Genomic DNA, 72089 nt, shown 5'->3' on the forward strand with positions numbered 1-72089 from the left:
TGAATAAGGAGACGGCCAAAGTCTAAAATTTAGGTGGTGTGATGACCTCTCCTCTTCCTTTGTCCAATCCAAATTGGGGATCCTTACACTTGCAACATTTGGGGCTGGTACACTGCCCTGGAAAATGGTATAACTAGCGTAGGTTTAGCTAGAGAAATTGTCCGACTTGTCCGAATAGCTGACCTGTCACTGACCCAACGCACTCAATAGGTGACTAAGAGCAGAGGGCTTCGGAGCACTCTGTTAGAAAGACTCGCTGACCCAATCGGGGTTCTGGGAAGGTAAAGTGCTGGCGAAGCACTTTGCTGGTATATGCTGTAACCCAGTCGGGGTTTTGGCTGATTCCTTGCAGAGAGGGAGAAGTGCAGGTGTTGCAACTGAACTGCGGGTGCTGGTCTTAACCTTTGGTGGTCCTGTCCTGATCCAAATCTGGTTTAACCTGTCCTGATTCCTATACTGCACCTGCTGGCCTACTGGCGACTGCATTCTTTGGGGTTCTTCTCCATTCAACTGACCCATGGCCAGGGTTGGTCTTCACACCAATTTAGGTAAATATAAATCTGTGTGGGTAATATTCATTATAATTTACGTCCTTTTCTTTATCCTCCCTAAATTTGCAAAAGCTTTTGATTGCATATGTTCCTTTTCTTACCCTTCCCTTGGTTAAAGATAATTCGTGTTTTCCTGTTTATTAGCGTGTTCCAATTTTTCTTACCCTCCCTTTAGCTAAAATGCTAAATGTCTAACGATTGCATGAATTGCGTCCTTTCCCTCTACCCTCTCTTGAAAGGGATAAGTTTGATTATTCGATTTATTAGTGTGCTCCTTTTCTTACCTCCCCTTAGTTATGGGTTAAAACTGAGTTTCGATACTGCGTATTAGGTTCTCTTTTTCAAACTGTCAATAATTGTGAAACTTGTTGGTTTAGTATGTTTCTTTTCTTTACCCTCCTTTAGTTAAGTGGTTAAGGTTTGTTCTCAAAATAGCATGTCCCTTGTTTTCCTTCCCTTTATTTCAACTTGCTAAATGGTTGTCATAATATATATTTTGCATAGTTATACACTGTTTCTAATATTGGTTATTGACAGTCTAATTACTTTCAATGTATGGCTTATGACTTTAGATGATGATTAGATAAAGAGCCTAAACCTTCCCTGAGTCTGTGGTTATTATATGAAGAGCTAATAGCTTTGTATTTTGACTGCCTGTTTTACAAATAACTCCCTGATCCATGTGGTCATAGATACCAGTGATAAGGATTGGTAAGTCAATGGTATAGGAATTAGTGGTAAATAAAATAGACTGGTAGTAGAGTGTGGGTTACCTGATTGAGTAAATATGGAGAATTTAATTATGGGCCCAGGTGAGTATTGGTAAAACTGTAGTCGGGTGACCTGCGCGCTCTATCACACTTTCACGTTCAAACCCATTTAGTGTCCACTCTGGGTGAACGTTTCCCTTACTGCTGAGCACACCGATCGGCTTTTCAATCAAAGCTCGCGCACTTGCGAGCAATTTCTTGGCTAACATGCAAAACCTTTCGCATTTCTAACGCATGCGCACCTGTGGCTGGTTCTCACTGTTCCCTTGGAAGCCGGAGATAATAGCGCATGTGCAATGCGAAAACACTATTATGCGCCTACCGCAATCGACGCACGTTTCGTGCACTGATTCAGGTGTTCGTAATTAACACAATACCCGGAACAACCTTACAAGGCTTGTTTCCGGTTCCGCAGTGCTCGAAGTAAATTGAAGGCCATATTAAAATGCGCCTTTTGGCCAGCTCTCATTATCGACGGAGCTGCGGTCAGGGTTGGACACGGACAGGGATTCTCCTGCATGTTGTGAGTACGAACCAGATCAAAAGGTTGCTTTTAATTACTGGACCAAGTAAGTCAAACAAAGACCATCTGATCTTGACTTTTTTTCTGCCTTGTGGCTTTTGCTACCTTTGCCTTCAGGTGGCTGTTTAGCACAGAACCCCACCGTTTCTTAAGGCTCATGGTGCTAACAATTCATTTGGCAGCAAGTATGCATTAATTTCAATTTCTGCTTTCTTTTTTACCATAAGAACAAAGTCCTGAGACATCTTAAAAATCACAATGGATATTTACATAGAGCGTGTGTTTTGTGTTATGTGTGTTGTTCGTCTTGTGTTTGTTTTTCTTCCTTTTCAGGGCACCTCACAGGAATAGCATGACATATTTTGTCTAGACACTGTTGCCCACACTTTTTTCAGGTCACTGAACCAGCATTTGGATATTCCATTAATATAATACCACTTATCTATTTTTGTGTTCTTCCCTTTTTTCAACTATAGGTATACATTGAAGATATCTACTGATTAAATATTTAGGCACACAATAGACTTGGAAAGCCAAACTAAACTTATTAAGTTTAATAATTTGATGTCCTTAGACATATAGATGTGAGTAAGGTGGGGATTGTGCAACCCCGTCCTGAAGAAGATGCTATGCATCGAAACGTGTTGACGCACTAAAGAGGTGTTGTACATTATCATACATATACACCTCGACACTAACCCCTTTTTAATAGTGCCAGCACAGAAGCCCATTAAAATTTATTAGACTTCATTTGCCAGGCCCTTTTTTAAATATTTTTTTCTCTTCTCTTCACTACAAGCCCACCACTCAATTAAAAACATAAAAACATAACGCCTTCGCACACCACACATAGTCATCAACCAAAGTGCTCCCACGTATTCCGTACGTTAGTAGCACGCCGCATCCCGTAGAGGGGTGCGAAGACCCTGATGATGAAGCATGACACCAAGGGCCTTTTTGGTGTGTGAGGGGTATTGAAAGATCACTGAGTGTTCCACACGACCATGGGGTCCATTCTAGAAACATTCTTGTGTGGATTCCTTTTTTTTTTTAACTATACTTGGGGAGACTGAATCCTCCTCATATAATCTCTCCTCTCCCTCTCTTGTTGTATTTATTGCTGGTGGGCTTTAGGCAGATCCGTCTGGCTGTGCCTGTGGAGGTACAGAGGGTCTCTAGATGCTGAGCGCCAGGGGCAAAGAATGGTGAGAGGAGGAGTGCTGGGTCCCCTGCATGGGGACACAGGAGCACAGAGCATAAATGGTACACCTGAGGAGCACAGATTGAAGTGGAAATGGGCTAACAAAGAGGTGCTGTAGGTAAGTGAGACCTCAGGTGGTGTTGTGCTGCTGGGGACTAGACTGCATGGATTCAGCGCTAGTGAGCTGGGGAGGCCCTCCTCAGCATCCCCTTCAGGAAAGGGCCTGAGGGTGGTGGAGGGTCTGGTGGGTCTTGCCATGGTGCCATTGCTGCCTGCAGATGCCTGTAGTTTGACTTTCTGCTGAGGATCCCCCCTGGAGGTGCCTGGGGAGCCCTGGTTTGAGTGCCTGACAATCCCTGAGGTGTCTTTCTGACTGTGGTGTCTGGAGAAGTGGCCTGGCTAAACCGAGCAGTGAGAAGTTCTTGCATATATGGACATTGGGTGGCAGGAGTGGGGCACCCAAGGGGCCTCAGCCGAGGGATGGTGCTTATGTCAGTTGCTGAGGCTGTTGGGGTTGGTTGCCTCAACATCTCTGGACTTTGGGGCTAGCTCCCCTGCTCTTCTGAAAGGGCTGTGGGCTTTTGGACCCGGCCTGGACGAGAGGCCTGAGGAATGATTGCTGCTTCAAGGAAGCCAAGTGCTGGAGGGGTTAAGTGTCAGGCATCATATTGCCAGGCTGATTACAGTTACCCGTTAGTTACAAAACAGAATGGAGGATGCGGAGGGCTGCGCTCATCACAGCAACATTCAAGTGCTGGGGTTCCCGGAGAGAATTGAGGGGAAGTTGGCTGAGGCCTTCTTGGAGGACTGAGTGAGAAAGCAGTCCCAGCCAGGGGGTCTTTTGAATTGATTTATTGTTGTACAGGTACATAGGAACTTGGTGCCTTTCCCACCACTTGGTGCACCTCGGAGGGGCATTATTGCCATAAGTTTGACCTATCAGGACAGAGATTGTATATTGCGCACTGCTAGGGAGCCAACAGTCCCACTATTTGAGAACAACAAGATTGACATTTAAATGAACAACACAAGAAAGTTGCAGGATCAGCGGAAATCATTCCTGGCTCTTAAACAGAAACAGTGTGCACTGCAGCTGAAATACATTCTTTTGTACCATTCAAAGCTTAAGGTAATCTTGCCGTGAAAAGAGCACTTTTTTAGCAACTGAAGGAGGCCTGGGAATCACTGACAATATGGGAGAAAACTCGGCCCTCTGACTGGGGTGCTATGTAGGTACTGATTTGGAGACTGCACCTGTCCGCGGATCTTGGCGGGGACCAATGGATTCTGTGCCATCGGGCCCACCTCGGATCACGATCCAAGCAGACGGCACCATGCAGGTGTTGATGAGGATAACTTTGCAGGTGCACAGGGGGAGAAATCAACTCTTTGCTCGGATGGCCCAGAGCCTGAAGTCCCCAGTGTCATGCAGGACTGCATGTCAGACACGCTGCTAATTGACCCGATGCAGATCTAAGCCTACTGTCAATGTAATTTTTTATTTCCCTTTCAGTGAGATGCAGCTGGTGAGAAGGGGGAGTAAATGCTTTGGGGTTACAGCTGCTTGTGAATGTCCTCTTGGCACCCCAAGGCATTTGTGCTGCATTCCGGCTGTCTGGGCTCTTATGGACTGCAACCCTTGGTCTGTGGAGGGCATTGTGGGCTGCCATTATGAAACCGGAGTGTACCATGATGCTTGAAGCATGGTGGAGCATGGAATCCACCCCACCCCCCGCCCGAGGCGTGTGTGTGTTTTTTACTGTCATGAGCATTTGAGGGTCTTGTATTTGGGGTCCTGTCTCTGTTGGACAGGGTAGGGAAACATCTGTTGGTCCTGGCACAAACACTGAGTAGGCTTATATAGGCTTAATGTTTCACTATATTTGTCCATGGGCGGAGGGGCATTGTTTGTTTTTCTTTTATTGTTGATGATTGATATGAGGCAGCTTGGGGGACTGCTCCCAGCTATAATAAGGGTAGGGAGGTTTTCCATTCTGGAGCAAGCATCACAGATATGGGGGATGACTACAGATTCCTGGTGTGGCTGGGATCCTACACTATGTGATACAGGGTGCTCTCGTTTCTGAAGCATCAGGCAATCAGCATATCCTGCTTGCAGGAGACACACTTCGATGATGCACAAACAGCACAGCTGACTAAGAAGTGGAGAGGTCAGATATTCCTTGCCTCCAACTACCTGCGCCAGGGGGTGCTGGTGGGGTGCTGGTTTGGATGTTACCAGGCACACTGTTTTCCCTTACTTACACAGAGGCCAATGTGAAGGGCAGATATGTGCTGCTGCAGGGTACGCTCAGTGAGAAGGCTTTGTCTTTGCTCAATACATATGCTCTGATCCACACTTCTCCTACAGGGTGCTGGAGTTGATCAGTCAAGAAGCAAATGTGCCCCTCTTGCAGTTGGGTGACTTTAATTGTTTAATCGATGGGGACCTTGATAAAGTGCTGTCAAGGGCAGGAGGCAAACTTCTCATGACAATAGACCTGGGGGAGGTGGTGGATAATTTGGGATTGGCCAATGCCTAGCATACACTTCACACATTGTTCAAGAAATTCATGGGACACTCCCTTATACACAATACATCCAGTAGATTGGACAGGGTACTGCTTGCTTAAGGCTTTCCCTCTGGCTTAGCATGTGGCTGCCACACACTTAGCTAGATTCTTTTCTGATCAATCCCCTGTGTGCTGTACACTGAAGTGGGGGTGGGCCCCAGCGCAGAGGGGCAGTGTGGAGATTCCAAGTGGAGGTGGGCAGGGAGTCCCTATCTCATGCACTGACTGAATCCATGGAGCACAACTGGGGCTCGACTGCAAACAAGGCGATCAAGTGGGAGGCAATGTAGGCAGGATTGCGAGGGCAGTGCCTGGGGTTTACATATGGGGTAAGGCACCAGTTCCAGAAGGAGCTTCATGCTTTGGAGACTAGACTGGCAAACATACAGGTGTGGGATTCACCAGATCCAATGCTATTTAAGGATGATTGTGAGGTACACCGCCAGATAGCCAATACTTGGGATGTACTGGACAGGTTCACACTGACGCAGCATCGACAGAATTTGCATCATAAGGGGGACATGTCAGGCAGGCAGGACTCTCTGTCCCTGGACCTATGGTTCCTTCACAGAAATATGTGAATGACGAACACCCGGTGGCCTTCTTCTTGAACTTTGAATGTGCGGCAAGAGCCCACAGATTGCTAGCCTTTTTATCTGGCCCGTTAGTGATGGGCGAAGCTCAAGCTTCCCATCAGTTTGCCAATAGCGATGGAACCACTAAGTATGTTGAGACTAAGAAGATTGTAATAGACCGATTGAGCGTTGATGACGAAACCTATAGGATCAGGTTTTGTAAAGAGCGAGGACTACCGGGTGATACCCCGAAGACATTATTCTACAAAATGGGGGATGTTGCAGACAGATTGTTGAAACCCCTGGAATCAATAAAGAAGAAATAATGGAAAAGATTTACCTTGAACAATATCTCATTGCTCTACCATCTTGTACTCTTGGTTTAAGGAATCAGGCCCTCTTGTACGCACATTCACACTTGTTGGCAGGTCACTGTGGTCTGGAAAAGACCAGGCAAGCAATATTAAAGCATTTCTATTGGCCCAGTATTTACTCAGAAATCAAAATAAATTGTCAAAGTTGTGAGATTTGCCAAAGAAAAAATCCCAACCAACCTCCATGCGTTCTCTTACAATCAATGCAAATTATAGGGAAACTATTTAAAAGAATAAGAATGGATCTCATTGGACCATTAGCCCACTCAACAAAAGGGTTTCAATATGTGTTGGTGTTAGTTGACTATGCCACGCATTACCCCAAAGCCATACCATTGAGGACCACTATCACCAAAATATTTGCCCAATATCTGATAGAAGTTCTCTCACAAATGGAATTTCCCAGAAAAATACTCACAGACCATGGTATGCCTTTGTTTTGAAATTGACAAAACAAGCTGGCACCTACCATTACAAACTCCGTTTATCAACCCCAGACAGACAGACTTGTAGAGAGATATAACGGCAGTCTTAAATTGACCATGACAAATTGTTGTCTGGGGATAGCAGTAATTGGGAACATTTGTTAGCCTTGGCACTCTTTTTCCTTCAAAGCCAAATGCAAAACAATTTAGGGGTTTCGCCATTTGAGCTTCTTTTTAGTAGGTGGCCCCATAGCCTTCTAGACATCACAAAAGAAACCTGGGAGAAAGATACCACAAACAAAACAGATACCCTATTAGAATATACTAATCAGCTCAAAGCCAGAATCGGCAAACTGAGGACCTTGGCCCACACCAACCTACAGATTAGCCAAAGATAGCAAAAACACTTTTATGATGAAAGAAAGAAATGGAGGGAATAGAATACATTGCGGGTGAATTGGTTCTTGTCCTAATACCTACCTCTCATATCAAAATGGGAGCCTAGTGTCAAGGTCCTTATAAAATCATTCAAAGAATTGGACGTGTTACTTATCAGTTACCAATATTCTCGAACAAAACTCAGACATTTCACATAAAATGCCTGAAGAAATAGCTAAGTCTACCACCTTGAGATGTTTAAGTGATGGTACCCAGCGGACAAACCAAACACACAATAAGGAAATTGGGATTAAAGAAGCTCTTACTGAGGCGGAGCAAAACAAAATATTGAACATCCTAAACCCATTTTCTGAGGTCTTTTTGGACCTACCATGTAGAACCAATTTGGCTGTACATTCTATCCATACCCAAGAGGGGGGTTGTTGTAAAACAATGTGCTCATAGTGTTCCTGCAGCCTGGCGACAAGCCCTAGAGGCCAAGATAGAACAGATGTTGAGAATGGCTGTCATAGTACCCTCGACCAGTAACTGGTTCTCCCCAAAAGTGCTAGTTCCAAAGCAAGATGAAAGCATCTGCTTCTGTATAGACTTTAGGGCCATTAATAACATTCTCCAACCTACACAATTACCCATTACCCAAGGTTGATGAGCTGATCGAACATTTGGGAGAAGCACATTATATCACAACAATAGACTTGACAAAATGGTATTGGCAAGTTCCCTTAAATCTCAGCAACCAAGAAAAAACAGCCTTTGTCACCGCTGATAGTCTCTACCAGTTCACCGATTTACTCTTTGGACTCCATGGTACTCCAGCTACTTTTCAAAGGCTCATAAACACCCTATTACAGTATCATCTGGGTAATTCTTCTATCTGCTTAGCTGATATAGTCATCTCAGAAACAAATGACAAGTACATCTACACCATCTAAAATTAATCCTCACAGAATTAGAGAGAGCTCAAATATAAATTAACACCAACAAGTACAACTTCACACATAGTTAAGTGAAATATTTAGGCTACCTCCTGGGTGAGGGAGTTATAGCCCCACAGCAGGAGAAAATCAAGGCCATCACTGAAACCCTCTTCCCTACATCAAAAAGAGACAAAAGGGGTTTCTAAGGTTTGAGTGGATATTATAGGTGATTCATTCCACAGTTTTCAGAACTGTTTGCCCCCTAAATGATCTCTTAAAGAAATTGTCACCAATAGGGCCTTCAAACAACCACCTGCCCCGGCCCTTTCCAAAGGTTAAAAACAGCTATAACCATCAGCCCTGCGTTAGTGTCTACTGATTTTAATAAGACTTTATTATATGGACTGACACATTTGATATGGGTATGGGTGCTGTTTTATCCCCAAACAGATGAGGAAGGTAATGAGAGGCAGACAGTCTATTTCAGTAGAAATGTATTCCCTCTGGAACATGTATTCCCTACCACAGAAAACGTGTCTCACGCTTAAGTAGGTCATTGAGAAACGTTGTTATTATTCAGAAGGAAGACCCTTTCTCATGTATACGGAACATGATCCCCGTACATGGTTTTTTCTGGATAAAGGGAACAGCAACAAAGTACTGAGATGGTTCTTGTCCCTACAACCTTTCTGTTTTGAAATTAAACATAGTAAAGGCAGAGATTAAGGTAATGAAGACTTTCGTTCACATTTTCCCCTTTCCCCCAATTGGGAAAATCATAGGGAGAGGATATGTGAAGTGAAGGACAATTTGTTGTGGTCCTCTTCTAAAATAATCACATCACAAGTAGAGGTGGACGGAGTTTGCGGATATGCACTACGCGGAATTACGCAGAGTTGCATAAAAACTCCAGCAATTCTGCTCCACCCTAAATTCAGCTCTAAAACATGTCTTGAGCTGCACACTACAAATGTGACTTCTTCCAGCCATCCTACATCTGCTGCACTCACACCCGTACATACCAGAACACTCCTCAGGATTCTCCTCAGTGTGACTGTTCGCCAGCATGATTTCTCTGCCTTGGGCGGAGTGGCTTCTGATGGGACCAGCTTCCACTGACCTTTGCAGGAAGAACAGAGAGCAGCCAGGGAGGCAGGTATGGGGTCTGTTGGGGACTGGGGCAGGCACATTTCGGGTTGGAGCGAGCCACCAAAGCTGGGCTCAAGTTGCCTTAGCCGAGCCTCAGGGTTTTCTTGCTTACCATGCAGCGATAGGCAAGAGCATGCCACAGATGCACGCCCACTGTGTGCCTGGGCAAGGGGCTGGAGACTCTCTGCTGTGGTTGTTCGGTGCTTGAAGATGCTGCCTTGCACCACCAGCGCCCCCATGGGGAGGCCACATGGAGGACCTGCATGGACCGAAAGAAGTCCATGCTGACAACAGAGAGTGTAAAGAAGATCTGAGCATTTCATGTGATTCTCGTGGTAGCTAGGGACATCAAATGGTTATTCCACTATTGTCAACTAGACGCTACCCTATTGAAAAGGTAGTGTTAATTTCTCCACCGTGTCTTGATTGGTTCCAGCATGCCATACAATGCAACGCTGCTCTAGCTGGAATGTGGCTGGCTCGTAGACTTCTCCAGCAGAGGCTGAAATGGAGGCACTTCCCAGGGAAGAGATGCCCGCGGGCAGCAGCGGCTTGTAACACCCCCAGGACAGCCTGTAGGTTATGTGTGGCAGCCTTGCACAGGGCTTCAGGAAGATTTTTCTAGAAGCAGAGTTTGTTTTGTACATCCACTATTTTTGTGGAGTTGAAGCTTGAAGGCTGCACCTAGGTGGGCAGCTGAGGTGAGGGAGCATCATTTATGATGGGGATTCTCCAAGCCTTCTTAAAGGATCTGAAAGAACACAATGCAGTACTCAGAACAGTCACACCCTCCTGCCCAGAGATATAATCAAAAGCATTTCTGGTGCAAAAGTAGGCTGGAGGGGAGCAAGTGCTCCAAAAGGAGCTGTCAGTAAAGTGCTCGGAAGGCACATGCTCCAAACAAGCCCTGACTTTCCCAGGCCTCGTATAGGCTTTCAGCCTATCCTGGAGTCTTCTTTTTGTGGGGTTGTGGTATCGGGGGCAGACATAAATAGGGGTGGGGCAGGGGCAAACTCTACCAAGCAGTGGGATTGGAGTTTTTGCCAAACTCTGCACTCCTAGAGAAGCTCGGAGTTAGCAAATCTGCACAAACTTTGCTGGCAGAGCAGAGTTCACCGCCCACCCCTAAATTCACAAGATGGACCTCTCGCTATCCCACAGGCCAACATTGTGTCCTGTGGCTTTACTATTCATTTCCTGGAGGCAGCAAGGGCAGGACCAGGCCCATCAACCTTGACAACAGGCTACTCTCCAGGAGATAAAACGCCAGAAAACGCTGTCAGAAGAGAACATCAGGAAGACACAGCTTTCGAGGACCTCGCCGAAGACGCCTTTACACCAAGACCCGAAGGAGAATGTACCGTTTGCTATGAGAATATAGAAGGAAAGAGGCCTTCCAGAAAGGGAACAGAGGGAACCTGCTACGACGAAAGAGGATCCATCCAGCCCACACGAGGAGCCAAAGAAGCCTGCCCAAATGCAGAGCGAACCACCCACTTGTCTGCTGATTTTTACAGCCATGCTCCTGGAAGAGAATGACTATCACAGGTGTGTATCACAGGTGTGTGAGAGGATTCGGGGGTGGGGTGGGAGCAGAAAACCTTACACTGGGTAATAATAAGAGCACACGGTTACTCTAAAGGAAAAAGTGCTTCTTGCTGACAGGCTGATACACTTGGTTGAGGGCAATGGTGTATGTATACATATGTTCATTGAGTATTGTGTACTGCATCTCTTTTTTGGGTTTTCTAGGTTTGGATTGACTATATTCTTCTCTTCTGGGACTCTATACTGCAAGAGTTTGTGACAGGTTTAGAGCAAATCCATCTCAAGCATTTTTCTTCAGTACAGCTCACCCGGGTATTTACATCAGTCGGTATAAGAGAGACAAGAGAGCAGGGCACAAGTCCTGGGGGATTTCTCCAAGTTAGGAAGTATAAAAAGAAGTGACATCACTATGCACAATATTACAGGAAGTGACATCATGGCATGTGGCATAAAGGAAGTGACATCACATGTGCAGCAGGTCTATCATTTGAGCGTATTGCAAGATTTAACAATTGAAGCTGCTCAGTACTTTAAGCCTGAGTCTTAAGCCCAAATGTGGATGAAGTTTGGTGTACAACTACATTAGTCATGCCTCTAAGTGCTGCAAGCTAAGTATACTAAACCTGGCACCATGAACAAAAGCATAGTTTATGCACTGTAAAAAAACATTGCTAGAAACTGCAATTGTGAATATCAAAACTGTACCATGCATAATGCTACCTAGAACACCACCTTTAAATATATTGACAATTTTAATACCCTTTGACCATGATAAAAAAAATGCAAGTTGCCCACTGTACAGTTTCAACCAGATACTCTGCACATGTGTTAATGCAGACATTATGGGGCATTCTATATTGCCCAGCATGTTTGACCATGGAAAATTAGTGTGCCCGCTTATATAATTGAAAGCCATCAATTAAAAAATGCCCATGCATCTGCATATCTTTTATTGTACTGGGCTGTAGCATCTGCCTTTCTAGACTGAGTATCATCCGCATGGCGATGAGCAATCAACCACCTGTTAACATATGGCATTGGATTCCAAAGTGGCAGAGGAGGGCCCATGACGTTTATAAACATTAATGAGGAAAGCTGTCTGATACCAAGGCAGTTTGATTTGGGTGACGTTCTCAAGTTCATGGTGCTGAAACTCCTTTCGCAATCACTTGACGTTACAGGAAGTATGTTTATAGCCCTCAAAAGAGGTAGCAGTTGCTCTGGAATCTCATTATCACCATTGTCAAAATAGTCTCTGAAGCCATCAGATAAGAGTTTATAATTGAGAGAGAATCTCCTGCATAGGTTTTGCAGATTCTCCTCACCTTCATACCATGGGCTTTCAATGGCACTTGGCCACTTGTGTGGGTTGACAACATCTATCTCTGATGTAGGCACTACAAACTCACCTGTCCGTGATGACGTGGCAGACCTATTGCATGCAGACTGTCATACAACCTAGAGCGCAAGTTATCAGTCAGATTGTGGTAAAACTGGGGAAAGTTTATTTTTACCTGGCCACGTACGCCTCCCAGCTGATTGGCACTCCTGTAAATAAGCCACTCTCGATAGCTTATTCGGCCTCCTTCCTGTGTGTTCCTGGGAACAACTTAAGCTTTTCAATTGCCCTCACTGAACAATTTATGAGCTGGTAAGCTTGTGGCAGAGTTACTTCATCCCTTTGAGGTGCTTCTGACAGTGTTCCAATTTCATGAACAGCATCTGCAACACCAGCTACATTCAGCGAAAAATCAGAAGCTGTCAGGATTTTATTCAGTCCACTGACCGATGTATGGCATCACAAGATGTGCTTAAGCTGGACTGAAAAAAATGCTAGTGATGGGCTGACTATGACTCCCACCCATCTAGCTGAAAATACTCGCCCAATTTTCTGAATTGCAATTTCTAACTGTTTAACACATGCAGAGTTACTGCTGATTTTTAAGATACTGGTGGTACACAGCATACAGTTTTTCAAAAAATGACGGGTGGTGTTCAGGGACAGGCACAGTATCAATCAGGTGGCATAGATAGTGCCATTTTACAAGGCAAGGATATTTTCAGCATAGCCTCTCCAAAGCACCAGAGTTTTTCCTAAGCATTACACTGGCACCATCACTGCGCACTCCTATCCAATTGCCTGCAAGGAACTTGTAGCAAAATCCATAGCAATACAATTGGTTATCTATGCTGCAGAATATTCACTGTGTAGAATTGAGCCCATATCTGCCTTATTATCAACTTGTAAGGTTACTAGACCTGGAAAATCTGAAAAGGGGCGATTATTTTTTGCACAAAAGTAAGAGTGCAAACAATCTTAACTGTTGAAGCATGGAAAGGCCTCTGCTGCTCCAGGATAATTGACCGCAGTACCTCCTTCTTGGATGCAGCTAGATATCACATGCTTTAGAATGTTCTTCAGAAAGTTTATGCTTACGATTTTTTTTCCACAGTGAGGTTAACTGGCTAGCTTTTGTTGAACCAGATGTATAAATGCTGCCAGTTATCCATTCACTAGACATACTCACACCCTGTGATGCTGGTACTCCAAGGAGCTTAACCTCACTGCATTTGTAGCACCCAAGGCGACCATTTTCACTGCTTAGCCTTTTCTTTAAATTGAGCCCACTGATTGTAGTCCCAGCACTCTGGCAAGCTGGTATCCTTTTCAAAACTGGCACCTGCATCTTGGGTATTAGTTGTAAAGTCTTCCAGTGGAGCAGGTTGAATGGATCCTTGCCTTGACATCATCCTTTTGTCATCCTTTTGTAATCTTGTGCAGTTACATCTTGCAAGCACGCACTGGGCTGTACTAGGCTATTTTCAGAATTGAACTATGATCTCTTGCTCGCATTTGCAAAGAAATCCATGATGCTGGATTTGAATTTGCATATTTCTGTAGAAATCAGAAAGCCTATGATCAGCTATATATTGTTACATTTTTCTCTCTCATACTCACAGATGGTTAGTGAGTTTAAAAAAATGCAAAGTTGCATGACAAAAATAATTTCTGCATTACTCGGCATAGGTGACTTACTTTGCACTTAGAAACATTTTTTGTGGCTTAGAAAGATATTGGTTAATCTGCCCAATTGGCAACCCATCCAGGTTCTTGGTGGTATTACTATTAAAAAAAGAGTAAGTCACAAAATTACTTTAAAAAAAGAAAATTGCCCTCAATAAGCGATTACTGACCTTCAAATGTACCCTTGTCATATTGCTCATTTAGTTTTCTGTGTAATTTATGAACATTAAATTACAAGGATTTGTGGTCATAAATGAACCAAACATTTTCTAGCTAGGGGAACCTCTTCGCTACCACTGATTCAGCCTCCTCGAAGGGGATAAAAGGCAAAGTTTCCTGTCTGGCAGCAGCTGGCTATGTGGCTTTCTGGTGATCTGTGTTGTCTCCCGAATGTGCATGGTAGGACCATGGTAGGTGTGAGCAGGACATGGTAATGCAGCTTCAGGTGTGCACGTAAGGCAGGGGTCTCTGTTGAATAGAATGGTTCCCAAGATACCATTTGTAAGCTGTGGCACAAACAAAATACTACACATTAGGCTTTTGTAAGCATTTTCATAGGCGAAGGAAAGGTGGAATCCTGCTGTCATGGTCATTCATTCCTTAGAAATGATTCCGAGGTGTTCCATAGATATCCATGAATCTTAAGCACTCACATATTAATAATTGAGGAGACTGAAGTGATTTTGGTAGTTGAATGTCACTCATAAGTACACAGAATCCATGGATATGTCACACATAAGCATCCCGAAAACTTGCCAGCTATTTACATGTATTTGAGTCATCCCCTCACTTTGCAACATGGAAGACCGTCCTAACTGTCCTAATATTCAGTAGTACAATTGGCTCAGCTGTTTGTACATTGCTGAGAGGGGTATAACTGCAAGTTTTAACACTCGACTTTCATCTTTACTCTTCTACTCTCCTCTCAAAAGTAGTGGCTAGCTATGCCCACATATTTAAAGCCACTTGTAGATTAATTTTGTTCAGTGAGAGTTACTGTTGAACGTGGCCTATTTTCCTCTTTCTCCTTGTAAAGCTGTCTTTGTCCAGTTGTGTGTCCATTCTCAGAGTTGGAATAATCTGTGTGTATTATTGATGATAACCTCCTGGAAGGAGGGCATTGCTCCCTACTACTCAAATCCCCTTAAATAAGTTTGAGTCTGTTAATGCAAAGTTCCCTTCTGGCCATTGATGGTATAAGTCTGACTATGGGCTACAATAAATTCTGCTAAGATGCTCTCTAAAAGACTGTTGTTGTCCTTGACTAGCTCTGAAAGAGGCCAGAACAGTGTTTAATTTGAGCTGTGGTTTCCTGTACTCAGCACTGGCACCTAATTGTCAACACAGAGGCTGGTGACTACCTGCCACATAGTGGCAGTCTCTGACTAATTTAGAGATGACCACAACAGCAGTTATTTATTAATTCAATATAGATAAAAAATTACTATTACCTGTTGCTCAAGCCATTGTTATAGCTTTTGGGGCCTGAAATAGACTGAATGTTTACACTTGTAGTAGTGTAACGGTTAGTAGTTGTGTTATTACTTTCAATGGCAGCATGGCAGGGGCAATATGTGGTGCAAGCTGTAGTGGCCTCCGGACCAGAGCCTAGACACTTATTATTTTTTCAAATTTAGCACTGGGCCAAAGCCACCATTTAGAGCGGCATTCATTTTCTTAACCATTAAATGCTGTATCTCTTGAAAGTTGCAGCCCTTGTGATGAAGAATCCACAGTGCATTTTCATAATTTTGGTTGTGGTGTATAGAAATACAAAGGCCTGAGGTGAAGTTAATATATATGGTCTGAGCAAAAGGGATGGGTCCGGCACCATTACTGTGCTCTACAAAGGAAAACCTCGAGCATCCATCCTTCCAACACCAGTTTGCTTGAAGAACTTCTGGATTTCAGAAGTCTTTGCCACATAAAGAACTTCTTTGGCTCTTTATGACCAGCAAGGAACCCCTGCAGAATCATACTAATGAGTTGAGGTGGCCACATTAGCTTTTACACTGACCCATCACCCATGTGTGATATCCATAGAAAAGAATCCAAAATAGTGTGGAGGATGCTAATGTTAACTTTCTTTATACTTTTTTGTGTGGAATACCTTTTAGCCCAAATCTTGCAATTGATTAGAATGTACAAAATTAGACTAGTTAGTGGAATGTAGTGGTCTTAAATTATTGGAAATACTGCTGTTTGTTTTTAAAGTTTGTGTACCTACTAATTGCACTGGTATAATTTCTACAAATGTTATCGCGCATATGCTAAATAAATAATTATTAACGTTTTGTGCCATGGGGTAACGTTACACGATTACTGCCTGCACTGAAGCTTTTTGTGTGAGAGGGCCACTGCCACTGGTGCTGCACTACTGCCACCTGGTCTGTGGATTGGTGAAAGCTCCATTGTCTGTGCCTGCATTGCGCATGCGCAGTAGAGAAGGCTGCTTGAACTTCGGTTTCACTGCTGCTGCTTGTGTGGAACCTGCAGGGGCACCTGGGAAAGGCCCAGTACTGATGCTACACGCGCTTACGTAGTACGTTCTCTCCCAGATGAGAGGGAAGCTCGCTCCGCGGCTGGCGCGCTAAACCTACATGCGTCGTTCGTGGGTCCTCGGTTGCCATGGCTTTCAATCCGTCACCTTCCTTGAGCACTCAATTGACACAGAAATACAATTAAAAACTCATAAAAGTAATGAAAGGATCTGTAAAGAAAGCTATTATCAGCCAGATGGAAACTGAGCCCACAGTGGTGCGCGCGCGCTTCCTTGCAGCGGGCAGCAGCTGTGCGCTCGGAGTAATTCAATCATTCTGGGCGCGTGGGCACAGATCTGGTAACTCAGGGTCATCATTTTGTGTTATATGACAGCCGCCCTCATGTCTAGGGACCCGAGAGCACTCCCCCCGGTCCGCGGACGTGTGCCTTATTGAGTTATCAATGAGGCCCGACACATCGACAAAGCAAGTTTTGTAGAGAACTCAGAGCTTTTCCTTTAACGGCAAATGTCGGAGGATTACTTACAGGCTGAGCTGTAGCGATGCTGGTACAGTCATTTGTCTTTCCAAGATCAATACAACGAGTTGCAATTAATTGGGTAATAATCTATGAATTCGATCTGTCGGGCAGTGCCCGCCGCTTACGCTTTCAGCCTCTTGGTGCTAACATATTGGTCAAACTGAGACCACACAAATCCATCCGCTTGTAAAGTGAGGAAATGGATGGTTTTAAGGGCTTGATTGGCTGAGTAGAATATGAAAGCTTGGATCAAGAGTCTCTCGTCCACTATTGAATAAATGAGTGAATTTGTAGAAGTAATATTGTTCGGTGTGGGGAGAGAACGTTTTTGATTAACCTAAGTTTGTGTTTCAGTTTTTAATTTGAAAAAGGGAAGGACAGCTCTGTAAGAAGCAGAAATGAGTTCTGCAGCTGGACACAAGTTTAATATTGTGAGAAACTGCCACCACGAGTAGGTACTGCAGCGAGGCGGGATCTGATCATGATACTTCACCTGCAGAGTCCCATAGGGTTCCATACTGTATCCAGTTATGGGGTGCTACTCAGATACCACCATCAATATTCCCACATATGCAGAAAAAAAACAACTGTACCTGAAAGTTTCCTCTACTGCAGACATTCAACACCTTAACCCCTTGCATGCTCATGACGGAACCATTCCGTCACGAGCCACGGTGGTGCTGTGATGGTGACGGAATGGTTCCGTCACGGCCCGGCCGCCGCGCCTGCGCGGTGCTGATTTCGCGCCTGCGCTGAGGGTTCTATAAGGCGGGCGGGGCCGTGACGGAACCATTCCGTCACAAGCACAGCGCCACCTCACTCGTGACGGAGTGGTTCCGTCACGAGCATGGTGGTGCCGTACGGTCGCCCCTTCCACCCTAGCGCCGCAGCGGAATTACCGTCGCGGCCAAGGGGTTAAACACTGCCTTAACCTTATCCAGATCTGGATGCCCAGCACAGTCGTGAAGCTCATCTCAATCAAGCCAGAATGTTTGTATTTGCCAAGAGCCACAAGTGAGAAATAATACAAACCTATCTCAATGGCATGAACCTTGATGGCTTCTAACCCCAAACTTTCACTAAATAACGAATCACCTGGATTCCTTCAGAATGCTAACCTCCCCCTCAAGTATCGAATTGCCAAATAAACGAAGACAGCCTGGTAATGCCTATCTTTTGTAAGAAAATATTTATTCCAGAAAGCAACTTCAGAACTGATGGTCAAGCTCTCATACTCTTGCATCTCGATGATAGCAACACCAGTGTCCATGGGCTCTCCAAATCCAACATTGGCATCCCTCATGGTCATCCTACATTCCAGGGCATGTCCCTTCCGGGGCCTGAAGATATATGATCACATCACCCCCATCCTGATGGAACTCCATTGAATACCCTTACTGGTCCTCACCATCTTCAAAACAAGCTCCATCATTTCCAAGCCATCATGACCTAGCACCCCCTCTTACCATGCGAACAAGCTCACCATCTTTTGTGCTCTTAGCATGCACTCAGTTAGACTACTATCAGATTGGTGACTAAGAACTGTTAAAAAAATTAAAAAAAAGAAGACAGCAGGCCTTTTTCATCTGTGCAGGAACTGGAAGAACATCTCTGTATATACAAGGACTGCCCCAACGCTGTTAAAATTTAGGAAGGAGTTAAAGACTAACCTCTTTAACCTCTTGCATGCTCGTGACGGAACCACTCCATCACGAGCCACAGACGCGCTGTGCTGGTGACGGAGTGGTTCCGTCACGGCGCGGCCACCCCGCTCATGCTGCAGGAATTCCGCGCCTGCACGGGTGTTCTATTGAGCGGGTGGGGCCGTGACAGAACCACTCCGTCACAAGCACAGCGCGCCCGTGGCTTGTGACGGAGTACTTCCTTCACGAGCATGGCGGCGCCACGCAGACCCACCTCCCCCAGTACCATAGCGGAATTACCGCTGCGGCCAAGGGGTTAAAGCAAATGACATCACAATGCAGTAATAAACCCAATATTAAGCTACCGGTCTTATCACTTGTTGACTGCATTCCTAACTTTGGCACTGATAGGGTTCTACTGCCTCTTAGGCTGAGTTTTTGCCATACAACATATATAAATATATATATATATATATGCCCTCGCAATTTTCAACCCTTGCAATAAATATCTGTGTATCCTGACTGTGGTCCGTCTCCTACTTGCCTGGTGGGTTCTGAGTGGCACTAGAACCTGAAGCGGCGTTCTTGGGAGTTTGCGCAGATATATATATATATATATATATATATATATATATATATATATTTTTTTTTTTACTTTTATTTTATTATTTTTCCAGGTATACAAAAATTAATATCAGCATCATGACAAACAGGCTTAAGCACAGTTCAGGTCCATCCATGAAATAAAATAATCACTTTGAACTCCTTAGGGCGTCTCAGCAAAAATAGTGCAGGGCACCTGGGCGTTATGTATCATAGCATTAATCAGTTACATAGTCGTTCAACTTTTCCATCTTTACCTTCCCACTTCACTACACATATGTATGTCAAGTTAGTCTTTTCTGTGACAGTATATTGTTCTTTCCTTTGTGGGCGTCCCGTTTCTTATTGTATCTATATACCTTGTAGGTTTTGTTGTTCCTTTCTCCCGGGTGGAGTGGCCCCTAATTGGGCAATTATATCTGGCAGGTCCAAATGAAGGTGGCACCCCATCATCTTTTAGCCACTGAAACGCGTCGACCACTGCCCTGAAAACATCCTGCTATTTGCAGTTCTCATCTCAAAATATAAAGAAATAATAATGAAAAAAGTTTTGATAAAAGAAATGAAATAAAAGAATCATATTTTTATAAATGTTGCAATTTTCTGTCTAGTGGGCTTAACAATTCAGGGTGGGTGCTCATTGCATGTTCTTTGATTGATTTCGCTTCAGAAGTATTTAGGTCATGAGGGAGTCCCTTGTTATATTATGCTATTTCTTTCCCTCTTCTCCCTGACCACTATTTTTTCCATTAGAGGGGGTCCCCTCCTTACTGCATTGTCAATTTAACTCCCTCTCAAGGGATGCATAGGGGGTAAATCAAAGCATCAATACTGTCATTCCCATTATATTTCGTTCTCCTCCACCTTCCAGCAAGTCATTCGGTCAACTGACTGCCCACCGCACAGCTCCGGTTTTGCCGAGTTATTGCGATTCTCTTGGGTGTGCAAGCAGATAACACGTCAAAGGGGCCCATATATCCCTAGGTCTGGAGGCCGTCGGTAGCAGTTCGACATAAGTCTATGAGATGCTCCTGACAAGTTACCAGGTTGTCAATCCAGCTCTTAAATTTAGGTGCCCCCCCCTACCCCACCGGCAAGCCACCCTCCTCTTTGCCATTAGTAGCGCCAATGCAACAAATTTAAGATGCTCTGCTCGCAGAGGCTTGACATATCCCAACAGGGCCATCAATGGGGCAGGTTCCACTTGTGTATCAATCATCAATTGTAGAGCATGGAAGACCTGATTCCAGAAGTCCTTCACCCCTGAGCACTCCCACGCCAAATGCATAAAGTCTGCACCCTCAGCACAACATCTATCACACTTTGTCAGATTCTCTCAGTTTATATTTGCACAACTTGGCCGGGGTGTAGTACAGTCTGTGTAGAAATTAGTAATGTATGATACGGAGTCTGCTGCTGGCTGATACCCACTCAGGTTGCAGGCAGCAGAACTCCCAGTGATCATCTGTTAGGGCACACCGAGCTCCTCCCCCATCTCGTGCGAGATACTGTGGCTGGCATTTGCCACGCCGCTATTGTGCATGTGAGGGCAGTTGGCCTTCCATCTCTAGCTGCAACCGGTTCATATAAGGCACCATCTATTGGAATGGTGTGCGCGAGCCAATGTTCCGCCGCAACTTGTGGCATGTACCTGGTTGTGGAGAAGTGTGGCTCAATGCTTAGAGCGGCAGACCTTGATGCAGAACGCTGGCCAGGGACCGATTCCCGCCTCGGCGGGTTCGGGCTTAAATTCCTCTGACCGGATATTCCCGCCTCAGTGCCGATTCTAAGCATGGGCCCCACGCTGCAACTCTGGGCAATAGCTTGCTTAGTCTCCACAAAGGCCCCCTGATACACAAGGGATGCCTGGTTTCACCATGGGATGCCCAGGAGTGAACACCCCACAAGGAAAAGCCAGGAGGGGTTCCCTTGTGGTAGGAGTACAAGCGCCGGGATGCCTCCGGGTCACTGTTCGCGCTATACAAATACGCCACATTTACATTTACATCTGTGCAAGTGTACTGTTCTATATATCAGTGAGACAAGGCATTTCGCGGAGGCATTCCTCAATATTAGCTGTAACAGGGCTAGTGCTTGCGGTTCCGCTTGGAAATCCGGGGTAAGTGATCGCATCCCCTGTCTAAGCTTGATAAGCAAAAAGACATCAGGTGGTGTCTGCCGAGTGCCTTGAAACATATGCTCAGCAGTATGGAATAGGCCATTATGACATAGGTCCCCCCAGGTTTTGATGTGAGTCTGCTTTTTAGAATTGTGAAATATGGCCTCGTGTAGTAGTGGCATGCTCGGGTGGTAAGTAAGAGGGCACAGTGGCGAGTATAACATGGGAACATTCAGCATGCGCCCTATGCGTTGCCACGCCGCTATTGTGCATGTGAGGGCAGTTGGCCTTCCATCTCTAGCTGCAACCGGTTCATATAAGGCACCATCTATTGGAATGGTGTGCGCGAGCCAATGTTCCGCCGCAACTTGTGGCATGTATCTGGTTGCTTCACCAAAAACCAGGCGTAGTGAGCTTGTGCGCTCGTAAAATATAGCTCAAAATTTGGTATACCAAACCCTCCCTGTGAATACGGTCGAGTCATTACATTCCATTGCAATCTCGGTTGTTTGCCTCACCATACCAGGCGTGTCAACTCCGAGTTCAAAGTCTTAAAGAAGTAAGCCCCCGGGTAATATGGAATGTTTAAAAAGAGGAAAAGCACTTGGGGGAGCACCACCATTTTTATTAATGATGCCCGGCCCGCCATGGAGACGGGCAGAGCTATCCAGCGTGTGACACAGTCCGCTAACCGGGTTATAGCCGTCCCATAGTTTAACCTCATAATTAGGGGTGGGTGGAATTTGCCGAATGGACTATTGCGGAGAGGCGCGGAGATTGAACAAATCTCCGTGCCTCTCCGCGATATTTCGGTTTCGCAGAGCCCGCCCGGCCGCCTCCCGCTTCTCACCCGCCTTCCCACCCGCCCTATTAATTATATATAAAGCTGGAAATAAAGTTAAATAAAACTTACCTTATTATTGAACTGCAAACTTCCAGATCGCGGCTTCTTCTTTGAAACTGCGCATGCGCAGGAGCCTGCGCATGCCATTCCTGGCGAGGAAAGCGCATGCGCAGGCTCCAGCGCATCCGCAGTTTCAAAGAAGAAGACGCGATCGGGAAGTTTGCAGTTCAATAATAAGGAAAGTTTTATTTACCTTTATTTCCAGCTTTAAATAGAATTAATAAGGCGGGCGGGAGGCAGGCGGGCGTACAACTTCCGTTTCGCCTGAGATTGTGCGGAAATTTGCACAGTTTTTCAGCCTTCTTTGCAGAAGGCGGAAAGTGCAAATTATCGCACATTCCGTGGGCGGAACGGAAATGTCCTCCCACCCCTACTCATGAGTTCCTCTCTATCTCTAGTGATTCGTATCCCAAGATACTTCAGTTCCTCCTCACACCACTCCAAGGGATAGTCAAGTGGGAAGCATATTGTTGCAACTGTCAGTGGGAAAATACTCGATTTCCCGAAGTTAATTTGGATCCCCGACAATTTCCCAAACACTATAAATTCTCGAAGGATCGGGTTCAAATTTTGCTGTGTGCCCAAGATGTAAAGGGTAATTTTGTCTGCATATAGGGATATAAGTATTTGGTGCAAATTACACCGTAAAGCCTTGTCATTATGGTGGTGGTGCAGTTTCGGTGCCAGCGGCTCTACCACAATAGTAAAAAGTAATGGGGAAAGAGGGCACCCCTGACGGGTTCCCCATGTATTTTAAACGACTGCGATGTGTGCCCATTGACAAGTATCTTGGCAATGGGTAAGCAATATAATAATTTGATCCACAAGAGAAAAAGGGGTGGAAAGCCCATGCGCAATATTACACCAAAAATATAATCTCACTCTATGGAATCGAATGCCTTGGTGGCATCTAAAAAAATTGCAGCTAGAGGTAGATCCAGCAAGACATTATTCAAAATAGCAAATAGCGTTCTCAAATTATGGGAGGTGGCCTTCCCGGGCACAAAGGCTGACTGGTCGGGGATGTGAGAAGTTGACCTGGTATATGATGCTCACTAGTTCTAGTAATCACCTTGTACAATGCCAAGCAACCCTTATGAAGATTGGTTGTAAGTCAACCTTATAGACCAGCTATCCTAGAGGTAGCGTGGACAAAGCAGTCTTAGGCTAAACTCTGTAAGGCATGTGAAGCAAGCTGGTTTACCATACACAATCCCCTTGAATACCAAATGAAAGGACACCACACAGATATATATTGAAAATATATATATATATATATATATATATATATATATATATTTATTTACTACAAGTATCCCCTATACTCTTTATGAGCACAGAAGCAAATGCGATAAAACAAAACACTGTTTAAATATACAAAAGTTGCACAATATGGATAGGCCCTAGGGGCCACTCGAACCATATACTAAAATAGTGGTATAAATATCACTAATCCAAAAGGAAGAAGGCCTAGGGCCTGGGGAATCGCTGGAGCTGATCGGGACTATCAGTGATGAAGTCGGGAAAGGCCCGCGGGACTCGGGCGCAGCGCTTAAAGCACACGCATGCACCAATGCAAAGTCAATGGTGCGTAAAAAGTACAAAGTTACTGAAAAGGGAACCTTCCGGATGACCTAGAACATAGCAACTTGGAACATAGACACTGGAGGTATATTGCTACACAGGAGCACCGTAGTGCCAGGGTTACCTCACTGTAACACCTGGGGGTCTCGGGGTCGCCACAGACACCACAAAACAGGACACGACACGGTTCTATGTTTGGTGATTTATTGTATAGCAACACAATATACAAGAAATCAATATAGTAACTAGTCACTGGTCACCTCCAGCCGGTATACGTTACCCCGTTCTCTGCAAATACGCCGGTCCCGGCGTATGCCAACAGAGGGCAGAAATACAGTAGCCGGCAATGCCACTCGATGTGTTTTGAGGGAATCGTGGAAACAGCCGTTTCTCACCGTGGAGTCAGGGAGACACCCGGCCGGGGTCTCGACCTGAAGGGAGCAGCCGCTCAACCTTATTCCACAGAGGAGTCAGGGAGACACCCGGCCGGGGTCTCGACCTGAAGGGAGCAGCCGCTCGACCTCTTCCTCTTCTACAACGGGACGCTGCTTCACCTCCGGGTGATGCGTCACCGTTGTCCCAATAATGCCAAAAGCTGGTGACGAGAGCAGCCGTTCGATCGTCTTCGGAAACTCTACAGCCGAATACGCGGCAAACACCTCCTGGTGTGCGTAACAGCTGGAGTCTCCCGTGGATATGGGACAGGCTGGGAGCTACGGCTCACACCAGCGAATGTCCCGGTGTGGGACTCCCGACTCCTCCGAGTCGGCGGCGGCAATGTTTTCCACGTCCGCTAACAAAGACAGGCTTCTCGACTCGTCCGAGTCAGAAGTGGCAAGGAAGCTTTCCTGGCGGCTCACCGAGAAGAAACAGGGCGGACTAACAAAGAGCGGCCCGGGGAGACTCTCTCGACCCACATACGTCTTTGTCCTAAGATCCTGCTGGAATTCTTCTCACTGCTGGTGCACAGGAACAACTTGGTGGAAGGCCGTGTGGATACTAGAATATCCGACACCCTTCTTCGTTCAGGTACCGCCTTTATAGGCGTGTGGTAATTGCGTTATGTAACCATTACCTTGAGTTGCGTAACGCTCCTCCCGCTTGGCCTTCTGGGAGTTGTAGTCCGTTGAAGTCGCGGATGTCTTTTCCCTGTCGGTGCAGGGATTTCCTGACAGTACATCCTCCCTCCCTCAGCATCTCCCCACGGGGCCTGCGCTGGAAGGGAAGCGACGGTGAAACAGCGAAACCAGGCGCGGTGCGTGCACCCCTGCAGCCGGTTCCCACGATTGTTCCTCAGGTCCATACCCTTTCCAGGCGATTAGGTACCACAACTTTCGCCTTAGCCACTTGGAAGCAAGGATACCTGCAACCTCATACTCCACCTCCGATTCCACCACTATCGGTCTGGGCTTCGTGTTCTTTTTGTTTGAGGCTGGTTTGAGCAGCGACACATGGAACACAGGATGGATTCTCAATGTCTGGGGTAGGCATACCCTCACATTCACTGGACCCATACACTTGGTGATCCTGTACGGCCCCATGTATTTAGGATGGAAGACGCTGTTCTTGCGGAACCTCATGTTCCTTGTAGATATCCAAACATGGTCTCCAGGCCGGTATATCGGTCCAGGTCTCCTTCTTCTGTCCGCTGTAGCCTTATACCTTTGTTTAGCTTCAATCAAGAATGCCCTGGAGCGTAACAAGACGTCCTTGATGTGTGCCACTCTTTCCGCTGTGGCAGGTATCTTGCTCTCTCGAAGTGGATGGACAAAGGGCAAGAACCTCGGATGATGACCATAGTTGCTGTAGAACGGGGAAGATTTAGTCGAACTGTGAGTGGCATTGTTGTACGCTATCTCCGCGATCCAGAGCAGATCGACCCATTCTTCCTTCCCCTGCTCCACAAAACAGCGCAGATACTGTTTTAGAGTTTGGTTTAGGCGTTCCGTCTGGCCGTCCGTCTGGGGGTGGTAGCTGGTGGACATCGCGGTCTGGACGTGCAGCGCAGAGCACCACGTCTTCCAGAATTGTGCCGTAAACTGCGACCCCCTATCCGACACAATCACCTCGGGCAGCCCATGTAAACGTACCACGTTAGTTAGCAGTACTGTTGCTAGTCCTCCTGCCGTAGGTACCTGTTTGCATGCGATGAAGTGCCCCATTTTAGTCAAGTAGTCCACGACCACTAATATCGCCGTCATTCCTTGATCCTTTGGCAAACCCACCACGAAGTCCAACAAAATATTCTCCCATGGTCTATTCGGGGTAGGAAGGGGACGAAGGAGCCCTTGGGTTTTGCTGTGGTCCGTCTTCATGGTAGCACATGTGGTGCAGGCCTGCCCCCATGCTTTGACATCCGCTCTCATGGATGGCCACCAAAAATGGCGTCCCAGGCTGGCCACCGTCTTCTCGTACCCCAAATGACCCGCACTGGGGGAATCATGACACCATTCAAATGCTTGTTTTCTCAGTCTAGGCGTGGGTATCAGTAGGCATCTGCCTTTTACCGGTATACCGTCTCTCACTTGCCATTCCTTGTGGCTAGGTAGCCACCTCCTCCAAGCGAACGAACAGATCCCTCTCCGGATTCCCGTAATGAAAGTGTCCGGTTGTATCACCCCCAGCACCATCTGTGGGGGAATGATCGAATGCACCATCGCTTGTGGAGGTTCCTTGACAGCAGACTGTCGTGACAGCGCATCGGCCTTTCGGTTTTCTGACCCAGGACGATAGGTAATGTGGAAGTTGAAACCAGCAAAGAATATCATCCATCGTAACTGCCGAGGAGAGAGATGTCTTGTAGCTGTCATGAACTGCAGGTTCCGGTGGTCGGTGTACACCGTCACTACGTGTCTGGCCCCCATCAGCCAATGTCTCCACTCAGCGAAAGCGTCCTTGATGGCGAGAAGCTCTTTTTCGGCTGTATGGTAATTGTGCTCAGCGTCGTTCAGTTTGCGAGACATAAATGCCACGGGATGAAGCAATCCAGACTCCGGATTGCGCTGTGACAATATAGCTCCAATGGCCACGTCTGATGCGTCTGCTTCTACTACATAGGGAAGGGACGGATCCGGGTGTGCCAACATCGGCGCTTTGCCAAAGGCGTCTTTCAAGGCTTCGAAGGCCTTCTGTGCATCTTGAGACCACACAAACTCAGCAGACTTCCTTAGCAGTTGTGTGATCGGTGCCACCAGCCCCGAGAATCCATCGATAAATCGTCTGTAGAAGTTGGCGAAGCCAATAAAGCTTTGGACATCCTTGACTCCTTGGGGGGTTGGCCACTCTCTTACTGCCTTGATCTTGCGTTCCGCCATCTCTTGTCCGTTCGGACTCAGCATCACTCCCAGGAACTCCACCGATGTGACATGGAAATCACATTTGCTGAGCTTGCAGAACAGCATATTCTCCCTCAGCTTCTGGAGTACCGCCGAGACGTGTCTTACATGATCCTCCTCATTGTCTGAATAAATGAGGATATCGTCGATGTAGACCATCTCTATCCATCTCCTCCCGAAACACCTCATTCAGGAAATATTGAAAGGCGGCCGGTGCGTTGCACAAACCGAACGGCATGACGAGGTACTCAAATAGGCCAAACCGTGTCTTAAATGCGGTTTTCCACTCGTCACCGTCCCTCATGCGCACCAGATGGTAAGCCCCTTTCAAATCCAACTTGGTGTAAATCCTCGCCTTCTTGACCTGCTCCAGGAGAACACTTATGAGTGGTAAGGGGTAGCGGTTCTTTATGGTGATGGCATTCAACTCCCTGAAGTCCACACAGGCCCTCAGCTCCCTGTTAGCCTTCGGTATGAAGAAGAGCGGCAAGGCGGCGGGGGATTTGGACGGTCTTATGAAACCCAGCCCCAAGAGTTTATCCAGATAACCTCTGAGATGCACGTTCTCCGGTTCTGTCAATGCATACAATCTGCCGCTGGGCACGTTGGCTCCTGGGACCAGATCGATCTGACAGTCGTATATTCGATGTGGAGGGAGCACCTCCGCCTTCATTTCATCGAACACATCTTCGTATCTGTGATAAGTTCTGGGGAGCATAACATCCTTTTCAGCTGCCGTGGCTACCGTCTGACTTACGTTCGGATCTGTGAGGAGTTGTTCCTGTTTCTTCTCGCAGTGTATCCGGCAGAACGGGGATTTCATCTCAATGGTATGCGTAGGCCAATCCACGGAAGGGTTATGCTTCTGTAACCATGGAAGTCCCAATATGACCCCGTATTGAGGTGCCCTGATTATGTTGAAGTCTATCTCTTCCAGAGGGCTCCGTCCATACTTCATCAGTAGACCCCCTGTGTGCTGCCCTATGGGCCCGGTCACCAATCGTCTTCCGTCCACGGCGTATACGTCTTCTGGAACAGCTTTGGGAATAAGCACCAGCCCCAGCCTGTTCGCTTCGTTAATGTCCATGAACATGCCTGTCGCCCCCGAATCCACCATGGCCACCACCGGTACCCACTGGTCCTGCACTCCCACGTGCACTGTGATGAACAAGTGCCTTTGTCCCTTGGACACAGATTTAGACAGTGAAGGGATGTAACCGTGACTCCTAGATGCCCCTTCGTTGGTCTGGGAGTCCTCTAGTTTTCCGCCGGGACAGCCAACACCGCTGTCACCGACCAGTTGTTCTTATAGCTTGTATTTGTTGGCTTGGCCGGATACTCCCGGACATAGTGTCCCTTCTTGCCGCAGTACAGTCACAGCCCCTGTTTACGGCGGGATTCCTTCTCCGATGCCGGGAGACTCGCTCTGATGGCACCGATGTCCATGGGTTCCCCCTTGGTTGGGGTCGTGGGTTCCGGACTTCCCACCATTGTATAAGATGGAAGAGCTTTTCCTTTTCTTCTAGTGTCGCCTCTTCTGTCACTCATCCGGTGATCCAACCTCAACACCAGGTTGATAAGCCCCTAACACGTCTTGGGTTGTGGGTCGATTTGAGCAACCACATCCTTTAGCTCATCACACAACCCTTGGTGAAACAGCGCAGTTTGTTTCGCTACTGGCCACTTGGTTTCAGCCACCAGTCTGCGAAACGCATTGGAGGTATTGCACTAGATCGTTAGACCCTTGTCTTAATTCCAACATCTCGCGGTCTGCGGTGTATGAGTCTGCCCTTCTGTCAAACACCTTGAGGAATTCCTCGCGAAAAGCCCCCCAGTCACAGAGGATGGGGTCGTCACGGCTCACCAATGGTACAGCCCACTGTGCAGCGTTCCCAACCAAGTAGGATATTAGAAAAGCCACCCTGGCTTGGCTCGTCGGGAATGCCTTAGGCTTGCAAGACAAATGCAGGGCTACCTGCGTAAGGAACACTTGCACGGTGTTGGGGTCTCAGCTGTATCTCTCCGGGGTTGCCAAGGGAATAGCAACCGGCATTTCCACCACTACCGATGGACTCTGTGTCGTGAGGGAAACGCTGGGCGTTAATGGGTCTGTTTGTATGGCATCCAGCCTAGCCCGCACATCTGCGGTTTCCTGTCTTGAGGCCGCGAGCTCTACTTGCATTGCGGCCAATGCGGCCAGGACGTCGTCCAGGGTTGCCATGTCTGTAAACGACCAGGAGACTGTTAAGGTTTAAAGGTCGGATATTTTGTAACACCTGGGGTTCTCGGGGTCGCCACAGACACCACAAAACAGGACACGACACGGTTCTATGTTTGGTGATTTATTGTATAGCAACACAATATACAAGAAATCAATATAGTAACTAGTCACTGGTCACCTCCAGCCGGTATACGTTACCCCGTCCTCTGCAAATACGCCGGTCCCGGCGTATGCCAACAGAGGGCAGAAACACAGTGGGCCCGATTCACAGAATGAACTTAAGACTCAATCCTAAACTTACTACTATTTTGGTATTCACAGAATGCACTTACTACTTTTGGCATTCACAGAATGAACTTACTACTTTTGGTATTCACAGAAGTTAGGATTTTGTCTTAAGTCTGTCTTAAGTCTGTCTTAAGTCTGTCTTAAGTTTGTCTTAAGACAAACTTAAGACAAAATCCTAACTTCTGTGAATACCAAAAGTAGTAAGTTCATTCTGTGAATGCCAAAAGTAGTAAGTGCATTCTGTGAATACCAAAATAGTAGTAAATTTAGGATTGAGTCCTAAGTGCATTCTGTGAATCGGGCCCAGTATATATATATAAATTCTTTATTCGGCTTGTTTCACAGTGGAAAAAAAACCATAAAAGAGCAGAAAATCATACAGTGCAAAAATGCATGTGTTACATAAAATTTCATATAAAATTTGTTCCGCAGTATAAAAATTAATCAGGGGATGCAAGGGGCCGCTCAAAGTTAAAACTTACGGAGATTTTAAAGGTTCTTTCTATGTCTCATAATACATTATAGAAAACTACTAACAAAATAACAGACATTTTCCGTTTCCAACATTTGCAGTCTTAAGAGGGCGGGTCTGCACTGTCTTAGCCCCCACGTTCTTAATATCGGTAAGAGCCAGGTCTTTCTGTGGGCTTGATGGTATTTACAGAGCAGGATCACATGCAAGTTAGACTGCGTTGACAGACCGTCACATGGGCAAGGGGAAAGAATGTCACTCCAGCAGTTTTGGGTTGGAAAGGTAACCATTCTGAAGAAGGTATTAAGCCTAAATCTTGTGATTAACATTCTCTCGTAGGTTGTTATTTGAAGTGCCAAGTACGGGTGGATGTCGGGGGCTAATTGGATCATATTTGCATGGATGACTGCCGTTTTTGAGGAAATGGATGCGAGTCTTAAAGTTTCCAGGTGTCTTAGTGCTTTCTGTTTAAGATCTTTTTTCGAGATGTCTGTTACTGACACCGGGTCCAAATAGTAGTTCTCAACGCCTAAGTCGTTAAAAAAGTTTCTCACGTAAGAAAGCCATTTTACTTTTGTGGAGTAGTCCAAGTTCATTGTGTCTGAAATGATGGCTTGTGTCAGGGCGTTTTTGTCTGACTTCCAAATGCGTTGCCACAGCATCAACGGTTCAATTTTAATTAGGTCCTCTATATAGGGTATGGCTAATTCGAGATGAATTGCATAGGTAGAGGTACCTTTGGGGGTGGCTAGCAAAAATCTTAAAAAGGCGTTTTCAGCTTTCTGGATGGGGCTAGTGTTTGTGTAACCCCAGACTCCCGCGCCATATGTTGCGATTGCCTGGCATTTGGCGTTATAGATCTTGAGGAGCTCTCCTGGTGGTCTTTTACCTAGTCTCTGTGAAAAAGTTGTTAGGGCAGCAATTGCCCTCTTAAATAAGTGTGCCCTAGTGTTCACTGCTGGCTTCCAGCTAAGTTGGTCATCTATCATGACCCCTAGATAGGGGTACTGAGGGGTAGCTTCGAGCTTTTGGTTGTTGAGGAGAATGGGGTTTGTTCTTTTTTGGCCTCTACCGACTGTCATGACGAACGTTTTTTTTACGTTCACCTTTAAGTCGAGATTGCCCATGAATGAAGTATACTTGATTACTGCTTTCTGAAGTTCTCGGGGCGTTCGAGCAAGGATGACAGCGTCATCCGCGTAGAGCAGGGCTGGAATCAGGCGGCGGTTTATGCGTGGGAGGTCCTGGGCCCCCCTCAACATCTCCTCCTCCAAACCATTGGTATAGAGTGAGAAGAGGAAGGGGGCCAGGACGCATCCCTGCCTGACCCCACGCCCTACGCTAAACGGTGACGTCAGCTCTCCGTTTACCCCGAAGCGAACTCTAGCTGTTGCCCCGGTGTAAAGCTCTCTTAGAAGGTCTAAAATGGGTTGATCTACTCCCATCTGAGCTAAGACCTTCCACAGCTTTGCGTGCGAAACGCAGTCGAAAGCTGCGGATAGGTCGACAAAGACCATGTATATCTTGGAAGGAATAGCCTGGGTGTATTTGCCCATTACTAAGTAGAGATTGAGGGCCTGCTCTAATGTACCAAAGCCCTTGCGGAAGCCAAATTGGATATCGGAAATTATGCCCCGGTCCTCACTCCACTGCTGGAGACGCTCTAGGATTACTCTCCCCACCACTTTCCCGAGCGAGTCCAGCAGTGATATGGGCCGGTAGCATTTTGGGTCTTGGCGGTCCCCCTTTTTGAAGATGGGGACCATTATTGATTTGGTCCAGGAGGTAAGGATTCCCTCATTCGCTGCCGCTGTGCAGGCTCTAGTTAGGATGGGTGCCCAGAGGTCTAGGTTGTTTTTGAAAAAGTCCACTGGGACCCCATCCGGTCCTGGAGCCTTGCCTGATTTACTGCTCTGGAGTGCCTCTATAAGGTCTGAAATATCGAAAGGAACCAAAATGGGGTAGTATGGCTTTGAGGGCATGGGTTCTGTTGGTGAGGTGTTTTTAAAAATCTCTTCAAAGTGAGAGACCCATGTATTTTCATCAATGGCGACTTCTATTTTTGGGGTGCCATTATCAGTAAGGTAAGGGGTTCTTACTGTGCGTCAGAAAAGCTCGCTATTTTTTGAGACTGCACCTTTATGAAGATCGTCCCATAATTTTTGCTTGAGTTGGGCAGTTCTCAGCTTTCTTTCCCCTGTATATTGGCGCCTTAGGAGTTGGATCTGGGCTGCGTCTCGCGGTTTACTTTGAAGTGCAGATTTTAATTTTTTTAGGGCAGCAGTGCAGTTATGGTTGAACCATTTTGGTTTTGTGGAGCAGTTTGGATTGGGTTTTGAAGTAAGTAGGTCCTTTATAAAGTCCAAGATTTGTTTAAAATTTATCAGGACCTCCTTATGGCTCGATGCAAGGTCCAGGCATTTCACAATGTTTGGGTAGGCCCGAGTTATTAATTTTTTCAATATGTCAGATGGATTAATTTTTGCCCACTTGATTGTAAAACCATTGTGTTTGCCAACCTGGATCTTGTTCTGTGTAAGAGTAATCGCCATCTCCAGTTTATGAGAGGAGTTGGGTGGCATAAATAACTTTATTACTAAGGCGGAGTGGTCACTGAGGGGGGTGGCAATAACCCTGAAGTCTTTGAGTTTATTCATAAGGCTTGGTGTAAGAAGTATGAAGTCTACTGTGGTTTGGTGACCTCTGCCCACATAAGTCGGAGCAAATTCATTTGGGTCTGCATCTAGGTGGTTTACGATGTAGAGATCCAGGTCCGATAGGACGGTGTTAATAAAGTTTCCTAATTTATTGTGGGCAAAGTGCGCCATTGGGACGTTAAGTTCGTCCGTTATCCCACAGCGCAGTGGGTTGGAGGCTGTACAGGGGTGGAGATTAAAATCTCCGCCCCAGATTAGATGGATTGCCTTATTTAAGGATCTCCGGTGGTGAATCTGTTTTAATTTATCATGAAGAGTGGTGAGAAGAATTATAAAATTTTCTTCCGATAAGTTATTATAACTATTGGTCAAGATTATTATTTCTTTGTTTACAAGGGTTAGTGAAAGAATTTGGTGGTTGGCGTCCTGAGAAAGAATAGCCACTTTATTAAGCGGTAAGGTGTTTGAAATGTAGGTTATTAAGCCACCCTTTGGTCTGCCCATTGGGCTAGGTAATGCTGGGACAGAAAAGGTTTTATAGCCTTGTAGATGTAGTTCCTCTACAGACCATGTCTCTTGCAGACAGATTAGTTGATATGAATTTAGGAACTCCTGCGCGGAACCATCCTCGATTTTATTTCGGAGGCCTGCGGTGTTCCAGGAGAGTACTGTGATTAGTGAGGGATCAACAATACATTCATCTATTGAAACTGCAAGTTCATTGTTTTTGGGGGGTAGAGAAGTTATAGGAGACTGAAGGGAGGGAGATACCTGAAGCTCATTTGAGGGGATTTCTGTTGATGGTCAATCGACCATTTCTAGGCCATTGTATCTATTATGTAGCGTGATGTTATGCCATGGGTCCCACCGGGATTGTTCTCTGTGAGGGATCCATTGAGTATAAGGCCTTCTGTCATCCCAACGTCCACCCTGGTGGCGTTGTCTTACCGTATGCCAGGAGTAATCTGGCTCGTGTAAGTTAGGGGGACCGTGGTATCTGGGGATTAATAGTTCATCCTGTCTGGGGAACGGGGCAGACCAGGGAGGCTCCTGCTCCTGTGTGTAGCCCCCTGCCTGCCTAAATGGATAGAAGAAAGAGAGTGGTTTGATCTTGATTCCTCCATTTGGGGTGATGTCTTCCCATGCACAGACATAGTCTGTTATTTTCGGGTCCTCAAATGTGATTGTTATACAATCACCGGGAATGGTTTTTCTAGTACTGCCCACCCACGATACCCTGGCAACAGATCTAATTCTTCCGCGCCAGGAAGATGGAATCGGGCGGTTGGTCTGGAGCCAGTGCTGGGCTTTATTTTTTAAGGACCAGATAGGTTCTGGGGTAGAATCTGTTAATTCGGGTACTCCAGCCATCACCGCCACGTACGGTGAGGCCTCAGGAGGGAAATCTGCTTGGAGTCTTGGAGGACCAGGATTCCTTGCAGCATTTCTCTTGGGCCTGTCCGCTGGGGTTTTTGGTGGAGGGGGTGGAGGGGCAGGAGTTTTTGATACTGGTTTGATTACGTTCTTAGCAGGGGTTTTGTTAGTAGAGATACTAGGTGCTGCCGGGGTAACGGGAACTGTAGATGCCGCACCTGGGGAGGTTGGACTAATTATCTGCTGCGAGTTATTAGTGGAGGACGCGGCTGTTGCAGTGTTTGCTATTTTAGATGGATTTGATGTGTTTTTGTTAACGGGAATGTTTGGTGTAGTTATCCGGAGAGTTTTTTGTTGTGGGTTGAGGAGAGATGGGTTTGCAGTAGTGATTGGTTTTTTGATGTTGTTTCCTCCTGTTTTCTGTGGGCACAATGGGTAAGCTGACTGTTGAATTTTTAGGAGTTTGGAGATTTGTGACTCTATAGTTATTAACCGATGTTCTAGTGGTTGTAATGCCTGTTTAACTATATTAGCTATTCCGGTGAGGGTTAGCTCCTTAGCCCCCGTAACCTTTAAGTCCACTTGGGCTTGTTTGTTAGAGTGGAGATCCGAGGCTATCGGGGGGGCTCTTTCCTTCTCTGTCTGTTGGACTGACGCTAAAATCTCTATTTGTATTGGTCTATCATCATGAATTTGTGGGGTGCTAGATGGTAGTGGGAGGCTTTCTAGCGTGATGGAGTTTCTAGGTGCCCTTTTCTTACTAATGGCTCCCTCCCTCCTACCCCTTTCTATTCTTTTGTCTGTGGAGGAAATTTGAGTGGGTGTTGTCGGAACCAGTTCTGGGGTTTTTTCTAAGTCAGAGCTGAGCTGGGAATCCGCCAGCTGGGATACTGACAGATCTACTGTGTTTGGCAAGCTACGCCTCTCAGGTGTCTGTGCTCTCTCGGCGTTTGAGGCTCCCAGTGCTGGAGATCTGGCTTCCGCCAAGATACCTAGTGAAGATCTTTTAGCGAATGCCAGATCTAGAGAGACCCTTTCTTCCATTAATGATATACTTTCATCTATGAGGGTGTTAGCCTTCGCTAGAAAGTCGTCCATGGGGCCAAGTAGTTTACCTGCAGAGGTGGGGGCTTTGGTTTTAGATTTCGAACCCCTCGTGTTCACCATTATTATCCTTATTAGGTTCAAAGGAGTGACAGGTATACGAATAGGGATGTCAGGGAGGTGGCCCAGTCCAGTCTCTACCAGCCTCTAACGGCCTAAAACGGCCCGGTCTTTGCCCGGTCTTCGCCCCGGGCTGCGACCCGCGACGCGTTAGAGACTGGCTGATGTTAAAGGAGGAGATGAGGGCGTAGCCTCCGGGGGAAGAGGCGCCTGCTGCAGAGAGCGGTGGTTTCTGGGCCTCGCAGTCCCCCGGTAGGCTTTTCCAGGGCACAGCCTATGCACTACAACCTGGGCGGGTCGCGCTGAGAGCGAGGTGGAATACCGCCGATTGCAGTAACGCTCCCACCAGCCGACCTCAGCCACAGGGAATGCAATGAAGTTCGTGAGCAGGGAAGCAGTTCCTCAAGCCAGGAGCAAGAAGCAGGTCAGTGAGCGGCACCCGCGCAGCGGGTGTCGCGAAAGGTTTTAAGAGAGCCAGTCAGATCAATGGGCGTGGCCTCCGGGGGAAGAGGCGCCTGCTGCAGAGAGCGGTGGTTTCTGGGCCTCGCAGTCCCCCGGTAGGCTTTTCCAGGGCACAGCCTATGCACTACAACCTGGGCGGGTCGCGCTGAGAGCGAGGTGGAATACCGCCGATTGCAGTAACGCTCCCACCAGCCGACCTCAGCCACAGGGAATGCAATGAAGTTCGTGAGCAGGGAAGCAGTTCCTCAAGCCAGGAGCAAGAAGCAGGTCAGTGAGCGGCACCCGCGCAGCGGGTGTCGCGAAAGGTTTTAAGAGAGCCGGTCAGATCAATGGGCGTGGCCTCCGGGGGAAGAGGCGCCTGCTGCAGAGAGCGGTGGTTTCTGGGCCTCGCAGTCCCCCGGTAGGCTTTTCCAGGGCACAGCCTATGCACTACAACCTGGGCGGGTCGCGCTGAGAGCGAGGTGGAATACCGCCGATTGCAGTAACGCTCCCACCAGCCGACCTCAGCCACAGGGAATGCAATGAAGTTCGTGAGCAGGGAAGCAGTTCCTCAAGCCAGGAGCAAGAAGCAGGTCAGTGAGCGGCACCCGCGCAGCGGGTGTCGCGAAAGGTTTTAAGAGAGCCAGTCAGATCAATGGGCGTGGCCTCCGGGGGAAGAGGCGCCTGCTGCAGAGAGCAGTGGTTTCTGGGCCTCGCAGTCCCCCGGTAGGCTTTTCCAGGGCACAGCCTATGCACTACAACCTGGGCGGGTCGCGCTGAGAGCGAGGTGGAATACCGCCGATTGCAGTAACGCTCCCACCAGCCGACCTCAGCCACAGGGAATGCAATGAAGTTCGTGAGCAGGGAAGCAGTTCCTCAAGCCAGGAGCAAGAAGCAGGTCAGTGAGCGGCACCCGCGCAGCGGGTGTCGCGAAAGGTTTTAAGAGAGCCAGTCAGATCAATGGGCGTGGCCTCCGGGGGAAGAGGCGCCTGCTGCAGAGAGCGGTGGTTTCTGGGCCTCGCAGTCCCCCGGTAGGCTTTTCCAGGGCACAGCCTATGCACTACAACCTGGGCGGGTCGCGCTGAGAGCGAGGTGGAATACCGCCGATTGCAGTAACGCTCCCACCAGCCGACCTCAGCCACAGGGAATGCAATGAAGTTCGTGAGCAGGGAAGCAGTTCCTCAAGCCAGGAGCAAGAAGCAGGTCAGTGAGCGGCACCCGCGCAGCGGGTGTCGCAAAAGGTTTTAAGAGAGCCAGTCAGATCAATGGGCGTGGCCTCCGGGGGAAGAGGCGCCTGCTGCAGAGAGCGGTGGTTTCTGGGCCTCGCAGTCCCCCGGTAGGCTTTTCCAGGGCACAGCCTATGCACTACAACCTGGGCGGGTCGCGCTGAGAGCGAGGTGGAATACCGCCGATTGCAGTAACGCTCCCACCAGCCGACCTCAGCCACAGGGAATGCAATGAAGTTCGTGAGCAGGGAAGCAGTTCCTCAAGCCAGGAGCAAGAAGCAGGTCAGTGAGCGGCACCCGCGCAGCGGGTGTCGCGAAAGGTTTTAAGAGAGCCGGTCAGATCAATGGGCGTGGCCTCCGGGGGAAGAGGCGCCTGCTGCAGAGAGCGGTGGTTTCTGGGCCTCGCAGTCCCCCGGTAGGCTTTTCCAGGGCACAGCCTATGCACTACAACCTGGGCGGGTCGCGCTGAGAGCGAGGTGGAATACCGCCGATTGCAGTAACGCTCCCACCAGCCGACCTCAGCCACAGGGAATGCAATGAAGTTCGTGAGCAGGGAAGCAGTTCCTCAAGCCAGGAGCAAGAAGCAGGTCAGTGAGCGGCACCCCAGAAACACAGTAGCCGGCAATGCCACTCGATGTGTTTTGAGGAAATCGTGGAAACAGCCGTTTCTCACCGTGGAGTCAGGGAGACACCCGGCCGGGGTCTCGACCTGAAGGGAGCAGCCGCTCGACCTTATTCCACAGAGGAGTCAGGGAGACACCCGGCCGGGGTCTCGACCTGAAGGGAGCAGCCGCTCGACTTCTTCCTCTTCTACAACGGGATGCTGCTTCACCTCCGGGTGATGCGTCACCGTTGTCGCAATAATGCCAAAAGCTGGTGACGAGAGCAGCCGCTCGATCGTCTTCGGAAACTCTACAGCCGAATATGCGGCAAACACCTCCTGGTGTGCGTAACAGCTGGAGTCTCCCGTGGATATGGGACAGGCTGGGAGCTACGGCTCACACCAGCGAATGTCCCGGTGTGGGACTCCCGACTCCTCCGAGTCGGCGGCGGCAATGTTTTCCGCGTCCGCTAACAAAGACAGGCTTCTCGACTCGTCCGAGTCAGAAGCGGCAAGGAAGCTTTCCTGGCGGCTCACCGAGAAGAAACAGGGCGGACTAACAAAGAGCGGCCCGGGGAGACTCTCTTGACCCACATCCGTCTTTGTCCTAGGATCCTGCTGGAATTCTTCTCACTGCTGGTGCACAGGAACAACTTGGTGGAAGGCCGTGTGGATACTAGAATATCCGACACCCTTCTTCGTTCAGGTACCGCCTTTATAGGCGTGTGGTAATTGCGTTATGTAACCATTACCTTGAGTTGCGTAACGCTCCTCCCGCTTGGCCTTCTGGGAGTTGTAGTCCGTTGAAGTCGCGGATGTCTTTTCCCTGTCGGTGCAGGGATTTCCTGACACTCACCCACAGGAAGCGGGTGCATATCTCTCAAAGTGTGTCGGGTTTCGTCGTGCTGGTCTATGGAGCCTGTAGATGAAGATGCTGCAGGCGGTTCGTCGAGGAGAGTTCCGGTGGATCCAAGGGTGGATCTGAAGAGGTGAAGACCTGAAAGCAGAGGGGACAATGTTCAAAGCCACTAGCCAGTGACTACCGTGGAACCAGGAGGGAACCAGGCGATGTCGGGTGCAAACAGGCGAAGAGGTGAAGATTGTCTCTGCAGCCACGTGGACACGAAGTGGTCAAGGACATCCAGGAGTTGGTCACAAGCTGTCCCATGAATGCTCTAGCTGATGGCGGTGTCGGCTTCTTGATCAAAAAAACAGGCCTTGGCTAATGCAAGCCACGCAGGAAACAATGCAAGCTTCTCACTCGGACCAGCAAGGTCAGAGGGGCTGCTCCTTTTTACAGGAGCGAGGGCCAGTCTGAAACAACCAGACCAGTGGTGTTGATTTTGGATTTTGTCACCAAAATGTCCACTAGCCAACGGGCCAGTAACCGGGATGACGTGTCAAGTGGCAAAATGCAAAAGGGCCCCACGCAGATCGTGGAGATGCTGGGGGGCTGATCTTCGGTAGAGATGCTGCTCGGTGGTGGGGCTTCTCAAACCCCAAAGCACAGCATCGAGGGTGCCTCACGTGCTGCGCAGTCAGCTCCTCATGAGTCTTTCAAGATGGCCGGTCCCATGTCTCTCTGTGCCTCCACGGATCTCTTCTTTTCAGGGACTGTGGATCGGGCTCTGAGATGTCTGGCATTCCAGGTCTTGTTGGGCTCTGGGCTCGGGCTCCGGCAGGAGGCGGCGGCAAAGCAGACATTGAGTTGCTGGATGGTGCCTGTATTCACAGGGTGGTCACTCCTTGGCCACAAGGGAGATGCTCTCCAGTCTTCTGTGCAGCAGAATGTCGAAGTCCAGTTTTCTTCTTAGTTTCAAGTCGAGATCAGGATGATCTGAAGTGTTGGGACACAGCTCCTACTCTTATTCCAAATCTAGGGGCCGGATCACCTGCTAGGTCCCTCCTCTGGGTGGGACCAGGAAGGTGGGTGGTTACACCCCTTTCCTTTGTCCAGTTCCGCGCAAGGACTGGGACTGGAAAGCCCCAGCACCGGTTTGGACTGGCTTATGCACAGGGACACCTTGTGTGCCCCAGGCATGTCTCATTCTATTCAGCCCTGTCCTACCCAATACACAAAATCCTGTCTGGGGTGGTGCTAGCACCTCCCAAGGCAGGAAACCATTTTTCCAAGCCTCCCTCACTGGAAGGACTCCCAGCAGCAGGAGGTCAGACATGTGCCGGTGGTGGCAGCATCAACTTTGTGATGCTGAGGCTCGAGTTTAACTTTAACCGGGGTTCAGGTTATGTACATGTCGTGTCCCTCTAGAAGGGTGGAATGCTACCCCCGTCGCCAGAATTGGTGAGGGGGTAGTATTCCAATTCGTATGACACCTTACTCGACATGTTTTGATAAAGCCAAACCAAAGTTAGCAAGTAACCGCGAGGATTATAATGCACTTAAGAGTATATGGTATGGCAATATCCCGAACAGCTAAGGGAGTTGTTCCCGACAGCTGGAGACCGGCTCAGCTCGTGCCAGAGCACAATCTCACATGAAACCAAGCACTCTGCCTCCAGGATTGTCGAGGCCTTCCATAGGAGTGGCTTATAGGTTAACATGTGTCCAGATATGTTAGGTATAGATATACTATACCTAAGTAAGAGGTGATTACACCAACTTACCCCAGCTGATTGATCAGCCAGTTGTGTCAAATATGAAGGCCAGGGGTGGCATAATACATGATGCAGCCCCTGGTAGGCCTTGGATACACCTATGCCCTGGGTACCTGGGGTATACTGTTACAGGGGCCTATAAGGTGAACCAGTTCCAATTGTGTATGTACCTAAGGTTAAGCATGGGCGAATTTTGTGAATCTGGCGTTCGCAAATTTGCGTATTTGCAAACTTGCAATCCGCAGAATTTGCGAATTCTTGCAAATTTGCGGATTTTTTTTCTTTTTTGTGTTCGCAAGGGGTTTCTGCCAGTTCGCGAGGGTTTTGTACCAGTTCGCAATTGCGAACTTACTTGTCGGCTCGCAACGGTCGCGACTATGTTGTTTCTACGTCTGGTTCATCATCACAGGTTCCCAGCACCCTCTGTTTCACCACTGCCACCCTCTGTTTCACCCATGCCACCCTCTGGTACATCAATGCCACCCTCTGGTTCATCATCACTGTAGATTATGGGGGGGGAAAGCAAGCACACCTGCCCTGCTTCAACTGACATGAATTAATTTGGGGTTGGTTTATTAATGTGTCACTGTTTTAAAATTCCAGTCTGGCACCTGCTTCCTTATCTGTAATTTGCTTTCTGTTGCAGTGCAATTTTTTTTCCCAGGACCTTTGTGGCCTACTTGTAGCTATTCTATGAGCCTGCTGTGAGGGTCAGAGCAGGGTCATACAATTGTTGCAAATAGCAACTAAACTTTGGAGGGGCCCCAGTCAGGAAGCACTACAGGGAATGGTTACTAATGATGAGTTTGAACTTTTGCACCTGCTGATTGCTTTCAGTTTTGCAAAACTCGTTTTTCTGCAATTTCGCGGGATTCGCGGGGCGCGAACGTGCGCGAGATCGAATTCGGAAGCTGCGAATTCGTGCGAATATGCGATTTGTTTTTTTGCGGCGTGTTAGTTTGCAAGGTTTTGTGCGTTTTAGCAGGCCGCTTGTAGAGCAACGGCGCGAAGTTACCCTTGCGGTCGTTCACGGGCGCGGCCATCTTGTTTGCATGACGTATTTCCATTTCCGGGCGCGATGTGTAATCTCGCAAAGTGTGCGGCTCGCTAGTACAATTTTGCGTGTTATCGCGAGGGAAATCTCGCGCGAACTTACCCATGCGTTCGTGAACGGGCGCGGCCATCTTGTTTCTCATTCATTGCTATGGTTCTGGGCATGCTTTTTGTATCCTCTCTAAATCTCTGCCATCCTTTGCTTGTTTGAAGTTTTTTTTGATCTATTTTACTTATTATCTATCCATCTATTTTTCTAGCCCTATATTTTTGTGTTTTCTGCTACTTTTGGTTAATTTTAAACTACTTTTTTAAACTCTTTTCTTTTCTTCTCTTCTCTTCCCTATTCTATTTTCTTTATTATTTAGCTTCCTTTCTGCCCAGACCATGGTAAAGGGAGCCGGCAAGCATCCTGAGAAGGGGAAGGGTCCCGCACCCCGTGCCCGGCTCCCGTGCGGCCGTTTGAGGGGGGAGCAGGTTGCACCCCGGGAGATCTTCAGCCCGGAGGAGGTGGCCGCACTAATTTTTTATGTTCAGTGCCGCCTCCCCAGGACCATCATGGCAGGCGGCAAGATCAGTAGCGGGTACTGGATCCGGGAGCGCCGGAAGCGGTGGGAGAAGGTGTGCCGGGCCATGTACCACCACTCTCGGGTCCGGCGCACCTACAACCAGGCCACCCACCGCTGGACGGATGTCCTGGACCGTGGACGCGATCTGCTCGACCTGCTTGGCCTTGAGATCCCCGGGCTTGGTGAGTAGTAGTAGCTATTTCTTTACTACTCTGTTTTCTCCTGCTCTGTGTTTTATTATATTGCAAATTTTTGTTTTTTACCAAGAGCAATAATGCTGCTGATTACATTGTAGGTAAATTATATTTCAAAATCTTCTGTGCATTTCAGGTGCACTGCTCTCCTTCTCAGTAGTGTTGCTACTATGCTTATTTGTTTTCGATTTTGTGTTCATTTCATTGGCCTGTGAAATTATGTATGAGTGTAGTTTAAAGAACTGCGTAATGCTAGACACTAAGGTTCAGATTTTTAATTACCGGCGCATCCATGCAAAGTAGCAGGGATGCGCCAGTAATTGTGCGCCACGCCACCACCACCCATGGTGCGCCGTATTTACAATGCGGCGCACCATGGGCCCAAAACGTCACCAAAGCATTACGCATCTGTGCCATAAAGGCGGCGCATTGCTGGAGTAGCGTCACAACGATGGCGCAGCTCAATCAATGCTCTGGGGTGCCCTATCTCCCCAAAGCTGCGTCAAGCCGTACGTCTGCTTCAAGCAGGTGCAGGGTTTGAGTCACGCATCATTGTCCTCAAAGTGACTGATTGAAATCTTGTAGATTTCCCTCAGCCACTTTTAGGATGCGTTCCTGCGCAGGAACGCCCTCCCTTGCGCCGGAACGCCCCCTGATGGCGCAGGGCTTTACAACGTGATGCATCTCCCATATGCGTCAGGTTGTTAATATACGCCGCACCATTGCGCCTCTTTTGTTCTGCCGCTGCGTCACAAAAGTCACGCAACAATGGAGCAAAAGAGCCGCAAGGGGCTTCTAAATCAGCCCCTACAGACTCAAGTCCAGTCCTTCCTTTGTACACATGGCGATAAGAAGAAATAGTGGTGGTGGATTGATAGTTTGAGTATTTTAATGACTGGTTAATGTAGTAGGAAACTTTAGTGTTGTCGCTGATCTGCAATCACGATGGACTTTGTCTGTCACTTCACGTGCTGCGGACTGCTGCCTGCCAGTCCTAGGCAAACCTTTTTATTACTTTGTTTAGTGAGTTACATAAGAACTTTAGTAATACTAATAACGTAGTAGACCACATGAGATCGGTCAATATATCCCGTGGAATAGTTGTCTATTTGCTATTTCGCCAAAATATTTTGTTATTGTTCTTTTGAAATGTTTGATTTGGTTGACAAATATCATCCATGTTTTCTGGTCTTTCTTTCTTTCATGTTGTACATCAGCTCCCCCCAGGGGCAAGAGGACACAGGAGGAGGAGGGTGCTGTTCAACAGGATGCAGGCCAGGATCGGGCAGGCGTGGGCTCCTTTGCTGGCCCCAGTAAGTTTTAATTTTAATATAGAGTACCTATTTTTTCCTAGCGTTCCTCATTCGATTTTTTCTAAATCGTCTTTGATCTTCTTGTAGACTGTATCTAAATTCTTATCATGCCTCGACTATGACTCCCTGTGGTATTACTAGATTATTCTTATTAGTCTGTGTAGCTAACTAAGATTGCACATTTGGCAATTCCATTGGACTCCCATTCTAGTCAGCAATAGCTCTATGCACTGAGTGCAGTCCTCTGGGATTGTCCATAATGTCTTTTCAAGTCTTCTAAATGTTTATGCTTTGACAATTGCCAACAATAAAAAGGTGACTGACCACCAAGAAAGAATAAGATACTACTTTACTTTTGGTTTGGATAGTAGGACAATCCATTCTACTACTGTTGCAGGGACAAATCTGCATAAACAGAACTATGGAGACTAAATAATGCATTGCTTAGCTTATCAATTATAATAGGCGCTGTTAGACTTTCCACATACCTCAGTGATAACAGACTTTGTAGTTGAACCCCAATCGCCTTACTGACTATATAGTGTGGCAGAGTCATTTAGCTCCCAAAGTCACCGATGATTGAACCCCAATGATAATTAGATTATCCAACGCAGGACAAGAGTACGGAGTCAGAGTCAAGAAGTGTCAGAGGCACGGACTCATGCTTGCAAAAATTCCAAAACCTTTAGCTCAGCCACTCTAGTCTGGAGGACCAAAAACCACAGAGTCTATTTAAGTTTAAAAGCTTTATTAAAAGTAAACACATTTATTAAAATCAAGTTTGTCATAAAACTAAACGTTTAACTGAAAATGGAAAAGTGCTTAGTGCTGACGATTAATTGGACACATTTCTTGTGGTCGAGCCGAGCTCTCACCTGGTTTGAACTTGATCCTGCTCGTGTTCTTAGAAGTAAGCATGGGCGAATTTTGCGAATCTGGCATTCGCGAATTTAGCGAATTTGCGAACTCGCAAACCGGAAAATCCGCGAATTCCCGCGAATTTGCGGATTTTTTTTTTTGTGTTCGCAAGTGTTTCTGCCAGTTCGCGAGGATTTGGTACTAGTTCGCATTTGCGAACTTACTTGTCGGCTCGCAACGGTCGCAACTATGTTGTTTCTACGTCTGGTTCATCATCACAGCCTCCCAGCACCCTCTGTTTCACCACTGCCACCCTCTCTTTGACCCATGCCACCCTCTGTTACATCAATGCCACCCTCTGGTTCATCATCACTGTAAAAGATGGGGGGGAAAAGCAAGCACACCTGCCCTGCTTCAACTGACATGAATTAATTTGGGGTTAGTTTATTAACAACACCTGTCCTGCCCCAACTGACAATAATGAATTAGGGGCTAATTAATGTGTCACTGAATTTGAAGTTCCAGCCTGGCACCTGCTTGTCTGCTCCCTTAGCTGTAAATCAGGACCTTTGTGGCATACAGTTAAGGTCAGAGCAGGGTCACACAATAGTTGCAAGCAGGCAACCGAATTCTGGAGGGCCCCCTCAGGAAGCACAACAGGGAATCGTTACAAATCATGAGATTGACCTTTTGCACCTGCTCATTTGTTTTGCTTTTGCAAAAATCGTTTTTCGGTAATTTAGCGCTATTTGCGAGGCTCAGCGTCGTGCGAAACCGACCGCGGAAGCCGCCAATTCGTGCGAATGAGCTTTATTTTTTTGGCGGCGTGTTATTTCGTGAGTTTTTTTGCAGTATTCGCGAGCCGCTTGCAGCGCAACACGCGAATTTACCCCAAGGTCAAGTACGGGCGCGGCCATTTTGGTTGCGTGATGTATTTCCGTTTCCGCCCGCTATGTATAATCTCGCGAAGTAAGCGCATTGCGAGTACAAGTTCGCACGTGATCGCGAGGAAAATCGCGTGCGAACTTACTTTCGCGCTCGTGTACGGGCGGCCATCTTGTTTTTCATTCATTTCCTGTGTCTGGGCATGCTGTTTATCCTCTTGCTATCTTTGCCATCCTTTGCTTGTTTTCAGTTTTTTTTCAAACGATTTTGCTTCTTATCTATCCCTCTCTTTTCCTAGCTGTATATTTTTGTCTTTTCTGCTATTTTTGTTTACTTTTAAACTACTTTTTTAAACTCTTTTCTTTTCTTCTTCCCTATCCTATTCCTTCTTAATTTTCTACTTCCTACCTTACCTGCCCAGACCATGGTGAAGCCAGGCGCCGTGAAGCTGCCCAGGCACTTGAGGGACGCAGCGGCGGCGGGGAGGAGGAGTCCTGGACCCCGTGCCAGGACAGCATGCGGGCGATTGAGGGGGGAGCAGGTGACGCGACGGGAGATCTTCAGCCCGGAGGAAGTGGGCGCGCTGGTCTACTTCGTCCAGCGCCGCCTGCCCAGGACCATCGCGGGAGGCGGCAGGATCGCGGCCGGCGGCTACAACATCCGGGAGCGCCGGAAGCGGTGGCAGAAGGTGTGCTGGGCCATGTCCCAACTCTCTGGGGTCCAGCGCACCTACAGCCAGGTCACCCACCGCTGGACGGACGTCCTGGACCAGGAGCGCGACCTGCTGGACCAGCTCGGCTTGGAGATCCCCGGGCTTGGTGAGTAGTAGTAGCTATTTCATCACTCACTACTATGTTTTCTCCTGCTCTGTGTTGTTGTATTGCAAATATTTGTTTTTTACATGGAGCAAGCCAATAATGCTGCTGATGATTACATTGTAGTTAAATTATATTTCAAAATCTTCTGTGCATTTCAGGTGCACTGCTCTCCTTCTCAGTGGCGTTGCTACTATGCTTATTTGTTTTCTATTTTGTGGTCTCATTGGCCTGAGTAACTATTATGTATGAGTGTACTTTACAGAACTGCGTAATGCTAGACACTAGGGGGGCAGATTACATTTACAAGCCCCTTGCTCCACGTTTACGTTGCCTTGCGTGACGCAACAGCAGCGTAAACGTGGCGCATCCCTGCGAGTCATTTACAGCGTGACGCATCTAGGGAGATGCGTCACGTTATAAAGCCATGGGCCTGCGCCACAAAGGGTGCGTTCCTAGTACGCAGGGTGGGCGGTCCTGCGGCTTTGCGCCTCGCAAAAGTGCCTTCGTGAAATCTACAAGATTTAACGCAGGCACTTCTGCGACGCTGCTACGTCAATTCAATTCCTAAAGCCTGCTTGAAGCAGGCGTAAGGACTGACACAGCATGTTAAGTATTGGGCGGCCCTGAGCATTACTGGAGTTGCATTGCGTTGGCGACGTGATTCCAGCGATGCGCCGCTCTTACGTGACGAGATGCGTCATGCAAGTGCCTACCCTTGCGCCAGGGCGCGCCGCATTGTAAATGAGGCGCATCCGCCGTGTCGCAAGGGTATTTTTGCGTGACGCATTTGATCTGGCGCATCTCTGGAGATGCGCCAGAACGCGTAAGTAAGTATGCCCCTAAGGGGCAGAATTGCAATTACCGTCGCATCCCTGCAAAGTAGCAGGGATGCGCCAGTAATTGTGCGGCCAGCTACCACCACCAAACATGGTGCGCCGTATTTGCAATGTGGCGCACCATGGGCCCAAAACGTCACCGAAGCTTTACTGCTGGAGTTGCGTCGCAACGATGGCGCAGCTCCAGCAATGCTCTGGGGTACCCTATCTCCCCAATGCTGGGTCAAGCCGTACGTCTGCTTCAAGCAGGTGCAGGGTTTGTGTGACGCATCATTGTCCTAAAGGTGACTGATTGAAATTTTGTAGATTTCCCTCAGCCACTTTTAGGATGTGTTCCAGCGCAGGAATGCCCTCCCTTGCGCCGGAATGCCCCCTGATGGCGCAGGGCTTTATAACGAGATGCATCTCCCAAATGCGTCACGTTGTTATAATATTATACGCCGCACCATGGCGCCTCTTTTGTTTAGCTGCTGCGTCACAAAAGTCACGCAAGAATGGAGCAAAAGAGCCGCAAGGGGCTTAAATCTGCCCCTTCCTTTGTACCCCTGACAATAAGAAAAATAGTGGCGGTGGATTGATAGTTTGACTATTTAAATGACTGGTTATGTAGCAGGCAACTGTTAGTGTTGTCACTGATCTGACTGAAATCACAATGGAGTTTGTCTGTCACTTTGCGTCTTGCCTGCGGACTGTTGCCTGCCAGTCCTAGGTGAACCTTTCAGTACTTTGTTTAGTGAGTTACGTGACTTTCGAAGTCGCAGGTCCGCAAATCAATGAAAACTAACCCTAATCAATATAATTTCGCGGAAATATTTTGTTATTGTTGTTTTGAAATGTTTGATTTGGTTGACATTGACAAGCAACAATCATCCATGTTTTCTGTTCTTTCTTTCATGTTGTACGTCAGCTCCCCCCAGGGGCGAGGGGACACAGGAGCAGCAGGCGGCGGATGCTGTTGAACAGGGCCAGGATCGGGCAGGCGAGGGCTCCTTTGCTGGCCCCAGTAAGTTTTCATTTTAGACTAGTACCTATTTTTCCTAGCGTTCCTCATTTAATTTTTTCAAAATCGTCTTTGATCTTCTTGTAGACTGTATCTAAATTCTTATCCTGCCTCTACTATGACTCCCTGTGGTATTACTAGATTATTCTTATTAGTCTGTCTGTGTAGCTAACTAAGATTGCACGGTTGGCGAAACTCCCATTCTAGTCAGCAATAGCTCTATCAACTTAGTGCAGTGCAGTCCTCTGGGATTGTCCATAATGTCTTTTGAAGTGTTCTATCTGCTTTGAAAATTCCCAACTATAAAATGTGAATGACCACCAAGAAAGAATAAGATACTACCTTTTGGTTTGGATAGGAGGACAATCCATACCACTACTGTTGCGGGGACAATTCTTCTGCAGAAACAGAACTATGGACAGTAAATAGTGCATTGCTTATCAATTATAATAGGCGCTGTTAGAGTTTCCACATACCTCTGTGATAACAGACTTTGAACCCCCAATGTCCTTACTGACTGACTACATAGTATAGCACAGTCATTTACCTCCCGAATTCATCGATGATTGATCCCCAATCATGATTATCCAACGTAGCTCAAGAGTACGGACTCGGAGTCAGAGTCAAGAAGTGTCAGAGGCACGGACTCATGCTTGCAAAAATTGCAAAACCTTTTGCTCAGTCACTCTAGTCTGGACCAAAAAACACAGAGTCTATTTAAGTTTAAAAGCTTTATTAAAAGTAAACACATTTATTAAAATGAAGTCATAATAAAAAAACTAAACGTTTAACTGAGAATGGAAATGGTTAGTGCTGACGATTAATTGGAGACATTTCTTGTGGTCGGGCCGAGCTCTCACCTGGTTTCAACTTGATCTTGTTGTTAGAAGTCCATCTTCTGTCTGTGTGGAGAAAAATGGTGCGTGTTAAAAAGCCAGCCTTCATCAGTTGTGCCAAAAAGTGCAGCAAGACAACACCCTTCCCAGGAAAAAGGGACATTTTTTTTTACTTTCGAGTAGACAGTCACAAATTACATTGTTTTCACATGTCTTCATTCCTAGACCAAATACTAGTGAGTGGTTTATTCTAACATTCTTAAATGTACTTTGTAGGTGGAACATCTGGTGGCGGGGCCAGCGTGGAGGTGGTGGTGCTCGACGCGGAGGGCAATTCTTCAGGGGAGGAGGCGGCGGCTCCAGTGCCGGCTGTGAGAGTTGAGACGGTGGTGGTGGCGGGCAGAGGTAAGCTCTTATATATTCCTTACTTATTGAGATTGAAGACGTGGCTGGGAAGGAAAGAATATGAGATGCATGGCTGGGTGAATGATGAAGCAATGATTGGTGGAAGGACAACAGCCTGGGTGGGTGACACAGAAACTGTATGTGTCCATAATATACCTGGATCATGCTACTATCTGACTCTTAGATAGCATATGTGTATCTAGAGCAGGGGTACTCATAGTATGGCCCGCGGGCCGGTGGCGGCCTGGCAAGCCTTCCTTGGCGGTGCGCAGACCTTGCAGACAATCACTGCTCCCCCGGCCCCCACAGAGCAGAGGCTTTGTTGTATTTCACCTGTTAGCGCCCCTGCATCTCCACTCTGACAATCACTGCTCCCCCGGCCCCCACAGAGCAGAGTGGAGATGCAGGGCCACAAAGAGGTGAAATAGAACAAAGCCTCTGCTCTGTGGGGCCGGGCAAGCAGTGATTGTCAGGGTGGAGATGCAGGGGCGCTACAACAAACAAAGCCTCAATAATATGTTAATGTTCTTTTAAAGACCTGTTAAGTACTTTGGTGGGGCTGTCTGTGTGTGCGCGTTGAGGAAGCTGTCTCAGCCCGGGCTGAAGGCTGACACAGACAGACACACACACAGTGAGATGACAGAGGGGAAGGGAGAGGGAGGGCAGGAGGGAGAGAGAGATGGAGAGGGAGGGCAGGAGGGAGAGGAGGAGGGATAGCGATGTATGTAAATGCTGGGTCTGGTGGCTCAGTGGATGAAGGCATCTGCTGCAGGGGCCTGTGTGCAACCTCATGGTCACAAGTTTTCGTTTTGCTTTAGCCCCGCCCCTTCTGACTCCGCCCCCACCAGTGCGGCCCTCGGCCACAAACTACACTGTGGGCCTCATTTATGAAAAGTGACGCATCGCTGCGTGAAAACAGCGATGCGTCACTTTTCACTGCGCACTCCTTGCGACACCAATGATGCGTCATATTTAATGTATGACGCATCATGTCGCAAGGACTTACAGATACGTCAGTATTTCTGACGGATCTGAAAGCGCAAAAGTGACGCATTGTTGGAGTGTATCACAAAAGTGACGCAACTCCAGCAATGCGTCCTTTCACATGGGGAAAGCCCCATGTGAAAGGGCTTGCTTCAGTCTTGCGCCTGCTGTGAGGCAGGCGCAAGATTTTGACGCAACAGCATCCTAAAAGTGACGCAGTGAAATCTCATAGATTTCACTGCGTCTCTATTACGAGGCTTTTTGCGGGGGAACGCCCCCTCTGCATACATTATACCTGACGCAGGTATAATGTGGCGCAGGGGTTTAAAAAGTGACGCATCTACCTAGATGCATCACTTTTTAAATTTGGCGCAACAAGGCGCATATTTTACGCCGCTGGTGCGTCACAAAAAGTGACGCACCAGCGGCGCAAAACTGACGCAAGGCCTCATAAATAAGGGCCTGTAAATTTAGCCCCTGAGAGAAAGTTTGTGAGTACCCATGATCTAGAGAGAGTAGACGGTCAGTAGATGAACTAAGTGTAACTTTGAAGAGCATGTAACACTGCACCCGCACGTCCGTTCCAGTGTAGGAAAGGCAAGGAAAAGAAGTTGTAATTTTGTCCAAATACTACCATCAATAGTAGCAGTAGTTTGTATTGCAAGCACAGCATAGATCCGGTTATTACAGTGGCCACTCCCTACCTCTCTTAATAAGTTTAGTAGTACTCAGTCATTCATGTGTGGATGTATCACTGGTCACTCAATAAAAAGCAAAGCACCTAAAGTCATCCCATATGTAAGCAAAAACATCCCATGTGAAGTGATAGATAATCAGATTATTTATCTTCTTCATTTTCCATTTCTAGTACTCATTTGCACTGTAGGGTGAAAGTTAAATTAATTAAGCAGTAGCCCTTGTAACAGAGTATTCTCAGTGCCACCCGTAATAGAAAAGTAAGAGCTTCACCACCTGCATGTACTGGACCGGTACAGTAACGCAAGTCTAGGTCACTCATCATGGCGTGCGTCTCTTTTTCTCGGGTGCAAGTTTACTGCGCTGGCATTATGCCGGCTTGCAGAAGATAACGTACCAATTTTCCTAAACAAGAGACAAGAAGAAGAATAAGACTGGTGTACTTTCATAGTCGACTCCAATGGAAGTCCATAGTGCTCGTAGAATTTGTTCCTTAAACTCCCACTAATGTTAGAGCAAGGATAAAGAAGTGGGAGGTTAGATAGATACTGGCCTCAATAGTTATGTAATGCGCTTGCAAGTTGCTAGTTGTACTGCAACACAAATTTCTGCTGAATGATTGAGTTAATCTTAAAGAGCATTGGTTACAGACTATGTCTTTCTTTCTTCATATAGATGCTCCTTCCAAACGAACAAGGAGGAAGGAGCTGGCTAGAGCGGCCCGGCAACGGAGGATCGATGCCACTGTTGCAGAATATCGGCGGCTGGTGGCCCTGGAGGACGACGAAAGTGTGCAGTCGACCACGACAACAACGTCGGCTGCATCGTCCTCCGTGCCCCCACGGGCTGCCACCCAGCACAGTGCTCCAGCCAGACTGAGCCGGGCTGCCAAAGCCAAACGCCGAGCAGCAAGGACAACAGCTGCCTCTCACAGCCACTGCAAGGCACGCCAGCGCCGCAGTACCCTGAGGGTGTCCCGCCTTCAGCAGGAGCTCCACCACGTTACCAACGTGTTGGAGGGGCTCCGCTTAGAGCACGCCTTGCTCTGCGAGGAGCATGATGCCCTGGCCCAAAAAGTAAACAGCATCCACCCATAGTGTCCTTTGCCCCTTTTTTAGAGACTTTTGGGGGGTGGGAATCGGGAGTTGGGTTTGGGACTTTTAAAGGACAACCGTTGGGGTTAGGGAGGGTCTTGCGGGAGATTATTTTGTTAGGGCTATAAAAATATACTTTTTGAAACTTTATCTGACCATACCTGTTTTTACTGCTTGCCTGGTGGGTGGGGGTTTAACAGTAACTTTGTTTTCCTGAAAGTTTAGTTCCATTTTCTTCCTTTAAGTGTAAATGCCCAAACAAGAGTCCTAGGACTTTAGTAGTACTACCGTCAGTCTCTCGTCTCTCCTAATACTCCATTATACTCCCTCCCACCAAACGCTTATCTTACCTGTAATTTGTGTTTCAAAGTAGGGCTAGGCACAGGGCTGGCTCCACGGGAAATGGCGATTAAGGTTGGCAATCCTGGGCGGATGAAATTTCCTCATAGCGGTGGTACTAGTGGTGTGACACAGTGGCAGTTGCATGCCTATGAAAAAAAAGAAAATGAAATCTGGTTTGTCCTCCTGAGCAATACAACAGTACAATAGAGAATATAGCAGGTGACAATACACTAGAACAGTGCCACATTGTAGCCTAACAAATGGTAAAGTATAACTACTAATTCGGTTGAAGTTCTTTGACATTAGCCATGGGTCTTTGTCAAGCAGAGTAAGAATATATCCTCAGATTTCTTCACCAGCCTGTTGCTATCACCTTATCCTCCCCAGCAAGTGTGTGGATGTATTGCTGTAATTTAGTCACACATCAATCAAAACCACACAGCCCGGGGGGTTAGGGTTTGAAAAATGGATGGGTACGGGGGTTTTTGGAAAAGGTTTTGGGAGACAAGAAAAAATAGAACAGCATGGACAAACAATTGTGAACATAAACAAATCTTTGGGTACAAACCTATCCATCAATCTTTGAAAGTGCATGCACTACTGCATGCATGTCAGTGAAAAGTAAGTAGTCTGTGGAAGAAAGAATGCGACAGTACAGGGCGTGTGTGGAATTATTGATAACTATATTCAACATAAGGTCTCTGTTGCCAGATACCTGAGAGCCTTGCTGGTCACTATAAATCCATCCACAACACTCATTGGGGTTGGTCTGGAAGGTATAGTAGATAGAAACGGAGAAATTGCTCTTTTTCTAGGTGTCCCCTCACTCACCAGGGTTGCACCTTGGTGACATGCTTCATCATTGGGGCCATCCCAGTCCTCTACGGGCTGGGGCATGCTGCGACTTGCGAATTACGTAGGAGCACTTACAAATGACTATGTGTGGTGCAGATGTGATAGTGGAGTGGACTAAGTGATGTGTTAAGGGATCAATTTAGAAGCAGAGAGAGATCCAAGAAATGCAGTCACAGTCATAGAAAAACACAATGGATACTGTATCTGTATGTTGTTGTAGTTGTCCTGTTGAATTTGGTAAGTAAGTTGCATGCAGAAAAAAATTCCTCTTATTAGCGGCACTCCTCCATTCCATCTGACGCTTCGTCCATCAATGTTGGTGACCAGAAGACACCCTGTTCACTGTCTGCCTGGCGGATGCTGAATTACGGCTCGCTAATGTGAAGCCTGACTCCATCCTTTTTTCCCCATTGCACAGACTGAAACCCGGCCTGTAATTATTCAACGAAAAACAGGAAGTGATATAATATTACAACACCACTGATAAATAAATATAAGGTATGTAGGCTGTGGAGTGCAAAAAGTCACACTTTGATTTTCCTAGTAGACAGTACAATATTTTTGAAAGTGCGTACTCTGTCTGAGTCACCTTTTGAAGGATAAATAAGTATGGGCAAATTAATGTAGCGGATCTTTCCCCTCAAGCTAGGTGTACTGTAAACTGTGTTTTAGAACAAAATTAGATCTTCCCAGCAGTGCTCCCACCCAGACCCTTACTAAAGCCAGTTGCAAAAATGTAGAAGACCCCCAATCAAATCTAAAAAAACGAGGCCTAGCAGAAAACTGGTGACAAAACGTACATTGAAAGTAAAAGTAGGCCCAAATACCCCCTTACCCACCGTGGATTACATTCAAACCACTTGCAAGCAACCAAGCAAAAGTATCCATAGCCAGCATCGCTCCAAGACTCAAAAACCCCCCCACCCAAACACATGCAATAGAAATACTGCTAACACTAACGAACACTAAGTTAAGAATAGTGGCAAAGGCTTTCTTTAACTATGCCAAATCCCCCCTTTCCCACCATGGATTTTCTTTAAATGACTTGCAACCAAAATTACACATTCTCACGAGTGCTCTAAGACCACAGAACTCAGTTGCAAAAATCTAGAACACCCCGAAACACATGCAATCCTGCTGCTAGTGCTAACCCTAACGAACCCTAAGTTACAAAAAGTGCCAAAAGGTTTTTCCGCGTGGATTTTGTCCCAACCACTTCTACCCGGTATTAGACCTTCCCAGGAATGCCCCAAGACCCGCCAACCCACCCGCCAAAAAGCATAACACCCCCAAACAGGCCAAAAGCAAACTCTCATACTTACAATATTTCTCGGCCTTCGGTCCAAACGCGCTGTGTAGCTAGGCCATAAGTCCGGTTTACCACCACGGATTTCCTGAAAAGCAAATGCAATCAAGATTAGAGTGTCCCAGCAGTGCTCCCAGACCCCGAAACCCACCCACAAACACCAGGAAGCCCCCCAAACAGGCCCCCGAAAATGCTACATTGAGCAAAATGTCAGAAATAGCAACAACAAAAAATCAGCGTGGATTTTGTCCAAACCACTTTTATCCGGTATTAGAGCTTCCCAGCAATGGCCCCAGAGCCGTCAACCCAGGAGAAAACGAGTAGAAGACCCCCAAACAGCCAAAGAGCAATAGTACAAAAATGGGGACAGTCATTTTTTTGCAAATTTCCCAATTCACTCCGCGCGCGCTCTGCAGCTAGGCCCTAACTCCCCTCTGCCACCATGGATTTGATTCAAACCTCTTGCAAAGTAAAGTATCCATAGCCAGCAGTGCTCCCAGACCCCGAAACCCACCCACAAACACCAGGAAGCCCCCCAAACAGGCCCCCGAAAACGCTACATTGAGCAAAATGTCAGAAATAGCCAAAAAAAATCAGCGTGGATTTTGTCCCAACCACTTCTATCCGGTATTAGACCTTCCCAGGAATGCCCCAAGACCCGCCAACCCACCCGCCAAAAAGCATAACACCCGCAAACAGGCCAAAAGCAAACTCTCATACTTACAATATTTCTCGGCCTTCGGTCCAAACGCGCTGTGTAGCTAGGCCATAACTCCGGTTTACCACCACGGATTTCCTGAAAAGCAAATGCAATCAAGATTAGAGTGTCCCAGCAGTGCTCACAGACCCCGAAACTCACCCACAAACAGACGGAACCCCCCCTAAGAGCACCTCAAAGGCAAGCAAGTCAGCAAAAACACAAAAAAAATTCCGCCTCGGATTTGGTCCAAACAACTTTTATCCAGTATTAGAGCTTCCCAGCAATGGCCCCAGAGCCGTCAACTCACCCGCAAAGAGGTAGAACAACACCCCCACAAGTTCTGAGTCTTTCCTCAATGGGCGTAAAGTAAACCAGCCCTCTGCTTTGATGGAAATAGGAGTCTGGAGGAGGAGGATAGAGGAGCATGTTCTTCTGAACTTGTGAACTTGAGGAATGCAGACTGCGGCACCTTCAAATCAATAAGCAAACAAGTGAAGACAGTTCTGCTGATGGGCTTGTTTTTGAGATTAGGTGATTAAAGTTTGAATTATATTAACTGTGCACAACAAAGAAAGACAGACACACAGGAATAAAAGTGAATAAGGACGAAAAAGAAAGTTATTGATTCATTGTCTCATGTTCAGGGCTCGGTGTCACGGTCCACGAATAAGAATAAGGCTTCGTCATCATACTCTGCGAATTCAGGCAGGGTGAGCTCAGTGTCACCTGACAGAGAAGAAATTCCCTCATCTATGTTGCTGTCCACCTCGTCTTCATCCGGCGTGCTTTCTCGTACTCTGTAATCTGGTGGTATGAGGTGCTGATTCATCTTGATCATTGTTAACCTCTCCACATTTTTGGGCGAGAGGCGGCTCCGTTTGGAAGTTACAATGCCACCAGCAGCACTGAAAACACGTTCAGAAGACACGCTTGCGAGTGGGCAAGACAAGTAGTTTAAAGCCAGGTTGGAGAGCTGTGGCCACAATTCTTTTTTCCCATGCCAATACGCCAATGGGTCAGCATTAACATAGACCTCTGTTGAGTCATTCAGATACTCCTTCACCATCGACTCAAGGTTCTCCTCCAAGGTTCCTCCACTTTGCTTAGCTGTTGCTGTGACCTTTTGAGAACCAAACCCAAGCCGAGCTAGCCAATCCTCTTCAGCCTCCAATGTGACTGTTGTGTCTGGTGGTGCAGATGATCCGGTTGCCGGTCTCTTTAATGGCTGAGAGGTCACTTGTGCCGCAGCCACAGGTGCGGAAGTGGATTGTTGTGACTGGGGATGGCCTGCTGATGCTGATGTACTGCCTTTTCCTTCAATTTGCTGCCGTTCTCTTTCAAACCTCTTGGCTGAGGAGGCTAGCCACTGTTTGTACTTTGTAACATCTTCATCAGCAAAAATAAAGAATGCTTGGCCTGCCAGCGCCTTTTTGTAGCGTGGATCCAGAATAGTAGCACAAATGTAATGTTGGTTTGAGTGGATCATTTTAAGACGTTCATCACCTAGTAGGTGCTCTAATAATTTCTCCGCCAGAGCAAAAGGGTCTTGGTTTTCTTCATCTTTTTGAAACACAGAACACACCTCCTTCAGTTGGTGCTCCAGCATGTACAACAATGGGATAGCTTTTCCCAAATTACAGTCCTCCTTGCTGACTGCACGCGTGAAGAACTCAAAAGGACGAAGCATGCGTGTCAGGCTTTTAACTATGTCCCATTGCGCCGCACCCATCCTCAGGTCCTCCTTCTGAGCTGTACCCTGTGTTAAGAAATAGTGATCGAGTACCGTATACTGCTCATACAGACGCTCAAGCATGTAGAAGGTTGAGTTCCAACGTGTTGCCACCTCCTGGATGAGTGCTTTCACTGGCATTTGACGTTCATATAGCAGGCTCCTCAGATGCTTCCGGGCCTTAAAAGAATGGCTGAAATGTTTGCACATTTTTCAGCAGGTGTCCACTACCCTGTACGCTGCACTGCCTTTATCACTCAAGAATTTTTTGACAACCAGGTTTATACAGTGCGCCAAACACGGCACTCCGAAATAGTCACCCAGCTGCATGGCCTTAACTACATTGGCGCCATTATCCGTGGAAACATAACCAACCTGCCGTTTTTTGGGGGATAGCCAGTCAAGGACCTTTGTGTTAAACACATCCAAAAAAATTTCTGCTGTGTGACGTTTCTCCAAACCAAACATGGCTAGTGTTGCATGTTTCCGAGCACCTTTAAAAACTTTGTCCGGGTCAACACCTGCGTTTAGCTTTGCTTTAACCCCTGAAAAAGAGACCCAGTGTGCAGTGATGCACATGTAATCAGCGCCTGCGCCACTGGTCCACATGTCTGTTGTCAGATGTATAGTGTGAACAGCACTCTTCTGCAAAGCTGCCCCAATCACCTCCAGAACATCTTCATGTAGTGCTGGAACCGCAACTCGGGCAAAATAGAACCGGCTAGGAACCTTCCATTTAGGGCAGAGCGCTGCCACTAATTCTAGAAAACCAACCCCTTCTACAAAAGAAAAAGGGAGAAGGTCCAGAGCTAGCATTTTAGCCAGCTTAGTGTTATACAGACGCGTCAGTGGGTGGTTGCGTTCATATTGCGCTTCTGTAAACAACATCTTTTTAATGTTGCCCTGGACCAAGGATTTACGGGATGATGATGATGATATCTTCGACCCAGTTACGCTCGCTGATGAACTTTTTCGCATTGGTGTCTCACTCTCTCCCACACTCTTAGTGTGGCTCACATGGGGTGTGCTGTTGACAGGGGTACTGGATGTAAGTGAAGTGTTTGACATGTCTTCTTCCTCCTCGTCATCATCAGATGAAACATTAACGTTTTCATTACGTGCAATTCGGGCTTCCTTGATCGCCTCTAGGTGCGCAAACCATTGGACAGCGTGCGTTCTCCTAAGATGACCTCTCTGGCCTCCGGCACCATAGTTGGTACCATACTTACCACGACTAACTCGAAGCTTACAAATGCTACAAATAGCTACGTTTTCCTTTTTTGGGCAAACACTAAAGAAGTCCCAAACTGCAGACTTGAAATGTCTTTGGGGGCCGGAGGAGGCGGCGATACTGGTGGTGGTGGTCCTGCTGCTAATGCCAGATGAAGTGGAGGATGTGGATTGCCGAACTTCAGTACGTTTTGCACTTTCACCACCACTAATTGAGGTCGAGGTGGATGGAGGTCCCTTCTTGCGAGGAAGAAATATGGAAGCGGTAGGTGTTGGTGTACTAGTTAACTCCAAATCCAATGATTGTTGTGTTTCCATTGCCTCCTCGTCGACATCATCATCACGCTCAGCAGCTTCTCGGGATAGGGTCAAAATGTCTCTTTGCTGCATGCCCGCTGGGGCTGCAGTGACCTTTATGATGACTGGCTCGTCGTCGTGAGAGGCTTCATCAGCAGCAGTATCCGTCACTTCTTGTTGAGCCTCATCACACTCCATAGCTATGAGTTTTTCGACGACCTTCCTTTTACGCTTATGTATCTTTGTCAGATCATGGTGTGCCTCACTCTCAGACTGCCGGGATGATGGTTCCCAATCTTCATCCAGAATGGGATCATCAGAAGGAGGTGGGCTTGAAGAAGATGTAGACACCCCCCTTGATCTTTTCCTTGCTAGGGATGTGGAAGACAATGAATGATCATCAGGAGGAGTGGCTACCTCAAATGATACCTCGGTTTGATTGTCAATTTCCTGATGTGCCCCTACTTCGGGAGGAACAACTATTGTGGGCACTTGTGACCCTTCATGCACCTCTGCTTGCGCATCTCCTTGCGCTGCCTCTCCTTCCACATGTACTTGGGCTTGTACTTGCACATGTTGTTGTTGTTGCGGCTGTGGTTGTTCAACACTTGTCAGATGAGTTACAACAACCTGTGTTGATTCAGGGACATTGCTGCTACTTTCTTGCGATGAGCCAACATCACTGGTCGATGGTGATTGAAGAAGTACACTGACTGCCTCTGAAGCACTCAAGGGCTTTGACTTAAGTTGGCGTGGTGGTGGAGGCACTGAGCCCAATGGAGCGGGGGTGCTGCTCCCAGCTTGGTCCCCAGCAGATCCCGCTGCTGCTGCAGGTGTACTTTTTTTTTTACTCCCAAAAAACGCGGTGGCCGGCACACCAGCCTCCTTGGTAACTTGCTTCTTCTGCTCCTTACTAGCAACTTTCTTGCTAGAGGAGCTACGGAGACCTTTTTTTGGGGCCATCTTCTTCAGAGCAGGTCAGAACAGCAGGCCGCAGTTGCACGAGTTGCAGAGTTGTCTGAGGCCTGACGTGACGTTGCGTGACGTTATGCTGCACACACACCGCTGCAGGACTTCTTCCTGGCACTGGTGGTTCTCTTGAGTCTTGTGCACCTAAAAGCAATGGAAGACAGAGGAACATCAGTTCAGTTACACACCCCAAAAAAAATCGAAAAAAAACAGAAAAATCAGCACAATCCCATGCCCTCCATGATGCTTACATTCAAGACACCCCACAGAAAGACTAGGCCCATGCAACACTCACTAGTCACTACCCCTGGTGAAAAGGCCACAACAGCAGGCCAAAAAAAAGAAAATCACAGAAAAATCAGCACAATCCCAAGCCATCCAGCCCCTCCATGATGTTTAAATTCAAGACACCCCACAGAATGACTAGGCCCATGCAAGACTCACTACCCCTGGTGAAAAGGCCTCAAGTACAGCCCAAAAAAACGAAAATCACTGAAAAATCAGCACAATCCCATTCCATCCATGCCCTCCATGATGTTTAAATTCAAGACACCCCACAAAAAGACTAGGCCCATGCAAGACTCACTACCCCTGGGCATAAAGGTTGAAAACTAGGCAAAATGGTTGCAGGCCTAACAACACTGCCTGCATTCAAAATGGCCACTTGCCTCCCAGCACATGGCCAGGGCCTGTAGCAGCACTCAAAATGGCCTCCAGCCACATGGCCTGTCCCTCCCCATGAACACCCCCAAAAATCGAAAAACACAGAAAAATCAGCACAATCCCATGCCATCCATGCCCTCCATGATGTTTAAGTTCAAGACACCCCACAGAAAGACTAGGCCCATGCAAGACTCACTACCCCTGGGCATAAAGGTTGAAAACTAGGCAAAATGGTTGCAGGCCTAACAACACTGCCTGCATTCAAAATGGCCACTTGCCTCCCAGCACATGGCCAGGGCCTGTAACAGCACTCAAAATGGCCCCCAGCCACATGGCCTGTCCCTCCCCATGAACACCCCCAACAATCGAAAAACACAGAAAAATCAGCACAATCCCATGCCATCCAAGCCCTCCATGATGTTTAATTTCAAGACACCCCACAGAAAGACTAGGCCCATGCAAGACTCACTACCCCTGGTGAAAAGGCCACAAGTACAGCCCAAAAAAACGAAAATCACTGAAAAATCAGCACAATCCCATTCCATCCATGCCCTCCATGATGTTTAAGTTCAAGACACCCCACAGAAAGACTCAGTCCACCCACCACTGAGTACCCCTGGGCAAAAGGCCCCAAAACAGCCCAAAAATCGAAAATTCCAAAATTGTAGTTGCAGCAACTGTAATGCCGCAAACAAACTTACTTGTGAAATTTCTAATCCAAAAGTGATCCAAAGAAAGTCAAAAAGGCCTCAAATCCAAATATCCAGCAGCATCCACAAAAAGTAATCCTTCCAGCTCCAGATCCAAATGAAAAGTGACCAGGAGATGGACAAAGCACTGGGAGGAGCCTGCTGGACAGGAACAGGAAGTTGAAGACTGTGGGGCACTTCCTTCCTCCCACCCCCCCCCCCTCCCCAAAATGGACTCCTCGCAAAAAAAGTGCAGGCAAATGTCAATCTGAGGAGTTATTCAGATAAAAATCATCATTTCCAGAAGGTTTATGCTGCTTGCTGGTGGATTTCTTGTGCAGAATTGCAAATTTTGTATTTTCGCGAGTGCGAGATTATTGCTGCTCGCCGCATCTCCAAGCTCGCAATTGCGAAGTACCGCGATACGTGATCACGGCGTACTCGCGTTGACAAACTCTCGCTGTACAAGTTGGCAATCCGCGATTACGTAATCGCGCTTACCAAATTCCCGCGGGATCCCGCAGCAAGATCCAAAATGGCGCAGCACTTGCAAAATATCAAGAAAAATAACTCGGCAAACGATGAATGACGGTAAGTAAACGCTGCGCGCCGCAAAATTGTATCACCAAGAAAAAAAAAATCCGCTGCGTGCGAATTTGCGGATTTTGCGGGAAATTCGCAAATCTTGCGGATTGCGAATTTACCGAAAATCCACAAAATCCGCGAGCGGAACGGATTTTACGCCCATGCTTACTTAGAAGTCAAGCTTCTGTCTGTTAGGAGAAAAAGTGGTGCGTGTTAAAAATAAAAAGCAAGCATTCATCAGTTGTGCCAAAAAGTGCAGCAAGACAACAGCCTTCCCTAGAAAAAGGGACATTTTTACTTCAGAGTAGACAGTCACAAATTGTTACATTGTTTTCTGTTTTTTTTCACATTTCTTTATTCCTCCTAGACCAAATATTATATAGTAGTGAGTGGTGTATTCTAACATTCTTAAATGTACTTTGTAGGTGGAACATCTGGTGGCGGGGCCAGCGCGGAGGTGGTGGTATTGGACGAAGGGAACAATTCTGGGGAGGAGGCGGTGCAAGTGCCGGACGACACCAATGTGCCTGTGAGGGTTCACACAGTGGTGGCGGGCAGAGGTAAGCTATATATTCCTTACTTATTGAGATTGAAGACTGCAGAGTGTGCTTTCTGCACAGGTGTATTATAAATCAACCAGGTAGTAGCCTCCTCTAAATGTACTTCGACTTAGCTGTGAAGATTTTGGCGAGAAGAATCCCAATTAGATCTGAGATGAACTTGATGGATGGGATGAACGAAAAGCGAAAGAAGGGTGTAAGTAAGTGTGGAAGGACGAGAAATGTAATGATGACTGGCAAAGAAGAATGATATGTGTTTGCTTGGTCCCCGAGGTGGCTGGGAAGGAAAGAATATAGTATGGTGCATGGCTGGGTGAATGATGAAGCAAGGATGGGTGGAAGGAGAACAGCCTGGGTGGGTGAAACAGAAACTGTATGTGTGCATATACTTTGAATGGATGGATGCCTGGATCATGGTACTATCTGATTCTTAGATAGCATATGTGTATCTAGAGAGAGTAGACGGTCACTGGATGAACTAAGTGTTACTTTGAAGAGCATGTAACACTGCACCCGCACGTCCGTTCCAGTGTAGGAAAGGCAAGGAAAAGAAGTTGTAATTTTGTCCAAATACTACCATGAATAGTAGCAGTAGTTTGTATTGCAACTGCAAGCACAGCATATATCCGGTTCTTACGGTGGACACTCCCTACCTCTCTTAATAACTTTAGTTTAGTAGTAGTAAGTCATTCATGTGTGGGTGTATCACTGTTCACTCAATAATAAGCAAAGCACCTAAAGTCATCCCATATGTAATCAAATACATCCCATGTGAAGTGATAGATAATCCGATTATTTAGCTTCTTCATTTTCCTTTTCTAGTACTCATTTGCACTGTAGGGTGAAAGCTAAATTAATTAAGCAGTAGCCCTTTTAACAGAGTATTCTCAGTGCCACCTGTAATAGAAAAGTAAGAGCTTCACCACCTGCATGTACTGGACCGGTACAGTAACGCAAGTCTGTCTCACTCATCATGGTGTGCGTCTGTTTTTCTCGGGTGCAAGTTCACTGCGCTGGCATTATGCCGGCTTGCATAAGATAACGTACCAATTTTCCTAAACAAGAGAGAAGAAGAAGAATAGGACTGGTGTACTGTCATAATCGACTTTAATGGAAGTCCATAGTGCTCGTAGAATTTGTTCCTTAAACTCCCACTAATGTTAGAGCAAGGATGAAGAAGTGGGAGGTTAGATAGATACTGTCCTCAATAGTTATCTACTGTGCTTTCAATTTGCTACTTGTACTGTGACACAACTTTCTGCTCAATCATTTTGTGTTAATCTTAAGGAGCATTGGTTACAGACTATGTCTTTCTTTCTTCATATAGTTGCTCCTTCCAAATCAAACAGACCATCAAGGAGGGAGCTGGCTCGAATGGCCCTGCAACGGAGGCTGGATGCCACTGTCGCCGAATATCGGCGGCTGGTGGCCCTGGAGGAGGAGGACACGCAGTCTACCGGTACAAAATCCACTGGGACAGCTGCATCCTCCTCCGTGCCCCCACGGGCTGCCAGCCAGCGCAGTGCTCCAGCGGTACGGAGCCGGGCTACCAAAGCCAACCGCCACCGCTGAGCAGCAAAGACAGCAGCTGCCCCCCACAGGAGTTGCAAGGCACGCCAGCGCCGCTTATGCCTCAGAGTGTCCTACCTGGAGCAGGAGGTCCTAACCTATAAGAACTTGGTGGAGGGCCTCCGCTTCGACCATGCCACCCTCCGCAAGGAGTATGATGCCCTGGCCGCTAAAGTCAACAGCACCCTGCCGTAGTGTCCGTTGCCCCTTTTTTAGAGACTTTTGGGGGGTGGGAATTGGGAGTTGGGATTTTTTGGGGACTTTTGAAGGACAATCGTTGGGGTTAGGGAGGGTCTTGAAGGAGATTATTTTGTTAGGGCTACAAAAATATACTTTTTGAAACTTTATCTGACCATACCTGTTTTTTACTGCTTTTGAGTCTGGTGGGTGGGGGTTTAACAGTAAGTTTGTTTTCCTGAAGAGTCCTAGGACTTTAGTAGTACCACCCTCAATCTCTCGTCTCTCCTAATACTCCATTATACTACCTCCCACCAAACGCTTATCTTACCTGTAATTTGTGTTTGAAAGTAGGGCTAGGCCTGGCTCCACTGGAATTGGCGATTAAGGTTGGCAATCCTGGGCGGATGAAATGTCCTCATTGCGGTGGTCTAGAATATATCCTCGGATTCCTTCACCAGCCTGTTGCTATGACCTTATCCTCCCCAGCAAGTGTGTGGAATTATTGATGTCAGTTAGTCACACATCAATCAAAACCACACAGCCCGGGGGAAGAGGGTTAGGGTTTGTAAAATGGATGGGAATGGGGGTTTCTTTTTGGGTAGGTTTTGTAGAGAGAAGAAAAAAAAAGCACAGCATGGGCAAACAATAATTGAAGATAAAGAAATCTTTGGGTACACAGCTAACCATAAATCTTTTAAGTGACATAAAGGAAGTGCATGCACTACTGCAAGCATTGTTACTGAAAAGTAAGTAGTACTTTCGACAACCGTGAATGACAGAATGCGACAGTACAGGGCTGAAGCGTTTTCACTTGCCTATCTCTGCACTCAGAGAAACACTTCTTACATTAAATTAGGTTAAAAAAATAGCCGAAGTAAAACCTATAGAATGGCTGTAGGGATCAATTTAGAAGCAGAGAGAGATCCAAGAAATGCAGTCACACTCATAGAAGAAAACAATGGATACTGTATCTGTATGTTGTTGTAGTTGTCCCGTTGAATTTGGTAAGTAAGTTCCACGCATCAAACAATTCCTCTTATTAACGGCACTCCTCCATTCCAGCTGACGCTTCGTCCATCAATGTTGGTGACCAGAAGACACCCTGTCCACTGCCTGCCTGACGGATGCTGAATTGCAGCTCGCTAATGTGAAGCCGGAAAAACAGGAAGTGATATTAGAACAGCACTGATAAATAAATATAAGGTATGTACGCTGTGTAGTGCAAAAAGTCACACTTTGAGTTTCCTAATAGACAGTACAATATTTTTGAAAGTGCGTACTCTGAGTCTCCTTTTGAAGGATAAATAAGTATGGGCAAATTAATTTAGCAGATCTTTCCCCTTAAGCTAGGTGTACTGTAAATTGTGTTTTAGAACAAAGTTAGACTAGGTGTGGGCGGAAAATCCGTTTCGCTCGCGGATTTTGCGGATTTTCGGGAAATTCGCAATCCGCGAGATTCGCGAATCTCCCGCAAAATCCGCGAGCAGCGGATTTTGCTCGCACTGCTCGCACTGTTCGCGTGAGTTCGCGGCTTCCCAGTACAACTTCGCGCCCCGCGAATAAGTGCAAAATTGCAGAAATACGATCTAATCAAAACTGAAACTACTTACCAGGTTCAAAAGTTCAGGCTCATCATTAGTAGCCATTTCCTGTAGTGCTTGCTGAGGGGCCCCTCCAGAGTTCAGTTGCCAGTTGCAACTATTATGTGACCCTGCTCTGAACCTCAGAATAGTTACACATATGCCACAAAGGTCCTGAATTACAGCTAAGGGAGACAAGCAGGAGCCAGGCTGGCAGTTCAAATCCATTAATCAGCCCCTAATTCATTATTGTCAGTTGGGGCAGGGCAGGTGTTGTAACTAATTTTGCAACAGTGAAAGCACTTAGCAAGTGCAAAAGTTCACTAATCAGGAAGCACTAAGGAAGCAGGTGCCAGCTAAAAAAATATTCTGTGACACATTAATCAGCCCCAAATTAATTCAGGTCACTTGAGGCAGGGAAGGTGTGCTTGCGTTGCCACAATAATGTACACTGACTGGACAACCAGAGGGTGCTGTGATGAAACAGAGGGTGGCATGGGTGGGCCAGAGGGTGGCATGAGTAGTCAGAGAGTGGCAGTGGTGACAGAGAGTGGCAGTGATGAAGAAGAGTGTCCCAAACAGGCTGGACACGTAGAAACAACAAGTTCGCGAAACTTGCGACCCGACAGGTAAGTTCGCAATTTGCGACATTGTACAAAACCCTCGCGAACTGGCAGAAACCCGCGCAAACATAAAAAAAAATCCGCAAATTCGCGAACGCGAGATTCGCAAAATTCACCCATGCTTAAGTTAGACCTTCCCAGCCGTGGTCCCACCCAGACCCTTACTAAAGCCAGTCGCAAAAATGTAGAAGACCCCCAATCAGATCTCAAAAAACGAGGCCTAGTAGAAAACTGGTGACAAAACGTACTTTGAAAGTAAAAGTAGGCCCAAATACCCCCTTACCCACCGTGGATTGTAATAAAACCACTTGCAAGCAAGCAAAAGTATCCATGCCCAGCATCGCTCCAAGACTCGCAAACCCCCCCACCCAAACACATGCAATACAAATACTGCTAACCCTAACGAGCCCTAAGTTAAGAATAGTGGCAAAGGCGTTCTTTAACTATGCCAAATTCCCCCTTTCCCACCATGGATTTTCTTCAAATCACTTGCAACCAAAATTACACATTCTCACGAGGGCTCTAAGACCCCAGAACTCAGTTGCAAAAATCTAGAACACCCCGAAACACATGCATCGTGCTGCTAGGGCTAACCCTAACAAACCCTAAGTTACAAAAAGTGCCAAAAGGCTTTTCCTTATGGATTTTGTCTAAACCACTTCTATCCGGTATTAGACCTTCCCAGCAATGCCCCCAGATCCGCCAACCCACTCGCAAAAAAGCACAACACCCCCAAACAGCCAAAAAGGAAAATCTCATACTTACAATGTTTCTCGGCCTTCGGTCCAAACGCGCTGTGCAGCTAGGTCATAACTCCCGTTTTCCACCACGGATTTCCTGAAAAGCAAATGCAATCAAAATTAGACTGTCCCAGCAGTGCTCCCAGACCCCAAAACTCACGCACAAACACCCGGAACCCCCCCAAAGAGCACCTGAAAGGCAAGCAAGTCAGCAAAAACGCAAAAAAAAATTTGCCTCCGATTTGGCCCAAACCACTTTTATCCGGTATTAGAGCTTCCCAGCAATGGCCCCAGAGCCGTCAACCCAGGCGAAAACTAGTAGAAGACCCCACAACAGCCAAAAAGCAAAAGTTCAAAAGTGGGGACTTAGTCATTTTCTTGGCAATTTCCAAAATCACTCCGCGCGCGCTCTGCAGCTAGGCCCTAACACCCCTCTGCCACCATGGATTTGCTTCAAACCTCTTGCAATCTAAAGTATCCATAGCCAGCAGTGCTCCCAGACCCTGAAACCCACCCACAAACACCAGGAAGCCCCCCAAACAGGCCCCCGAAAACGCTACATTGAGCAAAATGTCAGAAATAGCAAAAAAATTCTGCACGGATTTTGTACAAACCACTTCTATCCGGTATTAGACCTTCCCAGCAATGCCCCAAGACCCGCCAACCCACCCGCAAAAAAGCACAACACCCCCAAACAGCCAAAAAGGAAAATCTCATACTTACAATATTTCTCGGCCTTCGGTCCAAACGCGCTGTGCAGCTAGGTCATAACTCCCGTTTTCCACCACGGATTTCCTAAAAAGCAAATGCAATCAAAATTAGACTGTCCCAGCAGTGCTCCCAGACCCCAAAACTCACCCACAAACACCCGGAACCCCCCCAAAGAGCACCTGAAAGGCAAGCAACTCAGCAAAAACGCAAAAAAAAGTTTGCCTCCGATTTGGTCCAAACCACTTGTATCCAGTATTAGAGCTTCCCAGCAATGGCCCCAGAGCCATCAACTCACCCGCAAAGAAGTAGAACACCCCCACAAGTGCAGAGTCTTTCTTCATTGGGCGTAATCCAGCCCTCTGCTTTGAGGGAAATAGGAGTCTGGAGGAGGAGGATAGAGGAGCATGTTCTTGTGAACTTGTGAACCTGAGGAATGCAGACTGCGGCTCCTTCAAATCAATAAGCAAACAAGTGAAGACAGTTCTGCTGATGGGCTTGTTTTTGTGATTAGGTGATTAAAGTTTGAATTATATTAACTGTGCACAACAAAGAAAGACAAACACACAGGAATAAAAGTGAATAAGGACGAAAAAGAAAGTTATTGATTCATTGTCTCATTTTCAGGGCTCGGTGTCAGTGAATAAGAATAAGGCTTTGTCATCATACTCTGCGAATTCAGGCAGGGTGAGGTCAGTGTCACCTAACAGAGAAGAAATTCCCTCATCTACGTTGCTGTCCACCTAGTCTTCATCCCGCGTGCTTTCTCGTACTTTGTAATCTGGTGGTATGAGTTGCTGATTCATCTTGATCATTGTTAACCTCTCCACATTTTTGGGCGAGAGGCGGCTCCGTTTGGAAGTTACAATGCCACCAGCAGCACTGAAAACACGTTCAGAAGACACGCTTGCGAGTGGGCAAGAAAAGTAGTTTATAGCCAGGTTGGAGAGCTGTGCCCACAATTCTTTTTTCCCATGCCAATACGCCAATGGGTCAGCATTAACATAGACCTCGGTTGAGTCATTCAGATAGTCCTGCACCATCGACTCAAGGTCCTCCAAGGTTCCTCCACTTTGCTTACTTTTTGCTGTGACCTTTTGAGAACCAAACCCAAGCCAAGTTAGCCAATCCTCTTCTGCATCCAATGTTACTGTTGTGTCTGGTGCAGATGATCCGGTTGCAGGTGTCTTTAACGGCTGAGAGGTCACTTGTGCCAGAGCCACAGGTACACAAGTGGATTCTTTTGACTTGGGATGGCCTGCTGAAGCTGATGTACTGCCTTTTCCTTCAATTTGCTTCCGGTCTCTTTCAAACCTCTTGGCTGACAAGACTAGCCAATGTTTGTACTTTGTAACATCTTGATCACCAAAAGGAAAGAATGCTTGGCCTGCCAGCACCTTTTTGTGGCGTGGATCCAGAATAGTAGCACAAATGTAATGCTGTTCTGAGTGGATCATTTTAAGACGTTCATCACCAAGTAGGCGCTCTAATAATTTCTCCGCCAAAAGAAAAGCGTCTTTCTTTTCTTCATCTTTTTCAAACATAGAAGACACCGCCTTCAGTTGGTGCTCCAGCATGCGCAACAATGGGATAGCTTTTCCCAAATTACAGTCCTCCTTGCTGACTGCACGCGTGAAGACCTCAAAAGGACGAAGCATGTCTGTCAGGCTTTTAACTAGGTTCCATTGCGCCGCATCTAGCCTCAGGTCCTTCTGAGCTGTACCCACTGTTAAGAAATAGTGATCGAGTACCGTATACTGCTCATACAGACGCTCAAGCATGTAGAAGGTTGAGTTCCAACGTGTTGCCACCTCCTGGATGAGTGCTTTCACTGGCATTCGACGTTCATGTAGCAGGCTCCTCAGATGCTTCCGGGCCTTAAAAGAATGGCTGAAATGGTTGCACATTTTTCGGCAGGTGGCCACTAACTCGCACGCTGGACTGTCTTCATCACTCAAGAATTTTTTAACAACCATGTTTATACAGTGCGCCAAACACGGCACTCTGAAATACTCACCCAGCTCCATGGCCTTAACTACATTGGCGCCATTATCCGTGGAAACATAACCAATCTGGTGTTTTTTGGGGGACAGCCAGTGAAAGACCTTTGTGTTAAACTCATCCAAATGTTTTCTGCTGTGTGACGTTTCTCCAAGTCAAACATGGCTAGTGTTGCATGTTTCCGAGCAGCTTTAAAAACTTGGTCCGGGTCAACACCTGCGTTTAGCTTTGCTTTAACCCCTGAAAAAGAGACCCAGTGTGCAGTGATGCACATGTAATCAGCACCTGCGCCACTGGTCCACATGTCTGTTGTCAGATGTATAGTGTGAACAGCACTCTTCTGCTAAGCTGCCCCAATCACCTCCAGCACATCTTCCAGCACATCTTCATGTAGTGCTGGAACCGCAACTCTGGCAAAATAGAACCGGCTAGGAACCTTCCATTTAGGGCAGAGCGCTGCCACTAATTCTAGAAAACCAACCCCTTCTACAAAAGAAAAAGGGAGAAGGTCCAGAGCTAGCATTTTAGCCAGCTTAGTGTTATACAGACGCGTCAGTGGGTGGTTGCGTTCATATGGCGCGTCTGAACAAAACATGGTTCTAATGTTGCCCTGGACCAAGCATTTACGGGATGATGATAATGATGACTTCTTTGACCCAGTTACGCTCGCTGATGAACTTCTTCGCATTGGTGTCTCACTCTCTCCCACACTCTTAGTGTGGCTCACATGGGGTGTGCTGCTGACAGGGGTACTGGGTGTAAGTGAAGTGTTTGACACGTCTTCTTCCTCCTCGTCATCATCAGATGAAACATCAACGTTTTCTTGACTTGCAATTCGGGCTTCCTTGATCTCCTTTAGGTGCTCAAACCATTGGACAGCGTGCTGTCTCCTAGGATGACCTCTCTGGCCTCCGGTACCATAGTTGGTACCAAACTTACCACGACTAACTGCAAGCTTACAAATGCTACAAATGGCGAAGTTTTCCTTTTTTGGGCAAACACTAAAGAAGTCCCAAACTGGGGACTTGAATTGTCTGTGGGGGCCGGAGGAGGCAGCGATACTGGTGGTGGTGGTCATGCTGCTAATGCCAGATGAAGTGGAGGATGTGGATTGCCGAACTTTAGTACGTTGTGCACTTTCACCACCACTAATTGAGGTTGAGGTGGATGGAGGTCCCTTCTGGCGAGAAAGAAATATGGAAGCGGTACGTGTTGGTGTACTAGTTAACTCCAATGATTGTGATGTTTCCACTGCCTCCTCGTCGACAACATCATCATCACGCTCAGCAGCTTCTCGGGCTAGGGTCAAAATGTCTGTTTGCTGCATGCCCGCTGGGGCTGCAGTGACCTTTATGATGACTGGGTCGTCGTTGTGAGAGTCTTCATCAGCAGCAGTATCCGCCACTTCTTGTTGAGCCTCATCACACTCCATAACTATGAGACTTTCGACGACCTTCCTTTTACGCTTAGCTACCTTTGTCAGATCATGGTGTGCCTCACTCTCAGACGGCCGTGTTGGTTCCCAATTTTCATCCATATCATCAGAAGGAGGTGGGCTTGAAGAAGATGTAGACACCATCCTTGATCTTTTCCTTGCTAGGGATGAGGAAGACAATGAATGATCATCAGGAGGAGTGGCTTCCTCAAATGATACCCCAGCTTGATTGTCGATTTCCTGATGTGCCCCTACTTCGGGAGGAACAACAATTGTGGGCACTTGTGACCCTCCATGCACCTCTGCTTGCGCATCTCCTTGCGCTGCCTCTCCTTCCACAAGTACTTGGGCTTGTACTTGCACATGTGGTTGTTGTTGCGGCTGTGGTTGTTCAACACTCGTCAGATGAGTTACAACAACCTGTGTTGATTGAGGGACATTGCTGCTACTTTCTTGCGATGAGCCAACATCACTGGTCGATGGTGATTGAACAACTAGACTAAGTGCCTCTGCAGCACTCAAGGGCTTGGACTTAAGTTGGCGTGGGGTGGTGGTGGCACTGAGCCCAATGGAGCGGGGATACTGCTTCCAGCTTGGTCCCCAGCAGATCCCGCTGCTGCTGCAGGCGTACTTTTTTTTTTACTCCCAAAAAATTTGGCGGGCGGCACACCAGTCTCCTTGGTAACTTGCTTCTTCTGCTCCTTACTGGCAACTTTCTTGCTAGAGGAGCTACGGGGGACTTTTTTCGGGGCCATCTTCTTCAGAGCAGGTCAGAACAGCAGGCCACAGTTGCACGAGTTGCAGAGTTGTCTGTGGCCAGACGTGACGTCGCGTGACGTTATGCTGAACACAAACACCGCTGCAGGACTTCTTCCTGGCACTGGTGGTTCTCTTGAGTCTTGTGCACCTAAAAGCAATGGAAGACAGAGGAACATAAGTTCAGTTATACACCCCAAAAAATCGAAAAACACGGAAAAATCAGCACAATCCCATGCCATCCAGGCCCTCCATGATGTTTAAATTCAAGACACCCCACAGAAAGACTAGGCCCATGCACCACTCACTACCCCTGGTGAAAAGGCCACAACAACAGCCCAAAAAAACGAATATCACAGAAAAATCAGCACAATCCCAAGCCCTCCATGATGTTTAAATTCAAGACACCCCACAGAAAGACTAGGCCCATGCACCACACTCACTACCCCTGGGCATAAAGGTTGAAAGCTAGGCAAAATGGTTGCAGACCTAAGAACACTGCCTGCATTCAAAATGGCCCCCTCCTCCCAGCACATGGCCAGGGCCTGTAGCAGCACTCAAAATGTCCCCCACCCACATGGCCTGTCCCCATGAACACCCCAAAAAATCGAAAAACACAGAAAAATCAGCACAATCCCATGCCATCCAGGCCCTCCATGATGTTTAAATTCAAGACACCCCACAGAAAGACTAGGCCCATGCACCACTCACTACCCCTGGTGAAAAGGCCAC

This window comes from Lissotriton vulgaris, chromosome 2_1 (genome assembly GCF_964263255.1).
Source record: "Lissotriton vulgaris chromosome 2_1, aLisVul1.2, whole genome shotgun sequence".
NCBI lineage: Eukaryota > Metazoa > Chordata > Amphibia > Caudata > Salamandridae > Lissotriton > Lissotriton vulgaris.